Source organism: Pangasianodon hypophthalmus, chromosome 18, assembly GCF_027358585.1.
Source record: "Pangasianodon hypophthalmus isolate fPanHyp1 chromosome 18, fPanHyp1.pri, whole genome shotgun sequence".
NCBI classification, from domain to species: Eukaryota; Metazoa; Chordata; class Actinopteri; order Siluriformes; family Pangasiidae; genus Pangasianodon; species Pangasianodon hypophthalmus.
The window spans coordinates 18324810-18384579 of record NC_069727.1 but is presented as its reverse complement, the minus strand read 5'-3'; the positions used below and the strand labels follow the sequence as shown (position 1 = coordinate 18384579).

Genomic DNA, 59770 nt, shown 5'->3' with positions numbered 1-59770 from the left:
CCAAAGGTTTTAGTACTTTGGAATGTCAGGATGATCTAGTGTGTTACCTGGAGAGAAGTCTAAAGCTAAGTCGGAGCGCTAAAATATTAAAACATGAAATTTGCACACTCTCCTGAGGAGCGTCGGAGGAAAATGAAGAATGCATCAGCTTGTTCTCCCATGTGGACATTTTTCCATTCATTAATTGATCAGAGCACCAAATATAACTCAGCATAATGGCACTGTCAGTGGATTCTCACAGATAACGCAATGCATATTTTGATGGACTTTTCATAAAAGGAAATGTCATTAGTGCTGTGTTTTGTCCTGTTTCCCACCTCTCTATATTCAGTCAATGTTATCTTAATGCCAAATTATGACCATCAGCTAATTTAGGCCTTCAATTTAAAGAAAGTTGAGTAACACTGAGGGTTATTACATTTGGGAGGAGTTATCTGGTCAGAGGTTCTGATGAAATAGTGTTTTCTTTAATTATTCTTGTTCAGATGAGTTACGCCAAGCAGCAGTCCAACGGCTTCGTCCATGCTTTTTTAATGAAATGGGAGACCCAGACGTGACATGTAAATGGGATGATTCTAAAGGAAAAAAAAAAATCTAATTTACACAAATTATCCACTTATCTCAAATGTATTTGATCAGCCAAGACATGTCCAAATTTTGCCTGCGTGTAGCTAGAATGAGTAACACACAGTGGAGGCTTCGAGCATCATCATGGCAGCTACATGCCAAAATCTTCACACAGTGGCCTTGATACCATCACTGGACTTAATACCATTTGTATTTAAACATACCATGGTAGAATATGTATACATAAACATATGCAGTGTCTTGCATGTTTTAGGCACTTCTAAAGAAATTATATAAAGCTATGATGCCTTCAGAAAATAATTACTATATCAAATAATTCTTATATTTCATAAGTCATAGTTATAATCATAGTTCTTTGTATTTAAAGGTGCATAAGATCTCATATGTTCTGTGGTGGACACCAGTCTATCACAGGGCACCATACACACACATTTACACACCCATGTAAACACCTAGGGGTAATTTTGCATAGCCAATCCACCTACTGGCATGTTTTTGGGAGGTGGGAGAAAACCAGAGAACCTGGCAGAAGCCCACACAAAAACAGGGACAATGTGTGATACTCCACACAGACAGCTGTAAGGCATAAAATATGTATGTAAGACAAAATTTCTTAACAATGTGGGATCTAAGACATCTGCACAGTACTGTATAGACCTCAAAGGCACCTTAATGTCATTGATATCAGCCAATATGGCCTTAAATGCCCTAATTAACCTTGCTGCATGGGGCCTGGCTGTATCTAAACAATCCTAATAGTAATTTAGTGTAATGATTTAGATACTGAATGTACTTCCCACTATTTATCAAATAACTATTAGCTGGACTCCACTCAATTATATTCTGTTTATTTTACAACATGAAAATAAGTCTTAAAACTGGTGAAACGGAGAAATCCATGCAGGGAAATGAGTTCTGAAAGAGGAACAGATGTAAAGAACAGAAAGAGAGAGGGAGCGTGAGAAAAGGGCGGGGAGGCTTGGTCTGGGTGTTCAATTACTGGAGCCGTGAGGTTAAATCAATACCATTTAAATTGCTTATGCTAATCACCTGAGTTCCAATCACTGCGATCAGCATAAGCAATCTGCTGACCCCATCCAAGTTGAACACAAGCTCCACAACAGCACTCCTAATCTCCCCCTGAAACATATAAGCAGAGTTCACACCACTCTGATCCTATGGAGTTTTCCTGGAGAGGGGTGAGTGTAATGCTGTGTGCTCTGTGGGAACTCAGTTTATGTGTTTTCCTGGAGGAACATCCTGTGGAAGCTCTTCTAAACCAGATGTGGGTTGACAGTCCAGTTAGCATATGGCATTTTTCAATATGACTGAGCAGCTGATTTCTGTCTGTGCAATTCAAATATTAACATTTGAAGTTTGGGGTTTTTTTTTTAATAGATTTTGCAATTCAGTTAGAGGCAGTTCTAAGACAGTTCTTGCTTTTTAAACTGCAAAGACAAAGGAGCTGACAAGTCTCCTTGGATGTATTTTCAAACTGTTGTTTGCACAGCCCGGGCCTCAATCAGCGGACCTGTCTAGTGGTAGGTTCGTCATGGAAGAAGAGGCCATTCTGCCCTTCTTTTAACTGAGTACTCCTAGCCAAAGACAGCACATGGCAAAATTGCAACCTAAACCTGGTTATCTGTACCTGAGAATAATATTACCAGCTGTCATATTCTGCAATCGAGGCTTCAGGATGACAACAAAGCAGAGCGCAAAGGAACAACATGAAAAAAAAACCACTATTCATAGTGAGAAAGCCTGACTGAGGTGACATTTGCTGAATGTAGACTTGTATTACGTACTGGCTGAGCCAGAATAGCTTTGAACTGCTACTCCATCATATCCCTCATTGAAAGCTAATAGGTTGTAGCAAGTGTGTGTGTGTGTCTGACTGTGACCATTATAGACTGGCCTGAGGTACATTGGGGCCTGTTTCATCATATCAACCTGAGCTGGATGAAGCACCAGTAGTCCACACATTACCTCAGAATCAGCCGCCATGGAACCATCACCTGCAATCAGCATGTGCCCTCGAATCGTCCGTGCTGCGAGGTCCAGTGGGCAGCAGACAGCAAGGCTCAAACTTAAATTGATTTATAATGCAGAGTGTCGGCTCTAAGTCGGATCTCGGCTAAGCATTCATTAAATTTTCAGGAGCCAGGGAGCCATTGTGTGATATAAATCTCTGCCGCACCTCAGCACCAGCCCGCGCCACCACTTTGAAGTTCTGCCTAATTAAGCCCCTGTACAGTTAATAACCCGAACAATAAGGCAGCGGGCAGATCTGAGAAATATACGATGTCTGCTTAATACAGAGACAAAGAGCGAGGAAATGTTCTGACAGGCATGGAGGTGCACAGGCAGTCCATCTGTGTTCTCCTCTGTACATCTGAATGTCTCCCTGAATATTGATATATTATATGAAGCTATGAGGCGCAGCACAGTTTTAAGAAACAGGTCAAAAAAAGCAAATTCCACACCAGTTTTCGGAAACATAAGGTACAACTAGGACCATCTAGAGCTGAGCCCCTGTTGCCATAGACAGAGTAGGAGGATCGGTAACTACTGATCATTGAGCAAGGTGAAGGTGTTTCTCAACTGCCAGAACTGTAAAACGCTCGACTTGACTGAAGTATTGCCACGGATCTGGACAAAACACACACACAAAAAAAAATGAACAGAAGCCTCTCTATGCATGGCCTGTTTTTTTTAGCCTTGGAACTAAATAGCAGGGTTTAATTTGTAACAAACAGAAGGCCATGAGGATCAGAGCCTTGGAACTTTTTATTATCTTTTGTGCAGACACGAGCACATTCTTCATGGCAACTTTTGGAGCCTTATCGAGTATACCTGAGAAAAATGTGCTTCTCTGAACTTCTTCTGGTAGACTTGCCCTCGGGATGGCTGCATTACGTAGACTAGTCACTGATTCTTGGAACTTTCTTCATGTATTTGAAACTATGAACCTTTAGGAGGGAAAAGTTTGAGTTCATAAGATCAAATCTTTGGACTGGCACATGCCCGTGTGCCGTATTTTGTGTACAGGTATCAGTTGTAATAGATTGGGTTTTCAGACACCTCCCTCTAGTGGACACAGAACACATCACTTATGTTAACATGACATTTTAATAGCGAGATGTTGTGGCATGTCAGTCTTAGTTTTAAGTCGCACTGGACTCCAAAAACAGTTTTGGTCTATTTTGTAATATTCTAAAGCCTTCCTAAAATGCAAATAATTTTATACATTAATTTTCAGTCAAAAAAGGAATCAGTACGCATGCTCATGATTCACATATTTCTTTATAATGTGCCCTGATTAAAAAGACGTGTGTGTGTGTGTGTGTGAGTGTGTGTGTGTGTGTGTATAAAGACATATTTTTTTCATATAAAATTAACATACAGAATAATTAGATATGCTCCCTCTTTACCATTCTGGTTTGTTTCTGTGACAAATGTGTTAGCCTGCTCTCTGGAATATACAGTTCTATATATTTAATCATTGGTGTTTTAGGTCATTGTTGTAGATTTTGATCATTGAGAGAATTTAAAGGTTGCTCAGTGAATACGAAAGAGATTGGAGGTGAAAGGTGGACATTCAAGTTATATGAGTATATTTATATCACATTTAGAAATTGTATATGAGGGCTGGGATATTGTTGTTATGAAACTGTATTACTAATTTGTAGACTGTTAAGAGCACCATCATTTATGACATTTATGTTCCATATACTGTTAATACTGCATCTACTCAAGGTGATTGAAATCAAAACTAATTTTAGGTTTTTCAGTTTAATTAAAATAATTCAATTAGATAATATTCCACTGGTGTGTTACTGTAGCCAATACAGTGGCTTACATAAGTATTCACCCCCACTTTCATCTTTTTTCCTATATTTTTAGTGTTACAACCTGAAACTGAAATGGACTTAATTGGGATTCATGTCATGAATCTACAGAAAGTAGCCCACAGGGGGAAAAATTCCATATGATTAGCAAAATTATTTACAAATAATAAACATAAGTTGTGACTGTATAAGTATTCACTCCCCATTGGTCTGAAACACGTAATAAATGCAACAAGAATCCTCTAAAAGTAGATTGGATAAAAGAGTACATAAAAGAAATATCTCTGGGTCAATATGAAGTAAGAGCAGTATTATAATAGAGCTTACACCTGATGTTACTGTATAGGATTTAGTGACAAAACACCACAAATTTCATTTTAAAATAGAAATTTATACACTGCTGCATTAAAAGTAGTGAAACATGAAAGAGGTCTGCTGATGTTCTACAGCCGCAGTACAGTGTTGAGGATGTGGTAGGCCATGGAGAAGGTAGTGCCCATGCCCACTATCCAGGACAGACCCCTGCTGGGCTGAGGAAGTGGCGTCACATACGCTATTGTGTGGAAAAAACGTGACCCTACAAACAGGCGGAAGTGGAGCAGGGCAGTGGAAAGCTCTGGTCCTGTCAGAGTGTAGAGCAAGCCAACCAACACAAAGGGAATAATGTTCTCCAGGTCATTCTGATGGCATCTGTAGACACAGAGCAAAGCTCATTTTCACACAATAGACTCACATTTGATTGTTTTTGAAACAGTTGATGCATGGCTAAGAGATGTTAGACCTTCGCACACGTTCCACATCTTCATTGACCCGCAGCATCTTTTTCTTCTCCTCAGGAGTTTTGGCCGTGCCGACGTCTTCCACGTTTGCAAATGCCTGTTTACGTTGAAGAGAGATCATGTCTAGCACAAACCATACAAATCTATACCTTTATGTTTTTAATAACTTTAATTATTAATTAATATACAGTACTGTGCAAAAGTCTTAGGCACCGTATAGTTTTAGTACAAACGTTGTTATAGATTTTTATTTTATGACTTCTATATTATTGATTCAGTACAAAAACATTTTAGATTCCAAACATTAGTTTTCCAGTATAAAGTTAAATGTTACAGAAAAATGTTTGTATGTCAGTAAAGAAAGCAGCAGATTCCATAAGAGACACTTTTCAGATAAAAACATAATGAAGGCTGCTGGGTTTCGCTGCAGAAATAAGAAGCGAGTCGACAGTCAAAGTCTCCAGAAGAACTGTGGCTGCTTCTCCAAGATGCTCAGTAACACTTCCAGCTCATTTCCTTATAAAACTGCACACACTGCACCTGAGATACTGTTTATTTTTTAAAGCAAAGGGTTGTTGCACCAAATATTGACTTTGTTTCATTTATTTAACTGCTCCTTATAGTATTTTTTTATGTAGAAACATATAATTTCATTATTTTTTAAGGCATTTTGCTCTTTAGCATTTCTTTGCATGTGCCTAAGACTTTTGCACAGAACTGTACATTTACAAATTACCTGTAATATGTCCAGTTAGAATTTTCTCAGTAGATGAAACTAAAGATATTTGGTGTATGCAGAGATGTTGAGGCCATATATACTGTTTAACAGGTGTTAATTCACATGCAAGTACAGATATTTTAGGGAAAACTGTGCAGTGATGTGGCTCGTCAGGTCTACGGGTCAACAGACTTGTGCTATTCACTATGACGCCTGTGCTATATAAAACACCTGACATGTTTTTCTTAGACAATTTATTGGTAATTTGCCACAACAGGACGGCTGCAGCATGAAATGGAGTGAGAAGAGAAATTTCCGGAATAAGATTTGTCCACCTTTAGTATCTTAACAAATTAATATTTGACAAAATATCTTTGCTATAAATTAAATTTCTCTGTGTGCATAAACTTTTGCACTCAACTGTAATTCAGGGGTACATCTGATTTAAAGGAAAACTCCACCTTGAACAACTTGCATAAAAATCTTAAGAATTAACCTGACTTTCAGTGGCATCACTGTTTATTTTGTAATGTCATTTTGTCTATTTTCACTTTAGTTAACGATTTCCTACATTACCCACAATGCCATTTGATTACATTCCGATAGTGGCACCTGTGGGATTTAGCCTTCACATTATCGCTACGTAAAGAGGCTGATGCAGCAGTGCTTTAGTCCTTTAGTCTGTGCAGCTCTCACCTCCTCGTCTGTACCCTCTGCTCAAGCAGATCAGGCTCTAAAGCTTCAAGTTTCATGCTAATACGGCTGTCAGTGCAATGGCGTTGTATAGCTGCATTGTATTCTGCAACTTTCAGCTTAACATTTGCTGTCTCCATTACTTCTACATTGGATTTCTCTTAACAAAGACATTGAACATCGCTGGGAAATGGTGAGTGACAAACTCTTGCACTTTTGTTTTTAGGAGCTAACAGTGAAACCTGGCTGTTATTACTTATGTTTTTTTTTGTTGGAAATTGCTTTTAAACACCATTGTATCTGAGCTTGCAATGTTACACATGCATAGCACAAAACCACTAACTTCACACAAGTATAATAAAAAATACAGCATCACTATGCACATCATGAATATTTCAATATAAACATATTTAATGTGTTTCAGAGTAGAGTTTTCTTTTAATTAGCATATTCAAATGGTGCTAGAAAAAATTCTTCACCGAACCACAGGAATAATAAAAATGGAATGATGTTCTAGATATACCTGTTTTGTTAAAATACTCCACACTCTGTTCTCAACTAAAAGGCTTATACACCACAAATGTGTATCCTCTGTTACCTTTCTGGTGATTCTGTAGTATGCAGTTAAAGGACTCATGAACATCATCTTGAGAATGACAATGGTGGCATAAGTGGAGAAAGCCAGGAAAACCTCGCTGTCAATTACGTGGGCCATTGTCAGAGTTCCTCAATGAATTCCTGTCATAAAAGAAATGGTAGTTGACGCATCCAAAGTCAATCAATTTCCTCAATAACATTTGCAAATCTCTTTCAGTCTGCCATTCATTCTGAGTGTGAATCACTGCTCTGTATAGCATGGCTTCTTCGGCACCTCGGGATTTAGTCATAATCCAGACTGTACAATAAGTATATCCTTTCATATAAATCCTATTGGACAATCTAAACCTTCTGTCATACTGGATAATGTTAAACTTTGCCTGTTATCTATTCACCAGAAAATTCTGGCTTCATGAAATATCCAGTTATGTCTGTGCAGTGTAAAGGACTATGCTCAAGTAAACATGTCTACAGCACACAGCATTAACGATTCTTAAAAATGTTAAGCTTTTTGGACCATTACCTTATTTATTTTTTGGCATTTGTTAAGCAAATTACTTTGATTAAGTCTTTTTAACTAGGTCTAGGTCTTACAACATACAACGTTTGCAACATTTTTCTGCAGTTTCATTTATATTTAAGTCTACATAGCTCAGGTTTGCCTGTTGTATTTCATTTTTTATTTTCAGTGTTTGTGTTTGGGAATATGATCCCAAAATTTGCATTTCAGCTTCTAGCAGCTGAAGCACAACGCTGTAATATCTCTCCCAAGTGGTAAAGAGTTGAAGTAGTTCAATAGTTGCAATACAGTAAAACGTGTTCTGACCTGAAGCTACTTTGTGCAATCTTAAGCATGTGAGATGTGCCAAGAAACAGAAAAAGTCTTAAGAAAAAGTTTAACTTACCTCTGCTATGTAGCAAACTGCATGTATGATTAGTGCAAGAACTTCCTGGCTCATGCATGGGTGTGTGCTGACAAAGAATTTGAATTTATGCACAGCCTTCTTGAGCTGAAGCCAAAAAGCTTGCCTAACCTTTATCCCCTAAGGCTTTAGCAAATGTTGCAATATCTGAACTTTGATATGAGTTAAATCCACACAAAACAACTGCAGCAGACTAACTTCTCTTAATATGCTTCACTGTGTGATTTCTTTAATGTAGCCAAAAAAATTTGATAATTGACAAGATTTCAGAGCACTAACTACACCTGGGGCTCATTAATGATTAGTAAATATAGGTGATATGCTCTTTTAAGAAATAAATCATAAAAACTATCAATAAATAAAGTGATAAACTTTATCTATAGAGTATGCACCCTTAAACCCACAAAAGCTAAAAACTTTGCCACTCCTATGGTATGCAGATGGTACTAGAGCTTTTAATAGGATTTGATGATGACTAGCTGATTACAAGCCATTTTTTCATACACAGTTAATTTGAATAAGTTAAAAAATAAATATTAAAAAAATAGTATTTTGGTTTGTCAACACATAATCCATAAAAGAATTGGCACATCATTAGTAGTATATAGCAGCATTAATAAATTAGCTACGCCAGCTAGCATACCCGGCATTGTACTAATGTTAGCGCTTCAGCAGCAGCTATTTGATTTAAGTAGGTAGCTTTGCTTATTATATCATGCTAGCTTATTATATCAAGTGCTAGCTAATATTAGGATATTATATAGTGTAAACCAGTAGCCAAAGTCTCTAACAAGCTAGCAAACATATTGCGTAAATCAGTAACCAGTATCAGTAGTAAGCTATAACTAACATTAGGATGACTACTATATTGCGCAAACCAGTAGACAAAGAGCTAGCTAACATTAGGCTAATTAATATATTGTGTAAAACAGTAGCCAATGTGCCAATACCAAGCTAGCTACTATTAGGCTAATTATTATTTTGTATAAATCAGTCGGATTTGACTATAGCGTCAGTTCTGAGCACTGTGTGCCTCACCAGGTTTTGGAAGCACAGTCATAATGCAGAGTTCATCAGTGTTTACACAGCGTTAGCTGAGTCACTGTGTCAGTGATATCATGCAGATTAATTCAATTCCCACCTCACTGTAAATCAATAGGCTCTTGCAAAATTCTGTCCTACATTTTCTGTTTGCAGACTTGCATTGACAGTGCAGAGGAAATGTTTCCGTGTCGAGTAGTTTCCTTTTGCTTGGTTTTTCCGTATCAAAGCAAGAAACTGTGTCAAATACTTGTGTCAAAATATTTTGACACTATAAAAATAGTGACAAAGTAGAGTAAAGTAGTGGACTCTGAAACATGGCTGTGTAATTCCATCGCTTACCCTGAAGTAAACTCGTCTGACTAAAACCTGTTTCAGCAAGATAGGCTGTCTAAGGGTGGAGGAGTGCCAATTTATGATAAACGAACACTCCCAAACAGAACTGTAGCATTAAGTTATCAAATAGTCCTTTCCTGAATACAAATACTACATACAGTCGTGAAAACTAAGGGTTTTCTTGAACTGAAGTGTGTTTATCTGGGCCTCCTGTAGATGCATTTATATTTCATCATACACACGCATGCACTGGGAGAGTCCAAAGTTACTAGAGCAGTTTACACACTGCGCTGCTTGATCCACAAGTATTTTGAAAACAGTTTTTTCTGATAGAGAATTTATGGTTGACATTTTCAATCAAGTCTGGACATGTTTTCAGGTCTTCTAATATTGGGCAAAAAACAATCCCCTGCACTCAAGCTCATATTTCAGCTTAGTTGCAGTCCCTGCTTTCTTTTCTTCTAGAGCTTCCCAACTTAGGTTTAACTGATTTCAATTCAATGAACTTTATTGGCATGAAAGTTACAGCACTCCCAACATTGCCAAAGCAATGAACTGACAAAGAATTTTCTTAATAACACATATATATAATGTTTTAATGGCCATCTAATAACATATTAACATCATAAGGTAATGGCTTCTGATAGACCGTAATATGCCAGCTGGCTCAGATAAGTTAAATCCATTGAAAGTGATTATTGAAAATCAAGAACTCTCTTTCTCTCCTGATAAAATATCAGATGCCAGAAAGTAACCAATGTCCACCCTCTTTTTAAAGGTGGTGATTAAAATGGATCTGAATTGTTATAGGTTTATTTCCATCTATTCCTGTTTATTTCCATTCAAGTTGGCACAAGTCTATTTCCATCCATTTCCGTCCTATAGCGATGCATATTCAAAGTCTTTGAGATCCAAAATGAATTTGTGGGCCATTTGACTAGAGAGTATATCGGCATGGTAAAAACTGTCGAGGTTTTGTAGTGCACTTTTTGCATGTGAATCTATAGAATCTATAGATTATGTCACTATAGTCAAACAGAGAATGTAGCACAGAAATGTTTGATTTTTTTTATAAGCTGAATTTTATTGAATGTTTGATTAATATCTGTATTTGCCATGAAATAGCCATTGAAGCTGGTATGGCAATAAACTTAAATACAACATACAAACAATAGTAGGTTTAGTCACAGGAGTGAAAGACGAATGATTTCTTAATTTAAAAAAAGTCAAATTTGGCTTTAAACTTTGAATGGATGAATGTAATTATTTGATGTACAGTTTCAGACTGATACTGCAAAAAAACTGCAAAATATTACAAAAATATTAAAATTGGCTACATTTACGTATTAAGTTTATTAAGTACAGACTTCAGGTCATTTAAACTGATACATGTAGCTGTTCCTCCCACTAAACATTTCTATCATTTCTAACTTTTTGAGCAATTTGTGCTACAGTAGCTCTTCTGTGGGATCGGACCAGACGGACTAGCCTTCGCTCCCCACGCACTTCAATGAGCCTTGGGTGCCCATGACCCTGTCGCTGCTTCACCGATTGTCCTTCCTTGGATCACTCTTGGTAGGTACGAACCACTGCATAACAGGAACACCCCTTGTCAGGTGCCATTGTAATGAGATAATCAATGTTATTCACTTCACCTGTCAGTGGTTTTAATGTTATGGATCAGTGTATAAACTGGCATGTCACCGAACACACTGAAGTGATGCAGTAATTTCCGTTTCCTGTTATCCTAATACACCGGGCATCACAGCATGAGGATTTAGCCCCATCTCTGGCTGGGTGACAAACGAAGTGCCCTGTCCCTCTTCACTATCACGCCACTGTCAGTTTAAACACCATGCGTCAAGTCTGCCATTGTATTGGTTTTCGAAATGCATTCCATTCTTATCTCAGCTAGAACATATTTTCTTCTTTCCATATGCATGAGCTGCCAGAAGGAGACAGTACAGCAGCGAGAAATATCCGATAAAGAGCACAAGTTGGTTAGATACCTTGCATGAGCATGCACCTCTTGCTTTCCTATCTATTTAAGGTATTTTGCATGCTAGTGAGGGCTGGAAGAAGGAAGGGGGGTTAAGTTGTCAGAAGAACACTTGAGAGGTGTCAATCATAAATGGGACAGGAGGGTTGGAGGTGTCTCTATTTAGCCTGAGGGCCATGAGTGAGAGTGGGGGAAGTTGAGGTGACGTGTCGATGTGCTCACCATCACGTCGGTAACTTTAGGAGACGCAGAGGAACAGTGTTCGGTTTGATCAGTGGTGCTGCGAGAGAGATGAAAGCTGATAGTAGCTCTTGGTGTGGCATATTTGCATAAAGCTTTGTGTTAAGTTTCAGAGAGAGGGAAAGAGATTTGAAATCCAATGAGTCCTAGATTGATAAAAAAATAAATAAATACTTGCAGACTGGCAGTGTGTTCAATCTAACCACAAGTTAATAAAATTAAAAATCAGATAAGGATTCAACAGTAGCAAACATGATCAGAGTCTGATTTTGTAATCGCCATGTACTGTCATAACACTTGATGACATTTCGCTTTGAGCAAAGCAACGCTGCGTGTGAGAGAGCAAGAGACCCCTAACACAAATAATGTGGTATGATTTCCCACCAGGACCTGTTAATGGCAACCACTTGCATTGATTTCTCACCACATTCACCAGTAATTGGGATGCTGGCTGTGGTGTCACTCTATTGATTTTTAACTGCTAGCCAGCTTGTGCTAGGGCTGTTAGGACAACGATGACTAAATAACAGCCGGCCTGATGATCCTAATGCCTGGAGCCAAGCGCAGCTATTGATTTCATTACTGAAAGCCTCCTTGGCTCCCAGCACATACATTTTTTTATCGACCCAAGGTGGCGCCCACATTTCTTCCTGCGCTGTCACATGCCCCATGCCCAACCAATCAATGCGTGAATGCTGAGCATGCGTGATATCACCAGTTGAGCTCAGGGGCCTGCTGTATATTTTCTTAAGAAAGAAATATTAAACAATAACAGTCAACACTTGAACATACTCAGAGTTTACCACAGCATTTGTTATTTTAAAGGTCTAGCTTAAGCAGGCATTATTGCACCAACTAGGAGTCTGTATCTGTTTAGTTCTCCAAGTATCTGTATTTTGATTTAATCTGAAGTGGCCTTGGCGTAAACCAAAACTTTTTTTTTGTTTGATTTCATTTATATATTTTATTAAATATGAGCCCTATCACTACACCCCCAGAAACACTGGAAAAAATGATAGAGGTAGAAATGCCAGCACTGTCAGCATGATGAATGCTGTCTCTGACACTACCTCAGCCTCAGTTATATCACTTGAGTTCATAATTGGTCTCAACTAGAGATGTGTGCAGTTTTTACTCATTTTTATTTTTATTATTATTATCTATTTTTATTAATATTTTTGTTTGTACATGCCCACAATATTTTCTAACAGATTTAGTTGTGGTTCTATTTCCCAAAATATAAACAAACTAGTAGCCTAATTGACACCACGTGACTCGGACCAGGCAGTTACTAAGGATGAATGATTAAACGCTTCATAACTGACCGTGCTCTCACAGCCGCATGAAAGTAAAAACTGCCCCTGCCGGTTCCCTGTACTGATGCACACCTCTAGTCTCAATGAGAAGCCGTGTGAACCTTTCTAACAAGCTTTCAAAAAAAAAAAAAAAAAAAGGAATTGTGTTGCTTGTCTCTGTTTCGATTCATTCTGCATAAGGTATTTTTTATTTGGTTGCATCTCTACCACCAGCACAGGACAATAGCAAAATGTGACAGCCTTTTGGTTGTACGTTTAATCCTTGTATTTTTTCATATGCATATGAGAAACAATATCAGAGTCCATGGAAGGGGTCAAAGCACTGACCGACACGCTTATAAAAGATCAGTGCATTCTCAAAAATCTAAACAGACAAGCAAAGGTTAAAAGAAATAAGATGCAGTGTAATACAGCTCATGGTTACAGTTAAATGGTTACATCTCAAATACACACCACACAGATTTGCATGGACTTGGATTTAGCATTGCAAAGGAGTTAATGTGTTTAGCTACAAGGCCATGGAGTTGACCCAATGAATCATTTTGTACAGTTTAAACATCTTTTCAGTTATAGTCCATGGTCAAATACCAAATACGCACGCACACACAAAAGACAAGCTCTTTACATCTAATTAATTTTGCAAGAAGAATTTTACAACTACAAAGCAGATAGAACTCAATATTATTGAGCTATTACACTACTGAGGCTAATAATCACACGGAGGATAAGAATTCCACCGTAAATAATTATTAATAGCACTTTGTGGGATTTAAGCCTAAAATTCATCACATAACTAATTTTCATATTAATACATTCTTATATTAATTCTTTCATGTTCAATAACTACTTTATCAGGGTCATGTTGGGTCCGGAGCTTATATACCTTGGATGGGCATCACACACACACACACACACACATTAAAATTCTCATTCAGACACATTCCTTTTTGTGAGGAAGAAACTGGACACTGCATAGTCGAGTGCACTGGGGTGTAGAAAAAGTGTGGACATGTCTGGTACTGTAGTAGATGATCTATCACCTAGATGGATAAAGGTTTTTCTTGGAATCTCGAATATGCTGTAGGATTATGCACAGAACCTTTAAGGATTCCCCCAATGAGGCAAAGACCGGCATGTTTTATTCCCTAAAAGTGTAGTGAAGGTGATGTGTTCTGCTGGAGAGGGGTTATTTTAATTGGATTTGAAACTAATTATTAAGCTTTTCATGATTCAATGGCGTTTCAAGGCAATTAAATTCAGTATGAGGTTATAGTATAAAAAAAAAAAGTTACACACTGATCTAGAGGTCAGATAAATGAAACTGAAAGACATTACCATCCAGTGTAGTATAAGATGTCAAAAAAACTGTATCACAGACTAACTATTCATATCTCCAGTGGTTATGTGTATGCAGAATTCACCTCTTGAACACAGAGGACAGGTTGAAAGATAAGAAAGAACAAACAGAACTTTCTCAAACAATGAACCATCAGCGTGGCATCTGGCTTCACTTTCCACCTTTTATGTGAACATAACTGAGTGTCCTTGTGTTTTTCCTGAGAGGCAGTATGATTTAAATTGTTGAGGGAATATAAAGAACTGTTTGAAAATAGGATTCATTTAAGTAAAATATCTGCCCTTCTTTCTTGTCAAGGTAATCTCGGATATGGTTAACTGTAAGCCGAATATAAAGGCGGGTTTTAATGGAACCAAGAAATCACTGATGCATATATTGGAGAGCAAATACCTTGGTTTTAGAGTCAAAAGTGTCATATCATTTGTGGTTGAATAAATAGTAAAATGTAAAGAGTCACAGGACAGTTGATTTTCCATATTGATTTTAAAAAAATCATCAGGCAGTAATGCAAGACTGAGGATGACAAAATATGCATTTCTAAGGAACACAGTAGAGTTGGTGTGTTTAAATTTTAGACAATTTTCAGACCAGATGTTTATCCTAACCAGAAAATTCCAAATGCATATTGGATTCAATTCTCTTTCCTTAGTTAACACCCTAATTGCAATGAATGTTTGATTAGCAAAGTGGTTAACGTTGCCACCTTATAGCTCGAGCGTCTCTGGTTTGATCCTGAGATCAGGTTATTGTCTGTGTGGAGTTTTGCACATTCTCCTCGTGTCATAGATGGATTGACCACTTCAACCCTGACCAGGAGTTAGAAAAAGATGAACATGATTGTATAGTTGAATGGTACAGATCAGAGGGCTTTAAAAAAAAAGAAAAAATCAGTAAATGTATCCTGGAACACATGAGTGCTGTAAAGATCTTATAAAGAAACTATGACATCTCTCAAAAGCGCCAATATCATGGTGCTAAAGGTTTTTTTTGTCCAGGTTTATTCTCTGTTTTCAATCTGTTTAGTTTGTGCTTAAAAGTGGTTAATTACAAGATCTTATTAAAGGTCAAACTTAAAAAGGTCCATCATGTTCTGCTGAAGATATTGTAGATATTAATTATAGCAGATGTACTAAAACGTTTTTGCAGTCATTGACCCTGTTAACTCTAAATCAATTTTACAGCCACAGATCTTATGAACATATTTCAACTAATCAAATTAGGCTCAGTATTTGAGTGTGTACAATTTATTGGAGACATAGATCCTTTTATTCCTGAACTTTCCATTCGCAGAACACATTTTTATTAAAATGATCATATTCAAGTTGACATTATTTATATTCTTATTTGTTTTTGAGTTATTGAGTCTATTCAAGCGACTACAGACTGTAAGAAGTCAGTGAGAAATATAATGACTGATAAAGGTGGCTTTTGATTTCCACCACAGCAACAAAACAAAACAAAAAAATTTTAATTTAAAAAATCTTGGACCACCCTTTGAGGAGCATAATTCTAGCCTGCTAATACTGTACATTATTTTTTGTTAAGTCCCTTTACAAATCCAACTTTAGTGGTAGAGAGAAGTTTAATTTGTTCTACAGTATTACTATGTACACGCTTATGAGGCTTAGTCTTGAGTGGAGGACCTCATATTGGACATGGCCCCGGGGCTACAAATTAAGATAATTGCAGCTGGCAAGGTCCCCCATTAAGTGCCTGGCATAAGCAGGCGGCTGCTCCGTTTCCATTTACTGTGCACGAAAAAAGAAAATGCACACTTTGCTCGTGAGCCACAGTGCTCTGCAGGAGGCCGTGCGCTCATTAGGGTACTTTATTCTAGCCAAGCGTCTCCCTGATGCAGCTCCATCTCCTCATCCTCCTCCTCACAAAGGGAGATACATCTCTTTTCAGCAGGATAATTACCAAGATAATTTTATCCGTAATGATGCTTGTCAGTCAGGAACGTTGATGAAACTTCTCAGATAAAAAGGGGAAAAATCCCTACAGATTTTAGCTGCTGAGAAAAAAAAAAGCAGGAAAGTATGAAAAAAACTAAGAAGGTGAAACTTTTCTATCTGACCTTCTGCAGAAAGTGGTGAGAAAGCAATGTGAAGCACCTCATGAACCTTACTTTTAAATTACTTGCTTAAGCTTGGCTCAAAAAGAGGCTAATACCCCTTTCTTCATAAAAGTTCACTTAATTACTGTTTTATATTTTATTATGATCTTCATTAGAAAGAAAATTGGCTTAATACATAATGAACCCTTCTTATTATCCTGTGCTACACTTTCCCTTATACTGCAGTTTCAGTTGATTTAGGCGTCAATGCTTAGTAGTCTTGTATAGGCACCAAAATGGATGCAATTAAGAAGTATCCACCAGCCTTTCTGTGACCAGTACTAGTTTTTAATTGTTGCTGAGCTGTCAAATTACTTTTCAGGGTTAGCTTACTGTTAGTGACCTTAAGAAATTAACTACTACTGCAATAACAGGACTTGGCTGTCATTTTTTTGTCTTGGTTTTTGTCTTGGCTTGTCTTTTTTTTTTCTTTTTTTTACTGGTTGCAAACAAAATATTTTTATAAATACATTTTATACATAATCTGTTCATTCTGAATAATGTGTGCATATTTCTATTCAGTTCTATTCATGGCCCTATTCCGGACCATAAGAAATTGAGGAATTAGCTCACTGGGCGAAGAAACCAACATTCGGCACTATTAAGCTGCTGTTAGTAATCACAACAGTTTTTGCTCTCTAAAGTGGGACATAGCAGCATTTATACAATCTAATCTCTATCTACGGAATCTGTAGCATATGGGCGATTCAAAAAAGGGACTGAAAACGTACAGATTTAAAGCTACTTTACGAGTAGCTTTGACTGATGAACCCCTGAAAGTGTTCTACAGAGAATCTGAGTGGTGCGGTTACTTGGTAACCATAGTCACATGGTCTAGGTTGCACGGGTTGAATCCAAAGGCAAACAGAGGAAAGATCACAAAAACATCCAGGCGATGGAAGCGGCAGTAATTGAACAATGTCCTAAGTGTTCTTTAGAAATTTGAGAGCTAAAGGAACTAAACAGTTCCTTCTTGTCAACATTTTCAGACTGAGGTCACTAGTGGCATCGCTGACGTTTAGCTTTAGAACAGGTGTGAACACCTGCATCCTGAAGTATTGTACAGTGTGAACACCTCTGTGATGTGATTTTCAGCATTGTGTCAAGAGCTGTGAAGTGTGAGCAGTAGTCAAATAACATAATTTCTCACCTCATACAATGTAAGCCCAACCTTAGTAAGTGAGTCTCGAGAAAGAAAACAGCTGAATGTGTCAAAATTATTGTTCTGTGGTAGTCACATATACTGTACACTACAGATGCAGTATAAAAAATACTGTACTATTTCTTTAAATGTACTCCTATGCGTTAGACATACATGCAAATATAGCTTTAGCTAACAAGAGAAATGGCCATTAATGTGGCTGGTATTGATAACGCTGTAAGATGATGGAATCCTGCTCTGTATCAGCGTGTGCCATTCAACTTGGCAATTCATTTGCTGTACACACACACACATGCGTCTGGCAGTAAATACGCAGACATGACGAGTGTTATGGGCAAATGCTGGGAGAGTCAGGGACGGCCCTTTAACAAAACACAGTGCTTGATCATCACGCAGGAAGCATGAGAGTGAACATTGAGTGCTACGCAGAGGCTTTGATCGCAGAAAGAATTCTCTCAGCTTTCGAAACGGGCCACTTCGCTAAGGTAAACACCTGCGGATCCACAGCAGATGAAAGAGGTGCTCAAAAACACACGGCGACAGTAAAAGTTATGATATTTAGCATAAGGAGTGCCAATCATGCCTTAAAGGAATAGGAGCCATGCTGTTTCTCTTTGTAAATCACCACTGAACAAAGGCACGCAAACAATCGCTTATTATGTCAAAACTTTTGACAATGACAGAATTAGAGCATGGCTTACACAGCTCGCCATCCTCCCGAAGGGGGAACCGCCACACACACACACACACACACACAAAAGAAAGTTAACTTTCCCTGTCATTCGACATTACATTCATTTGCATTTTTGCAAAGAGAGGCAGGCCACATGGAGAGAGAATAACAAAATGGCACTTGGAAATAAGATAAGAGAGCAAAAATGGACTCTACAGATTTTAATGTTGCTAAATAAAGCTAACCTCTGCCCACACAGTTGTCTCGTCTCTGCTAACATCAATTTATAGAGGCAGTTGTCTGTCAACACACTACCCCATAGCAACTTGGCTTCTGTTTACTCAATTCAAAGTAGCTTTGCTATTACGAATAATATGAAAATATATGCAGAGCACTGTGTAAGATATTTTTGTGATGTGATTTAAGCAAATTTCTACTGAATGCCTGAGAATAATGTGGGAAAAAATGTGACTGTGAAAGTCTGAGAGTTACTATTGTGTTTATGTACGTCCTGTATCTTTTAAAAAAGGAAACATGCGCCAGGAGAAATAAAATGAGAGTAAGACTTGGAGCAGCTTTTACACGTACCTGTTTAGCACAAAGGGGATGAAATTTCTCCTGAACAGGTATGTGATCAGTAACATTATTAAATTGGTTTGTATCGGTGGCTCCCTTAATGTAAAGAAGCAAATGTTACAGTTTCATTATTAATTCAGCTAGCCAAATATAGCAATAATTTTGAATAAATCCCCTTTATAGGTTGTCTGTTAAATTGTTGAAGTGCAGTGAATGGTACTTGTAAGCTAATTCCTAGCTAGGTCAGGTAGCTACTCAGGCTAGGATGTCTCCATGAATCTTCTGTATCTTAGTGATTGACAGTTTGTAAAATGTATGCTTGTGTTGATCTGCCACATTTTCCCTGAAATGATCCATTGCAATCACTACAGAATATGCATTCGGACTATACAGATCTACTGTTCCTATGCTTTAGTGAAATGTCAAAGCATTTGAAATGTCCCAATTTCAAGACCATTTCAGAGGTTATTTATAATCATATTTTTGGAATATGGCATTTTATGCCCCCAGAGTCAAGTCTATACTGCACAGCACTGCTCCACTTCAGACTGGAGCATTCATAAGAATATTCCCACAGCTCTTAGTCTGAAGTAAAAGTGGTCATTGGAGGGTCAATTCCTTTTCACACTTGGTGTTATACATGAACCAAACAAGCCACAAGCATTTAAATCCTTCTCATTCCAAAGTGACACAAAAGAACATGTACAAAAGATGTACAAAAATGCAGAAAACCAAATACTTTCTAACAGCACTGTACTTTCCATGTCATTGAAAGGTTATTGCTGTAGGCCCAAGAATGATGGCAATGGATATGGCACATTATGAAGACGGCATATTGTCTGAATCTGTGCTTGGGAATAAAGCAAGGGGCATTCAAATCAAGGTTGGAATAGACTAAAGAAAAACACTTAACTCACTCACATGTTCTTCATCCATGAGCCTGCTATTCACACAACTCACCTTCAATTTTAAAAGGTCACCAGTAATTCAGCCTTCACATCCATTTACAGAGGAAAAAAGTTCACAATGGATGGATTTCTCTTTTTTCTGATATAAATAAAGCTCAAAAGGAGGAATTTAGCAAATCATGCACACGAAAAGAGTGAAAAGAAGCAAAAAAAATGGATGTGGGATGATTTGAGCAGACACAGCACAGCATGAGAAAGGCAGGCAAGGATTTTTTGGCACCAAGCTGCATGGAGGGACCTTGCTCGCTCACACACAACGTTGACCTCCATCCATTGAGTGATGAAAAGGAGTGAGCTGGCGACTGAGGCATTGATTGATTAGTTTATGCTAATATGTTTTTGATCAGTAGGAGCTTCCCCGTTAAACAACAGAGGCAAAGAAGGGGAAAGTAAAAAAAAAAAGTGCCATGTTTTATTTACTCGCTTGCGAGGTCCCCGGATATTTCCCACCACCATCTTCAAAAAGATTCAGTGACAATTCTGCCAGTTGTGATTGATAGAAAAAAAAATGTTTGCCATATATTCCCCCTATATTCCTCCTCTTGACGTCTGATTGTTTAATAGTTTACAGTTTGACTCAGTTTTAATACAAGTTGGGGAGTAGAATGAAAAGGTCTCGTGTTTCCTTCACGACGGTTGCCTTTCTTCGCTCGACTGTCTGGTGGGTTGGCCTCCTTTTCACCGTGTGACATTTTCCCCGCCACGCAGGCTGCCTGTCACAAAGATGCACAAGGAAACTCCACATGACTTTTAGTTTTTGCTATAATTTATCCCCTTGATTCTGGGTGGAATCTTTACAGTTTTGCTGTTAACTAGGCTACTCTGTGTGTGTTTGTCTGTGAGAACAGCATATGTGGAGCTCATCAACTACAAATTTTGGTTTTAATTTTAAATGTAATTTGTGCAATGCTTTTAAGAATAGTCATTGTCACAAAGCAGCTTTACAGAGATCCGGGTCTAGTTCCACATCGCTAATAAGCAAGCCAGAGGTGACAGTGGCAAGGAAACACTCCCTGAGATGACATGAGGAAGAAACCATGAGAGCAACCAGAATCAAAAGGGAACTCATCCTCTTCTGGGTGACACGGGATAGTGGGATTATAAATTATTACTGTATACAGGTGTAGAAGGGTAAAGGCAAACAGTACTGTGTTGAAAGGATGCTCAGTATGAGCAGATTATAACAGTCTGAGGATGAGAACATAATATTTACTTCACATGCTTAGTATATAAATTTAAACCACTGCTTGTTTGCCTATCAGGACTATGATATTCAGCATTATTTCCTCAAAAGTAAAAAAAAAATCATTGAAAAGGGTTAGAATATTATATAATGTACTCAATGACTACTGCTCTTACTTGTAATTTTATCAGGTAGGCCTAATGTAAATCCCCTGCATGTGTGTCATGTGTCTTTTCTTTCCATATGCTTTTGGTTATACCTCCCCTTGCCTAAATATTAGCACAACCAGTGTATTATTAATTTTAGCCCACTTTTCCACTGACTGGACTGGCAGTTCAGCTAGGGTTTGGCAGTGACTATTTTGATATTTCACATTCTCTCACAAATAATCCCACAAGTATTTATGGGATTGAGGTTTGGTGATTTTGCAGACCAAAGTGTCGCAGTGTCTTTCTGTGTATTTCTGTCTTTTTTTGTTTTGTTTTTTTTTATTTTCAAGCCAGGAGCCCCATCCATTATTTTGCACTTATACCCATACTAATTGTCCGTGCGCCTCATGTTACATGCAAGAAGCATATCATTTCTGACCGACTGTGAGTCTGGCTACATATAAGCAATTTAAAGTGAAAGGAGCTAAGAATCACCCACTTGAAGCTTAAGGGCAATCTGGCCTTAATCAGCATCCCTGCAGCTTAGGCTCAGCATGCTCTAGCAGTTAGTAGACACAACAAGGCAATCATCCTCACATACGCATGGCGCTCGCTGGAGGGCAGGCTCGCAGGCATTACGGCATTTGATATCGTTTTCAGTGTAGTTAAAGCTACAACGAATTCATATGTGGTCTTTTCTTCATATGGGATGAAGGGCAGTACACCTGTGTGTAGCCAGGGAGAGGTGTCCCTTGCCTCCTCGCTTCTGTTTCTTGTAGAATGCTTCTCAAGGTGACGAGCGGTGGATTTTTTTAAGTTGATTTTTTTAAGAGATGCTCAAGGTCATACCCAGGGTCCTTGAGCTTCGCAGGGCTTTTTGAGCCTTGCTGAAGTCTCTCAGGGCAACAGTGGGCTCTAATAGTTAATGAGAGCTGTGAGTTTCGAGCTAGCCCAACCAGTCCTGAGCTTGCACAAACACACACCCACACGCACACACACACACACACACACACGCACAAAGAGCCCGCTCAGTGCACCAAACCACTCATATCTTCCTTCAAAGTAAAATGGCACTTATGACTTCTGAAGTTGACTTGCCTCCATCTCTGTTTTTTATTCCTTTTCACTTTCACTATTTTTCTATTCCTGTCTCATTTGAGAGGCTCTGTTTCTTCCCCATCCCCCCTGCCCTTGAGTTTTCCAATGTCAGGGCAAACTTCAAACTTCAAACGCCTGCCAACACGCTCAGAGGAGTCCGCTGAGAATCCCTATTCCAAACAATTATTATATCTCCCACTAACTGGCAGATCCCTCACACTTTTGATTGCATTACAATTAAAAGGCTCCTCCAACCAATACTTAATACAAACACCTTTAAAAAATGTTAAACTTTAAAAATTTTAATATGCACACAACTCCAAATTTATTGGCACCCTTCAAAACAATGGCCAAAGAGTACTGAGAAAATAAACATTGCACACAACAAATCAAAATTTTGTTCCAAAAAAATACTAGAAAATACTTTCCTTCCCTCAAACAAAAATCATTGCCATAAGAACTCATATTGTATGGGGATGTAGTTCAGTGGTAGAGCGCATGCTTTGCATGTATGAGGCCCTGTGTTCAATCCCCGGCATCTCCACAGGACTGCTTTAAGGGCAGTGGTGGCTCAATGGTTAAGGCTCTGGGTTACAGGTTGGTACTGTTACAAGCTGCTACTGTTGGGCCCTTGAGTGAGGCCCTTAACCCTATCTGCTCCAGAGATGCTATATCATGCCTGACCCTGCGCTCGGACCGCAGCTTCCTAACAAGCCTATGACAAATAAAGGCTTCTTCTATTTTTAAATAATAGTATTTTCTTCAAAAATGTACAGTATTATGCAAAAGTCTTAGACACATGTAAAAAATATCTACACCATGCACACACACATTCATACCTCATAGAGGCAATTTACCTAGCAGGTGAATTCATTCTTTGTGAATCACTAGAATAGACTGGAGCTACTATTGCATTTAGTGTGAAACTATGCATTATCACCATACAGAATACATTATATTGCCAAAGGTTTGGGGACAGCTGACCATCACACCCATGTGTGCTTCTTACCTAAACTGCCTCAAAATTGGAAGCACACAATTGTACAGAATGTCTTTGTGTGCTGTAGCTTTACAATTTCCCTTCACTGGAACTAAGAGGCCCAAACCTGTTCCAGCCTGACACTGCCCCTGTGCACAAAGCGAGCTCCATGAAGACATGGTGTGTGAAGGTTGGAGTGGAAGAACTCGAGTGTCCTGCACAGAGCCCTGACCTCAACCCCACTGAACACCTTTGGGATGAACTGGAACACTGACTGAACCCCAGACCTCCTCACCAACATCAGTGCCTGACCTCACTAATGCTCTTGTAGCTGAATGAACACAAATCCCCACAGCCACGCTCCAAAATCTAGTGGAAAGCCTTCCCAGAAGAGTGGAGCTTATTATAACAGCAAAGGGAAATAAATCTGGAATAGGATGTTCAAAAAGCACGAGTGTTATGGTCAGGTGTCCACAAACTTTTGCCCACATTGTGTAGATTAAAGACTGACACATAGACAGTATGCAGAGGGAAGAGTAACTACTGCTGGAAAGTTGTGTGTTTGTCAGAAAGATTGAGGCCTGTAAAGAATCACATCTCCAGACACTGATGTTCTCATGCTAGCAATCTATAGTCTGGTAATTCTCATTGCTCTTATATAACAGTAAAGTCTTTTAATCTATTCAGTAAATTTACCATAGTTTGTTGGTTTGAATTGTGGTATTTAACCTTGGGTTTTGTAAAGAATTTTCAGGATTACTCTCATCACCCCATAGGAGACGGAAGCCAAACCGATAATTATGTTCACCCTGATTGAAAAAGGAGGATCAATAAGGATCACTGCCGTGTTTTTGGAGCATCCATCAAATGTCGTAATCTGGGAGTGTGGCTCTTACACCGCCTCCACTGCCAGCCTCTACCCCACCCATCCTCGAGCGGTAGCATTTCATTTATTGTGAGCATAGAAGGATATTTCTGTATCGATTGCTCTGAGATTGTGGCATTTTGTGCTTTGGAAACTCAATTGGTGTGTAAAGCACAACCTTGCAAATGCAAGTGGTGCAGATCAGCAATATCAGAGATGTCCATTCCACTGGCTCAGTGAAGATGTTTGAAGATAATGTGCTAAGGACTTTCAGCCAGATTACACTGACTGTCAAATCTGAAAATTTTTCATTCATCAATAAGCAATGCAAAAGAGGCCATATGAGCAGCGGTACAACAGCTAGAGCCAGTTCTTTTCCTGTTGTCAGGTTATGCACGGTGAAATTCAAAATTCACAAAATAGAAGTATTAAAATCCACAAGCCATATTTCAGACCAGGAGGTCAGACCCTAAGAAGGAATTTTATGTTTCTCATAGGTCCACATTTGCTTGTTTCTTTGGTAAACAGCAGGAGTTAAAATCACTTTCAATTCATGCATGCCAGGATTTAATGGGCAATAAATACTCCACCGATCTGTCAATGACAAATAATTTATCCGCCGCAGATTTGAGAGAAATCGAAGCTAATTAACATTTATCCTTAATTTGCAGCAGTGTGCTTGACGAGGACAGCTGCGGTGCAGCCCGTCGGAGGGAGAGACTTCAGAGCCAGGTGAATTCCCGAGCAGACGGTTTGATCTCGAATACATGTATTCCATCTCTTCTCTGTCACTGGGGAACTAGGCGTCAAGGTCAGAACTCAAAGACAAGTGTGCACGGCAGGAGACGCTCGGCGGCGAGCCATCGCACGCTCTTGCTCCGGCCCTTTGCTTTTGTGCGCATCATGGCAGCATCAGAAGTGCTAGACTGACACTAGTGAAGTCCCTGGGTAGCAGCCATCACTACCTGTTTCTCCGTCTCGCAGAGAAGCAAGCTTTTGTTTTAATTGCATCATTAATATCATTACAGCTGAAGAGCCAATTATCGTCTCTGCTTTTCACCTGGGCTTTGTGTTCGTTAGACAAAGAATGACTGTGTGTGACCTTCCTGGTGAGGTGAAATTCACCATGACTGAGGGCTAAGGTCAAAACTCCAGTGCCATCTGACTGATACTGGGGAGAAAACAGTCAGATGTAAAACCTGGAGGCTGCTCTTGTTGGCTTTCCTTTAAATGTACACAAAGCCTCAGTCAATCTTTGCACATTTTTTTTTCACTAGTGTTGCTTTGCAGTTTTCTCACCAAGACATTTTTTTTTCTCAGGCAGATCTGGCAACAATTTCGGCTTCCTGAATTCTCTTGGCTCCAGTCAAAAGCTCCTGCGGTTGAGCCAAAATGTCACAGTGCAGATTTCAGATAGTGCTAAATAAAAGGTGCTTTCTAGGAAGTAAACTAATTAGGGTTTATTATGTATATTAAGTTGTTTTTTAATTTAAAATGTTATAATAGGATAGATGACTACACAGCATTCTGGGACTTTCAGGTTTAAAACTGTTGCGCTGGTTGTCTTAACACGTCTACTCAAATTAGCTTAAATCGTGTTCCCATATTTAGTCTGCAAACTGGCACGTGTCACCATGCATCAAATCCCAGCTCCTACTGTCTGGATGTATTGTCAAATACGTCGCACTGGCTGTGTCACATCATGTTACCAATTATGCGTAGATTCTAGCACGGAGTCTGACACCATTTTGAAGTGCACTCATGACATTTTTCGTTCACTTTGTTTCACACATTTGTCATTTTATACTATTTATCAACATCTTGTAGTATTTTAATGATTTGGCCTGCCAGCAGAAAAGAATGACATCCTCTCAAGAATACACAAGTTAGACTAGTCCTACATATTTTATATCACGTCTGAAATATCGCCTTTCCTTTTTTAAGCCTCTCAGTGTTATTGGACCTATTTTCAAACATGTGTTAAATATATGATGTGTGTGCTCCATCATTCACATCAAGGACCACAGTGTGTCTGTCCAAGAAAAATTAGCTAGTGGACTGCTATAACTGATGGACATTTGACATCTCACATGCCTCCCCATCTCATCTTCCGAGCATCCGAATGACAAATCCTAGTCCTGGTGTGTAATGAATGTAGTTGACATGTGAGTAGTGTCTCATTACAAACAGCTTTTTGGTGTGGAAACACCTCCCGGACCACACCATTTTTCACGTCCGCTCTCTGGCTAAAAACACTGATGAATAAAACAACAGAAAAGCAATCAGTCTGAGTAAAGGCATGTGTCAGAGAGTGAGTGAGAGCCACTCTGGTCAGTTGACAGATCCAGACACTCTGTTAAAAAGAGCATGACGCTACCACATAGTTTGTAATAATATAGTACAAAGGCATGTGTGTACCTGTTACCTTATTTCCTCTTGGAAAACCAGATTAAAAAGTAGCTAAAGCAGAGTTTCAGACTTTTTCTGTTATATGTAGTAGTTGATGAGGTATATCATCTTAGGTGATACTTAACCATCTTGTAATAATATCCTAAATGATATATAAAATAGTCGAGCACAACATTTTTAAGATTTCGCTAGATTATGTGTCAAATGTAATGATTTATATCAAATGCAAAATTGTGCCCCAAGCATCAGAGCTCCATATTCTAATGAATAATTCAACTGTAATTCAGCTATTCCCCATGGCATCTGTTTCCTGGAAGCTTAATTAATTTACATTTCATTCACTGTGTGACCCCATAATCAAATTAGACTTATATGACAAATGAACACATCCGTAAAAGTATCAATCTTGTGCCTTTCTGAGGAAGAAAATATCTCATTTGGTTTTCGAATTGGAATCGCAAACATTTCAACCTATACACTTTCTTTCTTTTGTATTTTGTCCTAGATTTTGCAGTGGTGCTAGTTTTTATAAGATGACATCACCACTGTGGTCAAAACACAATTATACTGTGAATGTGTCCAGAGAGAATCATCGGCTTATGAAAACACAACCACAGGCCATGCAAGTCCTGTTATAGAATGATAGAAGGCCTTAAAGACAGTGAGTGTCAGAGAGAGAAGCCGAGAAGCAGAGACAGAGAAAGAGAGTAGACAGAAAAAGCTTTCTCCATGGAGGGTGGAATCAATCTGGAGGCCGACTCAATCTTTCAGTCTTATCTGGCGTGCTGGTGCAGGCCGCGGCTCCAGATTGCAGATGATCTACATGCCTTTATGTAAGTGCAGCTAATCTGTCACGGCTTCTGGGAGGTGCAGAAAGAGACACATAGCGCTGTGGTGCTTCATCAACCTGATGCAGCTTTTTCCTGAGGCCTTACACACTACACAGCTATGCTAAATGAGACACATCCATAGATCTGCTATTACTTCATTACTAATCAACATGTACATAAAATGGAATGAATAGTATATATAGCAGTGGTACTCAAAGATGGGAGCTGCTTTAAGGTTATAAGCAGGATGGATTTTAGTTGAACCTGTGAATGTTTTATTATATTTTAAACAATGAACAACGTAAAACGCACAAATGTTGTACTCTTTACAGCTTTAGATATATAATAGTCTGAAGCAATGTAGGAAAGTTGCATGCAGACAAAGTACATGAGCTTTTCAACTGTAAACTGAACTCTGCACTAAGGCTCTGAAGAAATGTATGGAATTTCTGATAAGTGTTAGAAAGCAAAAATCTAATTAAACATAAAAAGCTACGAAAAAACATTCAAGACGAAAAGATATGATTATGCTTACTTAGCATATAAATTTACATCAGTTATTGTCATAAGAGCAGCTTGGCATTTTTAGGATTTGTTTCCTGTTTGTGTATTTCAGTTCATGCACCTACAGTATTTTTGTATGTTAGGGAGAGGTTTTATTTGTAGTGGGTGGGGCTTATGGAAATCAGCCAAATGTATGGAGAGGGCTCTTAAAAAAAATATTATAATAATAATAATAATAATAATAATAATAATAATAATAATAAATGTTCCTTCCATTGTAATCATAGTTTCTCCTGATGCAATGATTTATATATATGTGTTATAATTTTGTTTTTATATTGGTTTAATTATCTGCTATAGTGCCAGTACACTTGAACTTTGAACTCATCATTCGATACCCTGTCATTTATTCACCTTGCAAAAATGACCTCATAGACTTTTAAGATGGCAATGTCCATGTCTAAATAGTGCCTCATATGTATGCACATTCAATGCTTATTATATTCTCCTACTTTCCCGGGTCATGCTGGCCTGGATATACGTCCATTTCCTGAAGTTTTACCTCGCTTCAACCCATCTCCCAGCTCATTCTCCATTCCACAATTAATTCACTCATTTATCCTCTGTTCCAGTCAAGGGCACGGCCCGAGATCTCTTAATTAAAGAAGAAAGAGGGAAGAGAAGAAAGTTCGTTCCTCCGTCTTCAAATGAAGCCCAAATTGGTGTGCAGCTCGATCCGATCATTTAAACTCACTTAACCCCCTTAATTAATCCCCAACACACACTTCACACGATCCGTGCAGAGTTAATGAAATCGGCTCAGTTGAAGTCAAATAATATATCCCTTTGCGAGTGATGCTGCGACCCCGAGTGCAGATTAGGAGATGCTCAAAGAGGTTAGCTATCAGTGGGATTGAACATTTGAAACAGAAGAGTGGTATGCAGTGGAAGTGGAAAAAAGTGAAAACTGATTGACTGAATAGAACATTGTAATACATCATATATCATTTGGCCTTTATTAAATTAATTTTAAAAAATCCTTTAGACAAAATGATTTAGATAAACTTCACATAATACCCTTCAAGTACAGTTTTTCTCAAGAGTATGAAATGATTCTTGAATGAAATACTCATTTATAAAAATCAAGGCAAGGGCTGTGGGAGTTCCTGCCCTCAGCATTAACTTCTTATCTGTAAAATAAACACATAATGTTTGTCAGCCAGTAACTTTATTTCCCTGAAGACTTCAATGGACTTCTTTGTTCAACTTCTTTTGGCTGATTGGAACAGATCCTGAGTCTTGTTGGTCACATGGAAAGGATTTCAGGAAATCAGGCCATAGGCAGCTCGTGATAGGCTGGATAGCGTCCTGTTACATAGTGATAAATCTGTGAAGTCCAAAAAAAAAAATTCCTTGGTTAAAGGAGTCATTTTAATTAATTCGAAATAAAAATAAAGCATTTTAATCTTCTGGAATCATTTAAGAGCTCTAAATAACTATTTAAACCCACTGGCATTTATGGACAAAATCACCAATTCAGTGGAATAAGTGAATTATTGTAACCTTTCTTAGCAAATCATGAAAACAGCACTTTGCTACTCAAACTCTAAGATACGATATTAAAGAACAATACTATAAAACGATATTAAAATCTCGTATTTTTTAAACATTTTTCATAACGGATTTGTGTTTACAGTGTTTATCATGTTTTATGGCTGTATTGTGGAGGACAGTGTCTCAGGTGTAGCATAAACGCCAACTTCATTCAGGTTTTAGAACCCGTGACACCAACACGTACTAAATGACCTCGTTTTTGTATCTAAAAAAGCTTCGGCTTTTGCACACTTCTGAAACTAATTTGTCTTTTATGTGCACCATTGAGTGATGAAATTTACAAAGAGGCATACAAACTCCTGGAAATAGTCAGCACTGCTGAATTCAGAAGAAAAGGAAGGCAAACAGTGCTTTTATGAGCAATTTATGAGAAATTACAGTGGACGGAAAACGGAAAAAATTGGAAAGAAAAGTTCACACAGACATACTTTTTTCTATATATACCAGCGTGACTTCTCTTCACATTTATAGCGGTAATAGCTATGTATTTTAAGAATGCAGATGGTACGTGTTGCTTAAGGCTGCCTAGTAACTGGAGGAAAAATCAGTGAAAGTCCCATTCCAGTAAACACTACATTAAATATGAGTCACACTAAAGTTAGCAGTCTTCTGTTCTACACAGTAATGGTCACTGATTATCAACCTGCAGAACATGACTTCATGAGCTGCACAGAGGTCTGAGCTGTGTTATTTGAGCGGAGCCCACCTGCCGTTCAATGTCTCCAAGCAGACTGCTGGCTCCCAGGCGGAACAGGTGAGGAGTGAGCCACTGGTCACCCAACTCCTCCTTCATCAGTACCAGCCACACCAGGGCCTCCTGCGCTGTGCGAATACCCCCCGCTGGCTTAAACCCAACCTGCATCACACACACACACACACACACACAGACACACACACACACACACACACACAGAGACACACATGGATTTCAATCTCATACTGGAAAGCTGAAAGAACAAGTGAAGTAGCTCGGACAGCCTTCCCTCTTTGACTCTACCTTGTGACCTGTCTTCAAGTAGTAGTCTCGAATGGCCCGGACCATTACTATGGCAACTGGGTAGGTGGCGTTAACAGACTCTTTGCCAGTAGAAGTTTTGATGAAGTCAGATCCTAGTGGATGATGAGAACACATGAGTGAGGCTTGTATCCTGCAACTGCACCTTTAATCAGCAATTTTTCTACATAAATAACGCTTTATCTGTGAGCACAGCAGGAATACACTATAGATGGGAAGCTAGTCCATCACAGGGCACCATGCATACACACATTCACACACATTGATATCTTAGAGGCAATTTAGGGTATCGAGTCCACCTAATGGCATGTTTATTTATTTTTTTTTGGAAAGCCCACAAGGACATGAGTGACTCCACACAGACAGCATTCATCAAGCCTCTTAGAGTAGGAAATCAGTCACAACTGCTCAATAATGCTGAGAGCGGAGGAAGTTTGGTTCTACTCATACCGATTCAAATAAAAGCAACTGATCAACATTCGTACTACATAACATTGTTCATAACGCTTTATCTGTGAGCACAGCAGGAATACACTATAGATGGGAAGCTAGTCCATCACAGGGCACCATGCATACACACATTCACACACATTGATATCTTAGAGGCAATTTAGGGTATCGAGTCCACCTAATGGCATGTTTATTTATTTTTTTTTGGAAAGCCCACAAGGACATGAGTGACTCCACACAGACAGCATTCATCAAGCCTCTTAGAGTAGGAAATCAGTCACAACTGCTCAATAATGCTGAGAGCGGAGGAAGTTTGGTTCTACTCATACCGATTCAAATAAAAGCAACTGATCAACATTCGTACTACATAACATTGTTCATAACTGTAGCTGGAGAGGCATTGTAGTGAGTTAGGAGTTGACAAAATGACTGCGGTCAGACCCACAGCACGCACCTTTCAGCAATGGAAAGCAAGTTCCTGTTGAAGCTCACGTTAACACGAAGTTAATGAGACAAAAAAGGCACAGCTTGTCATGTTACCAAGAAACCGCAAAGCACTAAAGACTCTCCTGTGGCAGAAAACTGTTACAAAGCTCTGACACTGGAGACTCCTTCCAAAAATGTTAAACTCCTTCCAATAAACAGCTTCTTGCAGAAGGATCAACAATTATGTGTTTTTCTTTGTTAAATAATGGCATGTTATTATCTAAGCTATTTATTATTAGTCTTAGATTATGTAGAACATCCACAATACAAGTCCCTGTCATTAAGACGGTACTATAGAAACCATAGCATTTGAACCAGTGCATTAATATTAAGCTCTGATTTGTCTTGCAGCTGGCACTACTTTCAGAGTAGCTCTTTCAGAATCCTGGGTTACAATTTTATTAATTTAAAATCTCCTTAAGTCATACAGTCAGGTCTATAAGTATTTGGACAGTGACACAATTTTTGAATTTTGCCTCTGTGCACCACCACAATGGAGTTGAAATGAAGCAATTGATGGAAGTGTAGACTTTCAGCTTTAATTCAAGGGGTTTAACAAAAATATTGCATTAACAGTTTAGGAATTACAGCCATTTTTACAGTGATATGATATTAGTAACATAGCATAATGTGTTACACCACCACATGTGTATATCCACAGCTGGGCCACCCAGTTAATGCCTTTGTACCCCCTTTGTTCCCACAGTGAAAAAAATCCTAGACTTGTCCCTGTTGAGTATTAAGAGCACTTCAGAGTCTCAAACTGGTAAGAGTAGCAAACGTGCAGCAGTGAGAGAGAAAAGACATGCACCCACATGTCATTCATCTGCGCACTGAGAGACATACTGCAACTGACTGATGCTGCAGACGTCAGAACGTACCAGGTCATGATCATGCAGTTATCCTGTTATTTAATCACAGATTTAATTACTAATCAAATACAAGGCAAACATCGCATTACTGGAATAATCATTTGGTCATCTGGTTGCTCGGTTCATTTCATCTCATGTAAAATGGCACGATGTAATATGTGGATTGTAAATATGCTTCTGTTCTTTGACTGTTTACCCACGTCTAACAACAGCATTATTGACTTTCATAGATTATCTCTTAAATTCTTTAAATGCAGTGATCTGTGTGTTATTATTATGACTTAAAGTGATTCTCGATTTACAGTGACTGTCATTCTTCATGCTTAAGGATTTACACCTAGAATTAACTCCTACTCCTTGTTAAAAGTTGCTCAAAGAACTTTTATAACACATTTTACTCCCAACTTTTAACTAAGAATTTGTTCAGTCCTAAGTACACTTCTAAGACTATTTTAAGTCATTCTCAGAAGCGCGATGCATACCAGCCCTGGTTCCTGTTACACAAGTTTGTCTATAATGGTACATCAGCATCATAATCTGAACAAGTTTGTTTATTCCTCAGTGAATTAATTATGCTATTTTCTTTTTATTACAGAAAATCCATGACCAACTAGCGCACACATAAGCTTTTAGGTTTGGATGAACATTATAGTTTGTTCATTCTGCAGTAATGAGAAGCCCATGGGCTAAAGTTTTGATTTTCACAGACCATCTGGTCTGGGATCAAAGTTCCTCTCTTGTGGCTATTGGGGTTCATCACAATGCAGTAAAACGGGAGAGAGAGCTACTTCGAGGCACTTGCGGCAGGCTCAAATGAGCTACAGAAATAGAAAAACCTGAAGTGAGGATGCACAATTTTAGAACTTGCTTCTATTTTGGCATTTTATAGGGCCGTCTGGTTCTGCACCCAGACAGGACATTAGTCCTGAAAGCACGCTGGGCCAGACAAGAACATATGCTCCCGTCGGCGGAGTGCACAGGGCGTGAGCGTGTTCATCAATAAGAACACTCATTTTTCCCCTTCCTCTCCTTCTCAGCCTATTATGGTTTATCAGTGATCTGATAAAAATAGAAGATAAAATGACGATTTTAATAGATGAGCCACAAACTGTGAACCGGTTTTGAACCCCCACCCTTCTGCCCTGCCGTATGTCTAATGACTGTTCATTACCAAACAGGACAAGATGAACATTTTTCAGTTCATTAGGGATATGTTCTATGTGTTTTTCCACTTTTTTCCCCCCTCTTCCTTCCTCTCCTCACTTCCTCTTCACTCTCTGCACTCATTCTCTCTCTCACTCCCCCTTTCTATCAGACTGGCATAATCCTTGAGATTCGTTCGGGGGAGTCTTAATTACATCATAATGGATAACGGTTATTAAACGCAGCCGACAGTAATGAAGCTCTATTCATTTGCAGCGGTGCGGGGTACAATGCCGGCGAGCGAGGGAGTAAAATAGCCTCGCTGTTGCAGATTAATAGGCGAAATTATCATTCAATTTCAGAAACCTCATACGCAATTCATAGGAACAAGGAGAGATTAAGGAGTGAGCACTGCGACAAAAGCAATGCATTTTAATAATGATCTCTATCAGCACCACTGACAATTGGGTACAGTAATCGGCTTAACGGGCGATGGCTATTTAAGCACACAGTCACTGGCTTGCTCTGTGTGTGCGTTGGGTATATTGGCCATTATGATTGGCCATCTGGAGAAAAGGAAGGTAAGCAACAGCTAACCAACAGCACCATGCAGTGGGCAGTGTAACTCATTGCAGTATACAGTCCCTTGCATAAGTTTTCACTCCCCTTGAACTTTTCCACATTTTGTAGTTTGAACTAAAATAAACTTAAGATTATATGTCATGAGTCTGCACAAAATAGCCCATAATACTGAAGTGGGGAGAAGCATCAATATAGTTTGCAAAATTATTTACAAATAATATTCATCATGATTTGCATATACTTCTTGTGCACTGCTATTGGCTCGTATTATAGAAATGGGGTGTGGCTGATCGATTTAAAGTGATTCTCGATTTACAGTGACTGTCATTCTTCATGCTTAAGATTAACTCCTAGAATTAACTCCTACTCCTTGTTAAAAGTTGCTCAGAGAACTTTTTTTTAAACACATTTTAGTTTTTAACTAAGAATTTGTTTAATCCAATGCACACTATTTTAAGTCATTCTCAGAAGCTCGATGTATAGCAGTCCTGGTTCCTGTTACACAAGTTTGTCTATAATGGTACATTTACATCATAACAATCTGTATAACAATAATCATCATCATCATCATCATCATCATTTGTTCAAATTTAAAAAAAAAACAAAAAAAAAAAAAAAAAACGTTGTGATTGCCTAAGTAATCACGCTTGTTTCTGTGAAACCTCTCAATTAGTTCTGGTACAAGCAGTTGCCATCAGAAGTCACATAATTATTGAAAATGGAGTCCATCTGTGTGTAATTAAAATGTCACATGATCTTAATATAAATGCACTTGTTTCTGGGAGGCCCCAGAGATGATAAGAGAGCATACGTACACAAACAGCTTCATGAAGACCAAGGAACTATCAAAACAAGGCTGGTACTACGTTCTGGAAAAGTATCAATCAGGGCACAGCTAAATATCCTGAAGTAGAAAGCATATGGCACAACTGTGACTCAGCCTAGAGGAGGCCTTCCGTGGAAGAGTTGTGAGAAAAAAGCCATTATTGAGGCTGTCATGTACTGAACCAGGGAACTAGTCCAGTAAATGGGTTTCTTTCCTCATTTGCCTATGAGGTGACTGGGAAAAATTGGGCTGAGCTGTGCAGTGCTCAATCTTAGACACTGCAGAACCTCATAGATCAAGTTTAGGATCTTTTTCATTTCTCAGCTGGGACCTCGTGTAGTGGTGAAATGCCACAAGACAGTCTCGTGTTTTCTATACTTTAAAACTGGAAACCTAATTATTAAGCCCTTCAGGTATGCAGTGTTACATTAGGGAAAACGGTACACTCTCAGGAAAAAAGGGTACTACTCTACTTTTTCTTGTTGCTGGGGTGGTACATCTTTGTACAAGCTGTATGCTGTATATCTTTTCCTAGAAATGCATGACGTGTACCTGCAAATCTTTACTCTAAAAGACAATTATTAAGGCACAATTATGTACCTTAAATCATTTTAAAGTAACATGATATTCACATATCCAGCTGAAAGATACATGTTATAGGTAATGAGATAAGGGTACCAACCGAGAAACAAGGAATGGTACAGTTTAGTACCTTTTTTTCTTGAGTGGAATTTGAAAACTGTGTAGTTTTTATAGACCCAGAATTTCTATAATATTTACCTGCCATCATTGACACAAGACTGGCCTTGTAGACGTTGGTGAAAGTGCCCAGCTCTCCTACTGCCAGGATGGTCTTCATATGTGCATCGCCACATGCCTCTCGGAACTGCTGGATCTCATCATATAAATCTGAGGAAGCCAAAAAAAATTATTTAAAAAGAATCTGCCTTTATTTTGCATTTGCCAAACCAAAATAAAAGTGCAATGGCTGAATTTATGGTTCAACAGCATAGCCAGAGGAAGCCAATGTAAAAATTTAAAACTTTGGTGTTACCATCAAAGTATTCATGCACCAAAGCATTCAGGCATTCTAACCTAACATGCACACGGCTTAGGCATATGGCCTACGTTATGTGCGTCTTACCTTAGATTGCCTGAATGCTGGTGCAAGAGGAGGGGCTTTCTCACTGACAAACAAGCAGAAATTCCTCCTTAACCTGATTGTTTGGATGGTGTTAGTCCACACTGTTGTTTTTAAAGAGCTAGGTGAGCCACAGACACCAGAGATTTTATTCTAATTTTACTAGCCGGAATGCTGTAAAAAGCAGATTTTGTGTCTGGGCTATTTGTAGTTGCAACAATGTAGGTTCAACAAGCAGACAAAGAAAATAAATCCTACTCTTTAACTGACTTTAGCAAAATAAAAGTTTTTATTTGGTGCGTAGCTATGTTTAATTATAATGCACTTCATGGTCGTGCGATGCATCTCGACGCTGTAGTGTAGATACATTATAACTACACTACAGATTCGTCTGATCTGACTGAACGTAGATGAATTAATTCATGCGCACGGATGATGGATGACCTTTTCAGAATCAGGAACATTCAGGTAAGTGGAAACACTGACAGAATCAAGTAACAGAAATTTATGTAACACTTCTGCATGTAATCACCTAGCAGTTAAACATAGTGAGAGAAAAGAAAGACGCTAACAAGAGATGCGAGGACAAAAAAAACGCAGCTCATAACGGAAACAACAGCCAAAGACTGACATTGTTCACGGACATTTTCTCAAGGGTACAAACACAATGTGTTACATGAGCATTACATATTATTATTATTATTATTATTTTAGGTAGAATTCTATTAGTCTGTTAGGTTTCCAGGCAAAAAAAACATGGGACTGGGCCGCACACTGGAGCTTTTCCTTGCCCAGTGGGATAGCTAATAAATTTATTATTTGTCCCCCATGAAAAATGTTCTGACTTAAAAATGAAAAGGTAAGCAAGAAATATGGAGTTGATGGCATATGAAAGCAAATACGCACCTGCCCATTGTCCAGTAAGAGCCAAAGTCCGATTAATGACAATGTCAATTTCAGTTGCCCCGTCTTCTACAGCCATACGCACCTCCTCCAGACGCGTCTTCAGTGGAGTCTGACCAGCAGGGAACCCAGTAGCCACTGGATTGAAAGAGACAAGAAGTTAAATCAGGGCACACTGAGGGTCTGACTGCTATGTTAAATACCATGAGACACACTTTATGGTGTTTTTTCAGTGTTAGGATCTCACCAGAGGCAACAGGTATGTTGGAGTTGGCTGCTTTTAAAGATTTTACTGCATCAGCCACACGAGACGGATAAACACACACTGCAGCTGTTGTAATACCTGTAAAAACATATATGCGCAATACACATTCAGGCAAAGCTCCATATATATATAAAAGCCATTTAATGTAGGTATATATCTACTCTGATGCATGAGATGGTAATGTAGGTCATACCAGGCAGTTGTTCAAATAAAAGTGCTTTATCTCCCTCTTGTGGGCAACAGCATAACTGCACATATAAAGGAAGTATGAGGAGACACTAAAATTATTGGTGTCTCATACACAGGAAACCTGAGTGTAGAAATTGTGGGGGTTTTTTTGTATTAGCTAACAGTAACCAACAGTAAGAATTTTTTGCAGCTGCAATCAGTAAACATCTCTGGGAATGAAACATATATCAAAATTACACATATTACTGCAGTTAGCATTTCCGGTGCATTCAGGTTACCCCACTAAACTGATTGCTGCCTTACACCTATTTGTTTTTTTGACTGCTAACCAAATATCAGAATTATAGGCCTGCAGAATCCATACAAAAGTCTAATCCCAGATGTTCAGTACTAAAATTTTTTTTAAGTTCCAAGAGTAATTGAATACAAATATTTAACATCACTCTTGATTTATGGTACTAATCAGCTTCCTGTTAAAGGTGTAGTCGGTAAAATGTTTAGTTCATTTTCAAACTCAACAATTCATCAAATACACCTCATGTCTTCAGTGCTAGAATGCCTGAACGCTAGTGCACGTGGGAAACTTCCCCTTACACCTCATTCACAACTTGCCTCCTTGCACATTACTGACTAATTACTACATGCACCTTCTATATTTGCACTAAGAGCTGGTCTTATATATGTATGTATGTATGAAATGACATATTGCTATTTGCACTTCTGGTTAGATGCTAAACTGCATTTCATTGGCTCTGTACTCATACTCTGCACAATGACAATAAATCTAATCTAAAAAATGTCAGGCAACAGGATGGAGGACTGAATGGCTGGATGTTGATGATGCACATAATTTGTTTGTTCTCTATTTACAGACCCCTGGGCACCATACAGACTGAAGACTTTCTGCTGAGCTGATATTTTACTGACAGCTGCTGGAGTGTAAAGAGACTTAAAATCACTGACTTCACTATTAATGCCTCCAGATCCAGATGTTTTGTAGGATTCACGATGGCCAGCATGCAATCCGTCCTTCTCTTTTTTAGTAAATGTAAGCATACTGTATAAACACTTCTAAACAGCATGGAAATGAACCTTTATCATGCATGTCCATGCTCTGCAGCAGGTCGTAGCGGACTGGCTGCATGGCCTTCATGCACAGTCGGTGGACGTTAGACGGCGTGTCATCACCAGACAGTGTCGTCAGGTCAATGCACGTCACAGCCTTCAGGAGCCAGGCTGCCTGTAAAGGACGAGTCTTTGGGGTCATATGATTCTCACAAGCACAAACTTAGCACAGGACCTGCAGTCCGTTAGCATTCGCCTACCTGCCACTCTTTCTTGGCCACCTTTCGGCCCTGAACTTGTTGGGCCCTCCTCAGCACAGCCTGGGTGTTCACTCTGACCTTTGACACCCACTCCAGATCTGTTGACGAGGAAAATATGGCTTTACTATGCAACTGTTACACAAACCAGTCACTTCTGAGTCAGTCTCCAAGTCTCGCCTTTGCACAGCTGTGTGGAATCCCACAGCTTGAGGGGATTCATTAATGTGGATAGGTGTTTAATTAATGTGGATAGGTGGTAAGATCTGAGATTAGGTTGAAAAAATATAAAATGAGACTATGTGTGGTTTGTATTCATCCAATCAACTTAGTAAAAGTCCCAGGGTCCATCTGGTGTGCAGGTCATGTGTAACTTATTACAGCTGAAATGGATCCTCTACACCCATTTCAGTATAAAATAAAAACTTATATTATCATTACTATTATCACCCACAACACTGCTGTTTTATCATCTATCATTTTACAAAATAAAACACGCACCGTCACGTGCAAAAATAATAATAATAATAATAATAACAAACTGATTAAAACACTTACCCAGATCCATTCCGGGATTTCTGTCGGACATGACGATAAAACCGCAACAGGACAAAACCAATGCGGTTTATTTATTAGTAGTAGTATTTAATTTATTTTACTAACTGTTTAGTATCTGCACACTGATAGCTCACGCCAAAGTACTTCCTGGTCGCGTGTCGTCAGTATTACGTCACGAGACCCAAGGCCAATCACATCACAGCTTTTCACGGGCGTAAGGAGTCACGTGTTTAGAGAGCAGTCTCTCAGAATTAATGTAACCTGATTATACAGTTTAACTGTATAATAATTAGTAATAATTAATTAATAACTTTTGTGTTTTTTTCTGTTTGATTGTTTTGTTTTTAATGAATTGGGGATGGAGGTCACTGAATATCAATTTAACATTTTATGTAATATTGCAAAGCTGGAAATACGACAGCAAATTAATTTTTATTATAATTTTTTTATTTGTTTAATTTTTAACTATTTTAATAAAATAAAAAAAAAAAGAGAGTGAGAAGGTCAAATGCTTTTCATATACATTTGAGTGGAAAAGCCTGCATATACCATCCATCCATTTTCTGTACAGTTTATCCTACACAGGGCCTCAGGGAGCCTGGAGCCTGTCTCAGTGGACTCGGGGCACAAGATGGGGGCACAACCCATCACAGAGCACAATCTCACACACACACACACACACACACACACACACACAATGGACAATTTGGAAATGCCAATCAGCCTACAACTCATGTCTTTGGACCAGGGAAAGAAACCAGAGTACCTGGAGGAAACCCCTGAAGCACAGGGAGAACACGAAAACTCCACGCACACAGGACAGAGGTGTGAATCGAACCCCCAACCGCGGAGGTGCGACGCAACAGTGCTAACCACTGAGCCGCCTGCATTTACCCTCAGGACAAAATGAGGACAAATTTCACAGATTTTCCTTATCGCAACTGAGGGGTCTGTTATTATTACCAGGAATAAAAGGAATAAATACAGTATTGCTGGGAACTTGAATGAAACACTGCTTAACATGCATATTTATAAGAGTTGGTCAGATTTTAAACATCATTTACATTTAAATACATTTGTTTATTTGTTTCAAAAGCAATGGACAAATGCAACAAGTACAATCCAAGTATATGGCTGTGAGATACAAGTGCTCTATGACTAAGCTGAGGCACACACACACACACACACACTCAGCTAGTAGTCATAATTTCAATTTATCTTTTTCGTCTTTGAAAGACTAGAGGCTTAACTCTGCTATAAGTGCTATATAAAGTGCCTTGCAAAAGTATTCATCTCCCATAAAAGTCATCAGATTTGTCCAGAATACAAATGAAACTTACACCAAATTGTTCCAGCCAGTATTTTTTATTGCAAATCACTATGATCTTAGTAAATTTCCAAAGTTAAAATTTATTTGTCAGCAGGATAAAGAAATGATTGTATAAAATAAACATTACACACAAAAGAGTGAAGAATTTTTTTTTTGTTTTGTTTTTTTAATTGGCCCAAACCTTGAATCTGCTTTTAGATTTCCTAAAGTTTTAATAGATTTTCTTGTTGTACATAAAGTTAGAGAGCTGTGTCATATACTTCTGATCTGCAGGAAAAGTTTGAGTGTATTGAGAAATTAATCAGTGCCATGAAGGAAGAGTTCAGCAAAATAGAGCAGTTACTAAGAGTACGCATTTCCGCTGACTAACACACCTGCTATTCACTCTTCGGAGACCTTTTTGTCCTTTACACTAAAAGATTTTTATTTTCATGCTATTTTGATGAGTACTATTTTGGTTCTCAAAACTGTCTTAACTTCCAGTATGGGTCGCTGACCTTCCAAATAAAGCTCTCTGTAGCTTTGGATCGATTTCAGAAGGCTGTGGAGAATAAGAGGTTCAACCTGATGGTCACGCGGACACGCTGCATGGCTCAAACTGCTCTATGAGACATGCAGGACGTGTAACAAGATAACGAAGGTAACCGAGAAAAGCTGTACTTTTCAAATTAATGTGAGAACAGCACCATAGGCTGTATGAACTTGACCAAAATAAAAGTTGTATTTTTTTTTTTTAATGGAATTAGTCCATTGTAGATGTTTTGCCCCATGGAGGTCTTTTAGGACTGTGAGCAACAGCAGAATTTTCACAGTATCCTGAGGTCCAAGTTCAATCAAATGAAGACCCTAAACCAACATGACAAGTTACTAACAGTAAGCTTTTCCTCTCAGTAAGGCATGACTGCTAAAGTGTGTGGAAAAAATTCAGTTGTGTTTCAGAAAAGTAAACACAGGACCTTACAAACACAAGTATCTGGAAGCAAAAACTACAGATTTTTAGGTGCCATAAGTCAAGCTTCATACATTATCATCTTCATACATTAAATCTGCTTTCACAGGAACATGGTGTAGCTGTTGGATCCGAGGAAGCAACAGAAGGAGAATCAACAAGCAACATGACCACAGTAGTATCACCATCAGAACCATCACAAACGTGAGTAAAATGGGTGAATGTAGACAATGAAGACAAAAGTATGGAACAAATGTGCTTTGAATAAAATGGTAAAAATAAATTAAAAATAAATTGGTCAAATAAATTCATAGCCAGTTTCTTATTCCAAATAAAACTAGGCTTAAAATCCAAGTTTCTGAGAAAGGATTTGGGCATAAAAACTGGGATACACTGAAAAAATATAAAGATTTTGGTAGAATATTTATTTAACCTAATTTACGTGGCTAGTCAGTGATAACAGGAGTAAAGCCCACCTAGAAAGAGCATGCAAGTTAGAGTACTAAATACAAGTAAAATTTTATTTTATAAGGTCAGAGTATTTATGGGATAGAGTGACTCCTAAGTATTTGAATTAATGACGAGCTGAAACGCAGCAGCACAGGGGGTGAGTGTACCTTTATTAATATAATATTAATGAAAAATAGTTCACTTATAGATATGTTTAGTTTATATCCAGAAAAGGGCACGTTGTACAATTAGCAGCCTTGTGAGTTTGTTCATGTTTGAGTTTGTTTGTTCAGTTGATGGTTCTGGTTTTTGCCTCCTAAAATCCAACCCCATATCCCTGTTATAGGAGTCAGTGCTGGCTAATGGGTCTCTGATGAAGGTTTTTTTTTTTTTCCCCAAGTTTCTAAGGCTTGATATTGTTTTTTTCCCCTCAGGGGAAGCAAAAACAAGCTCATCCCCAGTATACTGTTGGAATAACGTAAGATTTTACTGATCACTTGCCATCGTATGGTGTGTGGGTACATATGCCTAGAAGTGCCCTTTATAAAGTACTTAATAAATCTTTAATGGATTTTATCCAGCTCACTTTTTTACATGTTGCAAGTATGTGTTGTGATGATAAGAACATATCATTGTTTGTTAGGTTGGGGATTGTGTTACCCAGAAACAAACTGCAAGGCATTTTAATAAGGTTTTTTTTAAAAGTCATTTTTCAAAATTTTCCACTTTTATTATGACTTCACGGTATAAAGTGTTTGAAGTTATTTTTTATTCTGAAATATGTTGGGCCCATGATCATCCACTAATTCTGAGTGGCTTGGTAAAGTGGTAAATGTGAATAAATGTAGTCTTAAATGGAAATGGGGACAAAGTTAGTAACACTTCTAGGTAAACAAAAAAAAACTGCATATCTATCCTAAAGTGTGAGAGCACACACCTTAATAACAGAGAGATTTAACTCATATTATGCATGTTTTATGCAACATTAGCAATGACGGTAGCATTAATGACTGCACTAACACTAGCCAAGCTAACATAGCAGGATGGAGAATGTTCATCAGTGATGATGATGATGATGATGATGATGGGGAGGCAAATCTACGGAGGTGTAGAACCGACTTGTTAGGACGACCTTAACATAGAGAAAGCTGACAATCTAACAGGGATCTACAGTGTGGGGACTCATAAAAACAAAAGTTATTTCTTTTTTTTTTAATTGAAAAAGAGTGGAATTTTAAGCACGGGTGTGAGACCAGTGGCTATTTTCACAAAGAATCTTATCTTACTACTAAGAGTTTCTCTTTGAAATGAGAACGGCCCGGGTTGAGCTTGTTACTAAAGATGATGACACGTTTCATGAATAAATATTGACAGTGATGTGATAGCAACCTGCACAGTAAATTCAAACAAAATCCCAATGCATGAAGCCAAAAAAAAAAAAAGTTCAATGAAAAAAAATGAAAATTAGTGTTGCTGATTTCACCCATGAAAACAATCATGTAAATGCTTAGGTCACATATATTTCAGTCAACATAGCCTTTCTGTGTGTATTAAAGACATAATGACATTTTAAAGTACATTAGCATTGATTTACACATGCAATGATCAGAAGCAGGTAATATGTCAAAGAAATGAATTACCTACAGGACAAAATGCTACATTTCAAATTTATAACCAAAATCTGTTGAGTCCCAACAGATTTGTTCACTTTAGATTGTAGCAAGTATTTGTATGCAATCCCTGATAAATTAATTACATACAATTACATAATTACATATATACAATAATATATTCAATTACACACATATATATATATATATATATATATATATATATACATATATATATATATATATATATATATATATATATATATAATATATTCACTACGGCATGCATGATATGAAAACTGAACTAAAATACACACCTTACACATTTGAACTGTTATCTTGAAATACTCATCAGTCTGCACTGAAATCACCACGAATATGAAATATTATTGCTTGACTTGTGATACTCTATAAGTAACACACACTGAAATCCACAAAAATACAGAACGGCGTTCTGTACTTTGCAGGATCTATATCTAGTTTAAAGGTGAATCACCTTAAATGCTGCAATGCACACAAAGTCCCACTCTGACCTTTGACCTGTCAAAATAAATCAGGCTCTTCCTGCTATTTCTTGCAATCACTGGTCCTGGGGCGACTGAGGAGTTTCTGGGAAGAGCTGCCTGGGAGTGAAGCTGTTAAGAGACAGATGCTGTACCTGGGTGCAGCCCAGTGCGAAGTCCACCTGCAAAACAGGGCAAAGAGTTATAAACAGAGCTGCAGTGGCACCAGGACAAAACTGGACCTACATGGTACTGTCATCATAAATGTAGATTACAATGCATAAGATCATTTCATAGGTCATGTTACAGCTTGATGGAAAAACAATGCAGAATACAAGATTTTTTATTTTTATTTTATTTTTTTTAATATACACTATATGGCTAAACGTATGTGTACATCTGACCTTCACACTCATATGTGGGACTTCTCCAAACTGCTGCTACAAAGTTTGAAGCACATAGTTTTCTAGGATGTCTCTGTATGCTGTAGCATTATAATTTTCCTTCACTGGAACTAAGGAGCCCAGACCTGTTCCAGCATGACAACGCCACAGATTTTTGTAGAATTTTTGTAGTTGCACAGAGCTCTGACCTCAACCCCACTCAACACTTTTGCCTTCCCAGAAGAGTGGAGGATATTATAACAGCAAAGACAGGAATAAATCTAGCCCTACAGTTATGGAACAGCCTTCCAACTAGTGTCTGGGACTCAGACACAGTCTCAGTGTTTAAGTCCAGGCTGAAAACATATTTGTTTACTCATTGTGAATAGTTTTTGCTTAGGTAAAGGAGCAGGTCTTGAGGGTTCACGGGCATAGAGTGTTGTGGTGAACTGGAATGTTTGGATGCTGTCACCCGCCCACTCTCATGCGTTCACTCAAGTCCCTGCTTGCATTCTGCACACAATGTACATCGTCCTTAACCACAACAAGACAATAAGCATACCTAATAATCTGTGCTCTCTGTCTCTCTCTCTCCCTTTCTTTCAGGAAGACACATACTACTCCTGAGATATCAGTGATCCTGATCCTTTCTGCTCTCCAGACCTGCCTGATCTATCCTGATGCCCTACTTCTGGTTGGAGTTCTCGTCACCTGGAAATCACTCGCTGCTGCTGAGGATGAGCCATATGGACAACCTGTAGATCACTGAGATTACTGAGGATGGTACCATTTAGATACCATGAAGATGGCTTTGGACTTCAATTGATACGAACAGTTTTGCTACGATGGCTTAGGACTACAGTTGCTATGATAGCTTTAGGACTGCAATTGACATGAACAGTTTTGCACTCAAGTCTCCATCAGTGAACAGTTTGATAACTTCAACAAAATAGACTTCATGTGAAAACTGTGATGAATTTCCTGGTTACACAATTGCACTTTTAGACCATATAGTATACAGTTATAGAAGGGAATTATTTATAGTTGCACTATCCGGTGTCACCCAGATGAGGATGGGTTCCCTTCTGAGTCTGGTTCCTCTCAAGGTTTCCTCCTCATGTCGTCTCAGGGAGTTTTTCCTCACCACCATCACCTCTGTCTTGCTCATTAGGAATAAATTTATAAATTTAACATTTATATCCTGAATTTATGTATTTCTGTAAAGCTGCTTTGTGACAATATCCAATGTTAAAAGCTGGAATGGGATGTTCAACAAGCACATATGGGTGTGATGGTCAGGTGTCCACATACTTCTGTCAGTATAGTGTATCTTTTACTCTATTATCTTCCTGTTTCACACAACAGCTACCGGTCTGGAAGGGCTAAGCATGCTTTCACTGAGACATGTGTAGATCTGCTAACGCATCTTTTCTGAACTGCTGTTCATTGTTCATGCATGATCAGAGGGCAGTCAAACACGCTGAGAGGAAACCACTAACTGCCTTCTTCTGTATACATGATCTTGACAGACAGCCACGATTCTATTGCTGCTGTAATGAACAGGGGAGAGAGTATCCTTGTACCATCCTTGTATAGCTATGGCACTGTCAGAATTTTAAACTCTCTCTATGATATATCAAACTCTCTTCTATTGTGCCAATTAGGACACTCAATGCTATTTTTAATGAGATGTGTATGTGTAAAATGCCTACCTTCATTTGTTTGGATGCTGTGGTGCAGTTGTCTCGTTTACACGGACTTGGACTTGCTGACTTGGGGGAACTGAGGCCACCAAACCCAGTACCAGCGTTAGTCAGGTTTTGCCACGTCACATTCTTGAAACTCATCATTCCAGAGTAGGCTTGGGATGGACCAGGGCTCGACGGTGGCGCATGTGTAGACTGAAAAGTCTGTAATCCAGAACCTCGCACTGGCGTGTTGAATTGAAACTGACTTGGTTGACTGAGAAACTCTCTCTTTGCTATTCTTAAATTATGGAGCAAGTCCACGATAAGGCCTTCTAGTCGCGTGTTGCGTTTGATGATGTATCTTCGGATGGCGTTCTCAAGCCCATCCTTTTTTGCTATGACATACACACGGCTCTGACCCCGTGTGACTGCAGTATAAACGTGTTTCCAAGTTTGACCGATGCCCCTATCAAGAACGTACACAATAGTCTTTTCCTCTGAGCCCTGACAGGAGAGAATCATAGGTGTTTTAGCTTCTATACCTCCTGTTTCAAGCGTATACTTTGTGGATAAATATAAGCAGTAAAATGTGTGTTCTTATATGAATAATGAAAGCAATTCGTTAATTCTTTGGTGACTAGTAATTTTTTTTTAGCATCTAGAGCAATAGTGACAAATGTAAAGCCTCATTAACAAGAAATAAAAAGTGTAGAAATAAAGGGAACGTACAACAGCATCTGCAACAGCATGGAGGAAGCAAACTAAAGTAATTGAGGGTAAGAGTGTATGTAAGTGATGTTTACCTGAAAGGTGTGAATGGTTCGAGCCCAGGCATGCTGCAGTTTACACTCTCTCATTAGCTCCCTGTATTCAACAGTCATCTTTTTGTCATGCTTGTTATCTAGGGTCAGGTACCTCCCTTTAATGCACTTCCGTGCAGTCTCTTCCTTTTTAGTCACATCCTGTAATTACAAGTCACATACACAGTTCCAAGCCCAATTAGCAAACTCCAAAAATGACCAAGAACCTTACACAACCTCTAGACTAAATAAACACATGCATTGAAGTAGGGGTATTGCTTTAAATGAAAAGCATTTAGTTGTGTGCATCTTCTTATTAAAAGATAATAACATTAAAAATTATCTGCTGCAGAAAATGATTGTGCAATGGAAAAAAATCACATTTTTGTTTGTTTTTCCACAATACCTGTGTAATAAAGAAAATCTCCCCATTGCACAATCGCTCTTTTTTGATTTTGTTTCCATCCATATCGTCCTCTTTACTTTTGGTTTCATTTTCTTTGTCTCTATCTGTCACATAGCCATTCCTTGTGCAACATACTTTATCGCCGATCTGAAAGTCCATTTTGTTTTTATGAGTCCTGAAGAGTGAAAAAGATGGGAGTAAAATGAGAGAAAATATGTGTTTGGGTCTGACTGTAAAATTGTTACACACTGGCATGTTTTATAATGTAGTTAATCATGTTACAGTCAAAATGCAGTACATTAATATCAAAAATATGTAACAGTACTCATCAACAATGAAAAACAGTGACTAGAATTATGCTTACTTGGTGTTGTGGTTAGAGTAATGCTTGCAGCAAAGCTCATTAATCAAAGCGCATTCTTTCCTGTTAATAAAAACATGTGTGAGAACAGACCTGTCACAGGAACATCTGTATTAGTGCTGCATTCTTGGTGCCTTTTAAGTGGGCAATGTTACAGATTTAACCAAGTACCGTGATCTAATTGATTAATTGATCTAAAGCCAATACTGTTATAAATGAATTTCCAAGTAGAGAAGGGGACTTTAGACTGTTCAGTGTGCACAGCCATGTAGATTTGGCATCACTGCGTAAACAGGGAAGGAACTGGTAGTTGAGAAGACTACTCCAAGCTGACGAGTTGAAATTGCAAGATGAGGAGGCATTTTCAGTGGCTTTTCCTGGTTGCAGGCAGGAATTAGAAGTTGCAACTTCGCCTTGAACACAGCATGAGTAGCAGTGCTCAAAAAACACGCAAGAAACACTGCCTGTAAAATTAGTACTACTGTTAAAAGTGACATTCAGATAAACTGAATTGAAAATCAGCTACAATACAGTACATACCCCACCCCAACACACACATCATAAACCTAGTGGTAGTCTTGAAGATTTTCTGTTAAACATTTCTTTTGGTCATACTGGGCTTCATCTAATTTCTGTAAGACATTTTTACCTCTTGAAGGCAATAAATTGTGAAGATGCATCATCCTTCAGCCCTGGCGCTGGGCCTTGCAACAAACGCTTTATAGAATTCTGTAGATCTAAGATTTAAAAAAAAAAAAAATTGCACAAAACTCACAAAATTTTCAAAAAATCTCAGGTGACTTGTAAAGAACAAAATATTTGTTTCCAGCTGAACCACTTAACATTTGTCCATCCTGATGCTCAAAGGACACAAGCTCAAAGGAACAAACTTTGAAAGTTAAGATCATTTTACTGTACATACCATCATAGTTTTCCTTTTCTGGAAGAAGGATCTCAATGAATCTTTTGTCTGGTGATGGCAGTGTGAATGTTTTACCCAGTTCCACAGTGGCATCATAGCTTAGATGATGAAACTTTTTACTAACACCCATATCCGCTATTCTAAGAGAGCAAAAGAAATCTAATAAAGATTACACTGGATAAACTAAAACAAAATGCAAATTATTATTAAATGATTATTATTAAATTTTAGATAATACAAAACAGCATACAATCCAGCGTTTTGGACAATGAGCTCTGATTCAGCACGGTGGTTGGTGCGCATTTCGATGGCCCAGTTCACCCTCTTTAGACTGGCAAAGAGGTCATTGAGGACATTTCCTGGTCTAATGCTGGGCAGCTGCCTTATATCTCCTTTACCAAAAAGAGAAACCCCATAATATAATGCATTACAGTGCAGTCTTCCATAATAAGATCATTAAGGAACAATTTACTGCTTCCTTTACAGGTAGATGACATACACTGTCAAAATGTTATACTAACACATTGTTATACAATAATGACTAGAAAACATTTACCTAAAATGTAGCCTAGGCATCTTCAGTGTCTATAATTCTGCCTCTTTGGTTCTGTACTATAGCTACACTAATGAATCTAACAAGTAATGGAAATTTATCACACAATTATCATTTTCACACAAAATCATTACCTACTTGCCTCAAACCACAAAAGCAAAAAAGGGAAGAATTCTGCCTCCTCTGGAAGGAGGTCATTCACAAGGTTGTACATTATTGTAGCTCAGATATAGTTACTTTGAGCTCACCCAGAATGATGAACTTTTGTAGCTGTGCATGTTTGGTGAGCATTGACAGGATGGAGGAAAGGATCTGTACACACACAAGACTGCCCTCATCCACCACCAGGACTCGGACATTGGCAAACTTCCAGTCCACTGGCGTCCCACTTGGGCTTTTTTTCGTAAGCATGTAACTCCACAAGACCTAAAAACAGTGCAGAGAGAAGGACAGTCCAAGGAAGTACTGGATTGTCAATACATACTTAAAACCATGGTCCATTTCCTCTAGGAAGCTGAAGAATTATAATTTTATATACAGTGGCTTTGGAAAGTAGACCTCAGACCCCTTCAGTTTTTGCACATTTTACTGTCACACATTTAAATTAAAATGGATTAAATTGACCTTTTTGACATCAATCTATACACAATAACCCATAATGACAATGCGAAAACAGGTTGGATGGAGAGTGTCTGTATACTGCCATCTTCAGGTCTCTCCACAGATATTCTAAGGGTTTCAAGTCTGGACTTTGGCTGGGCCACTCAGGGACATTCAGAGAGACTTGTCCTAAAGCCACTCCAGCATTTTCTTGGCAATATGCTTCATCTTGGCTGGATACTTTGGGTTATTGTTGTGCTGAAAGGTGCAACATCGCCCCAGGCTGAGGTTGTGTGCAGGTTTTCTTACAGTATCTCTCTGTATTTGGCTGCTTTCATTCTTCCCTCAATTCTGACCAGTCTCCCGTCCCTGCTGCTGACAACTGCCCCATAGCATGATGCTGCCACCATCATGCTTCATTGTAGAGATGGTATTAACGAGATGATGAGCAGTACCCAGTTCAGCCCAAAGAGTTACATTTTTGTCTCATCAGACCAGAGGATCTTTTTCCTTATGCTGTCAGAGTCCTTCAAGTGCCTGCAATATGCCTCTTACTCAAGAGCGGCTTCCATCTAGCCACTCTACCATAAAGGCCTGAGTGATAAAGCATTTCTGTGATGGTTTTCTTCTGTGACGACAGGTTCATCCATCTCTGCGTATGACTTCTGAAGCACTGAGTTTGGCCAGACTGGTGGTTCTAAACTTCTTCCATTTCACAATGACGGAGCCCACTGTGCTCCTGAGAACCTTCAAAGCTTTCTGGTTTTATACCCTTTCCCAGATCTACATCTCAACACAATTTAATTGCAGAGATCTACAGAGACTTCCTTGGACTTCACGGCTTTTGGGTTTTGGTCTGACATGCACTGTGAATTCTGGGACCTTATAAATACAGCTGTGTGCCTTTCTAATTCATGTCCAATCAATTAAATTTGCAGAGAAGTTCTAGAGACATCTCAAGATAATTAAAGCAAACAAGATGCACCTGAGCTCAATTTAGAGAGCCTTAGCCAAGGATCTGAATGCTTATCTAATTTAATTTTTTGATTTTTAATAACTTTGCACCAGAAAATATAGTTTTGAGTTCAGTAGGTTTTTTATGCTGGAATATAGCTACATTTATATTTATAGCCACATTTATCTCAAACCAGTACACAAAATATTTTAAAAGCACAATTTCAAGGACACAAATTAACATGTAGTTGTGCATATAGTTTAAACTCTTCAGCAAGACTAAAATAAAAAAGATGCTTAAGACTGCTTGTCACCACATCTGTTGCATAAGCAGAAGGAGAGGAGGAAGAGATAAAAGAGAAAGAAGATGCAGAAGATGATTAGTCCATTTGTTAGTCAAACACCCATTACAAAGACCAGACATCCAACTAAAACTAAAAAAAACTGTGAAAGAGGAGAGGCAGTGGAGCAGCCTAGGAGAAATTAAAGTAAAGAATTACAAAGTTTTGCGATACAAGACTTATTAGATAACCTGAACTTGACACACAGGAATTGCCAAAAGGTATGTACCGATAATGTAGGAGTAGACATACATAATGGTTGTGCTAGCTCTGCTGATTTGCTGCACAAAACCACTGATTTATATACTGGTTTAATTATGCAACTCTGACATTCAGTGAGAAAAATGAAGACACCACGAACCTGATGCATGGTATAAGCTGTGAAGCAGGTTTTCTTGGACAGTAGTGATGCAGCTCTGCCTGTGGGAGCAGTAAGAAGAACCTCCACTGGCTTTTTGCCATTCTCTTTCTGCTCACCCTCCTCCCAGGTACTGTCATTAGCCTCTCTGTTCTTCTCCTCTTGCTCCATGCTAGCTTTAAAGATCACACTGACCACGGTGGTCTTGCCACAGCCCCCCTTTCCACTGATCACTGTCACAGCGTTGGCACACATCATCTCTGCTGCTCGCACCTGGTCCGGGTCCAGCTCTATAGAGGTGGCCTCAGGTTCTTCATCCATGGGCTCATGCACATCTGAGGCAGACTCTCCGCTTAGACCAGACTCATTATCTTCTCCATTTGTCCCTGAGGCAGAAGAACATGACTTGGTGGCAAGCTGGTTTCTCCTTCTCTCACGTTCTGCAGAGTGCAGAACCTCCCTCACGTCCAGATCAATCTTCCAGGGTTCCCCCACTATTAACTTGTGGAGACATTCAGCAATATCATTCTCATAGTTGTAGAGGTTCCTCAGGGCAATCTTCTCCTTTTCTACCTTCAGCACTCCATGTTTGCGGAGGAATGCAATGGCTCCCCAAATGCTTACTTCTTGCATTTTCTTCATCATCTCCTCCAGAGCCTTCCGGTCGATGTAGGTGTGGCCAGAGTGACAACAGTAGAGTTTAATCTCGTTGTACACCTTCAGGGCATTTTGTTGCTCAGTAGACATTTTGCTGAATAACTCACAGGACTTAAAGTCCGTCAGTTTAGTCTCACATCTGATTAACCGGAACTCTTTATACATGATCTGTTGATGAATTTAAAAAAGAAATAAATCAATTTTCCATTCTCTGATTCTAAATGGAAGTTGAATCAATTTGATTGTGTAAGATGTAATAAAGTGTGCCTGCAATTTTATGGAGGGGGGAGAAACTACTTGTTAGAGAGAACAACACTTGCATTTGTCTTTCGTGTGTTAACTTACTACACTATTTTTATATAGCAATTTTTATTGTTAACCCTTTTTCCTCATAATTTGGTCATTTTTCAATTCCCACTAGCTAGTGTTCCCCTTTCACACAACAGCTGCTACCCAGGGATGATGAGGGCTAGCATGTGCTTCCCCTGAGACACATGAAGTCAGTCACCGCTTCTTTTAAACCTGCTGTTCATGCTGCGGTACAGGGCAGCAGAACACACTCTGAGGAAAGCACTAAGTGCTCTATTCTGCATACTTCACTGGTTAGTGTCGCTGTGATTAACAGGGAAGAGAGTAACACCATCCCACCCACCTAGAGAGCACAGACAATTTTCAACACTGTTGCGCCACTCAAGAGCCTGTACAGCATTTTAAAACAATGGAAAACACACAACAAAGAAAACATTTCCTACCAATGATCAATGATTAATGCTTTGTTTTACAGTATAACTAGGGCTTATGGTTTCGTATTAGGTTTCATTTAGATGGCTCTAAAAATCTTCCAGAAGAATAATAAAAATTATGTATGATGTGACTGACAAAGAGAGGTGTTTACATTTCATGTGTTGCCGTAAAAACATCATTTCGTTTTCCCAGTATCCGGTCTTACTCACATAGCCAAAGCCAAACTTCCACATGTTATCAGCCCTGATGAGCTCTTCCAGTCTGGCTAATAAGGGAATCTTATCAGATTTCTGTGGAGAAGCCTCCATGTTTTCTTCATCATATTTAGTCTGCTGTTTCTCCTTGGCCTCCTCTTCCTCTTTCCCTTTTTCCAGCAGATTTAAAAACTGCCCCGGCAGCAACATTGGCAGGTGTTTCATGACTAAAGGATAGATGGTGGCAGCTCTTACATGAAAACCTGCATCTGTTTGATGATACAACAAAACAAATAAGATTATGACATAGTTATATCTGTTAACTTCATGAGAAATTGAGGGAATGACTGTTTTTGGCTGCTATAACAAGTGATAACAGGAAGTTACTTGTTTTGCAGATGTTGGCAAATTGTTGGACATGAAATTTGATATAATGAACTTTACATGCATGCAATTTGTAATCATTGCAAATTGTTATGGTCGAAGAAGAGTAAACATTAAAAAGAGTAAAAAGACAGGCATTTCAACAACATGCTACTAATACCTGATTTAGAAATCTTAGTCTTGACATAATCAGCTTCTGCACTGATCTCTTTGACGCTCTCTCCAAATTCACGCAGTGCTTCCTCTATGTTTATGAGGTCCACATATCTGTCCTTTGGCAGCCACTCCATGAACCGAGTGACAAAATTAGGATCCACATCACACTCCTTCAGGAAGAGAGACACGATAGTGCGCCAGTCATTTTTCAGTTCTGTGCGGAGTTTGTAGGCGGGGTAGCCGCTGACAATCAGTTTACGGGAGTATCGCTGGGCATTGCAGGAGATCTCCCACCATGGGTTCCTGAGAGGAAATCGGCCCCTTACACGTTCTTTCTTCCCATGAAACATGAAATCCACTGGACATGAAGCAATGCAGAAAGAATTAAAACTACAGAACATTTGAAAAAAAACGTAGCAAAAAGATTCAAGTAAAGTAACTCAACACAGTAGGTGGTAATATCCGTGTAAATAAATGAGCATTTGCTGCAGTGTTGGCTGCTGCTGTGTGCTGCTAGGTGTGAACTCCTGCTGTTTGAGATGTCTCCTCTTTATATTTTCACAGAGCACACTTTGCAGTCTGTGTGGCTTTGATTGTAATCAGTAAATGTGTAAGACGCCCAGATCGCTGTCGTGTCATATGTTCATTAGCACCATGATGTACTAGACTTATGCCACGTAGTATCATGTGGCATCGGATGTCGGTATCACAAGTATTTTTACAAGTGTAAATGAGTACAGTGTCTGTATGAATGCAACTCATCCATGAGCTTTTTTGTATGTTAATTATTTGACATGTGATTTCTACTAACTATGTATAATTTATATACATAAACAGTTAAGGCTGTGGGTTACTGATCAGAAGGTCAGGGGTTCAAGCCCCAGCACCACCAAGCTGTCACGGTTGGGCCCTTGAGCGAGGCCCTTAACCCTCTCTGCTCCAGAGATGCTGTATCATGGCTGACCCTGTGCTCTGACCCCAGCTTCCTAACAAGCTCGGATATGCGAAGAAAAGAAGTTAACTGTGCTGTAATGTAAAAGTGACAAATAAAGGCTCCTTCTAATTTATTGTCTTAATTGTAATGTGAAACTTCTTCCACGGAATGTATAATGTATGTATTTGTTTCATTTAATATGTGGAGCATATTCATTTTTATGTCTTTAACAGCTGGGTATAAGCAAAAATAAGCCTGCGTCCCAGTTCACCTACTATCCATCCCAATTAGTATCTGAGATTAGAATTAGTGTGTCCCAAATCGTAGTTTGTTGAAATGTGGATCCCAAATCATACCCGGATTATTTCCGGTAGATTTTCGAAGTGTAGACACTTTTTCAGCTAATGTTTCCCACATGAAGGAGTGAAGGAGGAGGATTTTTGTGATGGTTTGAGTCGCCGAATTCAAGGATGCATTTTAGAGAGGTATAAATGAAATATGGAAAAATAAATTGATCAATGGAATGGTAAATTTAATTATTATTATTTATTATAAATTATATAAGGAATAATGAATGAAGAAAAGCTGAAATGCAATGAGATGACAAAGTGTTATTATGTCCCAGTACTTGCATACTCTTTTGCTACACACTCAAAGGTATGTACTTTTTCTTCACAAAACGAGTGCATACTTGTAGTGCATAGTGTAAGTAGGTGAATTGAGACGCAGGTGAAGTCTCAAGAAAACTTGCAGTATGTTTATACTGTCCGCCATTTTCTCCTGCAGATTGTGAAACAGTAGCGCATGCGCAATAGCACTAGTTCATGCGCATGCGCAATAGCACTGGGTCGCGAATTAGTGCTATTGCGCATGCGCAGTGTTGTTCCTTGTGAAGTGGAAATGCCTATCCTGTTTATCAGAAGGTTACTTGTAATTTTAATTTTATTTGATGTGGATTGCTATGTCACAGACGTTTCATTAGCATAATAAACGCTATTTAAAAACTACTTCTCTGTTTAAAGTGGAATTCCTGCAACACTAATGGGTAGGTCTTGTTGATTTTGTCATGCTGGTGTTATTTCTAAAGGACAAACAGAAGATGATATAAATGATATGTAGATGATTTATAAAGATGGCTGAGGGTTATACCTTCCTCTGCCGCAGGAGCTGAGTGCTGAAACATGAATCCTCCAGAAGACACACAGTTCATCTCCTTCATGTCCAGAAACTCGGGCAAGGTCTCTTCCTCTGCTTCGTCGTTTTCGGACTCTTCATCCGCGTTGTCTGTCTTTGGTGGTAAAATGTATCCCACTAACTTCACATATTTAGCTTCCGCCATATTGTTACGAGTTAAGCTTTTCTCCATCTAAAAACTTCAGCTTCTTCTTCCCAGGTTCGTATTTGCCGGACTGTAGGTCACGTGACAACCTGCTGCTTCTTCTCCGCCTAATGGCGGTTAGCAAACGGTTTGGCTGCATTACAGCCACCGACAGATACGGAGCGTGAACAGTCTCCGTCCACATTAATCCGGATAAACTTACAAACTTAAATATTTTTCTCTACATTGTAGTCTTCTGTCCAATGAAAACACTCTCCCAAGTGAATAAATTTGACAAAATGGAGCTATTTACAAACAATGACGTATTTTTAGTCACGTGACCCATTCAACTCAAAGCAAACAAGATGGCGGACGATGTTGCACTGCAGTTGTGGTGCCTGCTGTCCAGTTTGATAGCGTTGTTAAAGATTAATGTCACTTTGTACAACCTTCAGATTGCAAAGTTGTGTTTTTCGTAGACATCCCAGATAAAATCTCCATTTGGGAAAAAGCCTAAAAAAGTATTCTGGTAATGAACCAAATGCTAATGTGTGTAATATGACTATCCTTGAAGTGATTAAAGCACTCAGGGTCAAAGTGGTTGAGCAGCAGGAAGAGATGAGCTCACAACTGAAACAGCATTGCCCTGTGATCACTAGTGTAGCAAAAGCTGTCTATATTAATGCTGAAGATTTAAAAGAACGTAAGGAAAAGGTGAACATGTTAGAAAAGCAAGTGGATCTGCTCACTAAAGAAAACTGATCTCTGATGTCGTGTTTTAGATCAGGAAAGATACATGAGAAGACGGTACCTTTGAATCAAAGGAATGAGAGAAAGGCCTAACGAACACATTAGGGAGGATGTGCTTCAGCTTCTTGTTAAATTACCCCTGGATTCACTTCCAGTGTGAGTGACACTGGATATGGTGCATCGGGTGGAAAAAAAGAGGTCAGCGGAGCCAGAGAAGCCAAATCTTACAAGATAAATAAGCAACCGCAGCTTCAAAAACAAGCCCAATTGTAATATAGCCTATTTGGCATGCCTCTTGTGTTTGCCTGTGCTTGCATGTTGCAGGAGGTCTGCATTTTGAGCATGATTCTCTGCTTTACACTACTTGATCACCGACCACCTGACCTATCCAGTCTTTAAGTTATTTATTCTTTTCCCAGTCTTTGTTGTACTTTTGCCGTATTTGGACCAGTACATTGGAAATGTACATAAGTGTATCTATGTCTGCTATACTAACTATCATCGCTTGGAAGGGGAGGAGGGGGCGGGATAGGTCCACGTGGGGATCTGTGGGAGGGCGAATTACACTACAGCATAGTCGCTTGTCAGATTTTCCTAACAAGCACAAGCAACCATATTTTTTAAAACAAGACCAAAAAAAAAAATGCAACCCGTGATTTTTTTCAAGCAACTTCAAAAAAAAGAAACCCAAAGTCGTGTATTATAAGTGGACTTGGCAACTGTAGTGCGAGATGAGGTGTGGAAAAGTACAAAGGATTACAAACCACACCCCTTACAAAGAATGGTCATTATTACAAGTTACGCCCACAACAAATACAGTTATGGTTAGGGAAATTGATGAAATTCACAACCCCTATCATTGAGTGGGCGTGGAAATGTATAGTGTGATTTGCTAGTAGGCGTTCCTTGTAATTGGCGTGGTTTGTAGTCTTGCAGAACGCAGACAGACTCGAAATTTCTCGAAAATTGATCAAGCCAGGAAATAAGGAAAATCAACTGGATTTCATGGACCATTTGGTTTTATAAATGGGATGCATATAGTTGAGTCCATAAGTATTTGGAAAGCGACACAATTTTGTAATTTTACCTCTGTGTGCCACAACAATGGAGGGACTCTGTAAAAAAAAAAAAAAAGGCTGTAATTCCTAAACGATTAATGCAATATTTTTGTTAAACCCCTCAAATTAAAGCTGAAAGTCTACGCTTCAGTCACATCTTGATTGCTTCATTTCAAATCCATTGTGGTGGTGTACAGAGGCAAAATTACAAAAATTGTGTCACTGTCCAAATACCTATGGACCTGCCTGTATTCCAGAGAATTAAATGGGTAGAATTAGTTCAGGGTTACCAAACGATTTTTATGTTCTCATTATTATCTGATGTTTCATTTTCGTCTCTAAACTGTAGGGGTCTGAAAGATTCTGTTAAAAGAAAAGGGATTTTCCTTTTTTTGCAAAAGCTAAAAATCACACATTTTTTCTTCAAGAAAGTCATTTGGAAGCTTTGGATGCTTCTTTCTGGCGTAATCACTGGGGTGATGATGTTACTTAGTCATGGCTTGAATTGATCTGCTGGGGTTGCTATTAGTTTGCAGAAATGTCCTGCTAAGATCATTTCTCACAAAGTGGATGAAGAGGGTCAATGGCTAGCTCTGGTTCTCAGTTTAGATAATCTGTTTTTTATTTTAATAAATGTGTATGGATATAATAATCACATCCAAAACAGAGATCTGCTCTTTTCAATCACTAAAATTATAAATGATCTCAAGGCTACTTACCCCACAGAGTACATCATAATTGGAGGAGATTTTAATTTAACTCCAGATGAGCGGCTAGATAGACACCCTTCTAAATTCAGTCACTCCCAAATCAGTAATATTGTTCAAAATTTCTGCTCATCAAACCTCCTGATTGATATTTGGAGAAATCAAAATCCTGACATTAGACAGTTTTCATGGATCAAACCAAATGCAAATGCTAGATCAAGAATTGATTATTGGCTTGGCACTGATGCTGTTGCTAAATATGTATCTAGTGAAGTGAAGTGACCTGTGGCCAAGTATGGTGACACATACTCGGAATTTGTGCTCTGCATTTAACCCATCCAAGTGCACACACACAGTAGTGAACACACACACACACACACCATGAACACACACCCGGAGCAGTGGGCAGCCTTTTTTGCTGCGGCGCCCAGGGAGCAGCAAAAACTTCTTTAAAACTTAATGTTCTGTTTCTAGTGCTGATCATCGTTTAATTGATTTAAGTTTAAAACAAAAGGGAGAATCTCTTAGAACTAAAGGATACTGGAAATATAATGCCGACCTTTTAACACAGGGGCACTATTGCACATATGAAGAGAATTATAACTGATATCAGGAGATTAATATGTGCCTTTGCAAGTTTATCCTAACAGATGAGGACAAGAAAAAATGTATTAATCTGCATTTTTTATTAGATGAACTTTATATAAGAAAGCCAAAGGGTGCATATGTGAGGTCAAGAGCAAAATGGATGGAAGAGGGCTAAAAATAGCTCATACTTCTGTAATGTGGAAAAAAGATGTCAAGAAAGAAATACTATAGATAGTTTATTAATAAATCAGGAAGAATGTTCTGGTCATAATATTATTGCAAAAGAGGTGTTTCAGTTTTACGCACATTTATATACCTCGTCTTACTCCAGGGATAATTCTGATGATTTTTTATTTTATTTATTTTTATTTATTTATTTATTTATTTATTTATTTGAGAGAGTGAAGAGTTATATTCCTACAGTTGATAATAAGAGTTATGTGATTCTGATTTGGCTTTAGGAAAAATGAAAATGGGCAAATCTCCTGGTCCAGATAGCCTAACTACAGAATTTATGTTCTTTTGAGAAGATTTAAATTTTTTTTCTTTTCGTAGCACTACAAGAATGTGTTAAGAATAATGACCTAGTGCCTACCATGAAGCAGGGTCTTATTATTTTGATTCCAAAACCAGGAAAGGACAAAAGGGTTTTAGATAACCTACATCCTATCACGCGTCTCAATACTGATTACTGATTATTAATATATTATTTCAAAGAAAATCTTTTTTTGGAAGAATGTTGGCAAGGAGAGATTTGGT

The 59770-nt window shown here is 38.6% G+C and overlaps 3 protein-coding genes, 1 long non-coding RNA gene and 1 other non-coding gene across 6 annotated transcripts; 2 read left to right on the top strand and 3 right to left on the bottom strand.

The window, feature by feature from the left end:
- Window positions 1-4731: 4731 nt before the first annotated feature.
- On the bottom strand, window positions 4732-8284 carry LOC113531779 (microsomal glutathione S-transferase 1). The gene is made up of 4 exons (XM_026922678.3): window positions 8129-8284; window positions 7225-7364; window positions 5218-5312; window positions 4732-5126 (listed from the first exon to the last, which is right to left on the bottom strand). Exons 2-4 carry the CDS (start codon window positions 7339-7341, stop codon window positions 4880-4882), a joined length of 459 nt encoding a protein of 152 aa, XP_026778479.1. The 5' UTR covers window positions 7342-7364; window positions 8129-8284; the 3' UTR covers window positions 4732-4879.
- A 14548-nt stretch (window positions 8285-22832) lies between these two features.
- Window positions 22833-22904, top strand: trnaa-ugc (transfer RNA alanine (anticodon UGC)). The gene has a single exon. It is a non-coding gene; the product is annotated as a tRNA-Ala (tRNA).
- A 6036-nt stretch (window positions 22905-28940) lies between these two features.
- On the bottom strand, window positions 28941-39493 carry dera (deoxyribose-phosphate aldolase (putative)). The gene is made up of 9 exons (XM_026922695.3): window positions 39314-39493; window positions 38759-38856; window positions 38526-38673; window positions 37227-37322; window positions 36983-37117; window positions 35716-35844; window positions 30559-30671; window positions 30268-30417; window positions 28941-29334 (listed from the first exon to the last, which is right to left on the bottom strand). Exons 1-9 carry the CDS (start codon window positions 39342-39344, stop codon window positions 29278-29280), a joined length of 957 nt encoding a protein of 318 aa, XP_026778496.1. The 5' UTR covers window positions 39345-39493; the 3' UTR covers window positions 28941-29277.
- A 1669-nt stretch (window positions 39494-41162) lies between these two features.
- Window positions 41163-41801, top strand: LOC128321173 (uncharacterized). Its single transcript, XR_008304765.1, has 3 exons — window positions 41163-41283; window positions 41390-41516; window positions 41702-41801. It is a non-coding gene; the product is annotated as an uncharacterized LOC128321173 (long non-coding RNA).
- A 2096-nt stretch (window positions 41802-43897) lies between these two features.
- Window positions 43898-58675, bottom strand: helb (helicase (DNA) B). 2 transcript variants are annotated; one of them, XM_053241800.1, is made up of 13 exons: window positions 58436-58675; window positions 53661-54014; window positions 53132-53385; window positions 51525-52346; window positions 49517-49694; window positions 48966-49107; window positions 48716-48855; window positions 48443-48530; window positions 47797-47856; window positions 47433-47607; window positions 47030-47188; window positions 46251-46730; window positions 43898-44337 (listed from the first exon to the last, which is right to left on the bottom strand). In XM_053241800.1, exons 2-13 carry the CDS (start codon window positions 54004-54006, stop codon window positions 44233-44235), a joined length of 2949 nt encoding a protein of 982 aa, XP_053097775.1. In that variant the 5' UTR covers window positions 54007-54014; window positions 58436-58675; the 3' UTR covers window positions 43898-44232. The 2 variants fall into 2 exon arrangements, with proteins under 2 accessions (XP_053097775.1, XP_026779472.3); XM_026923671.3 differs by lacking the exon at window positions 58436-58675 and adding an exon at window positions 55740-56371 and having other exon boundaries at window positions 43899-44337.
- Between the last annotated feature and the right edge of the window lie 1095 nt (window positions 58676-59770).

Excerpts from the sequence above, each read along its gene's own strand:
- LOC113531779 (XM_026922678.3), bottom strand. The coding sequence starts at position 7,341 with ATGGCCCACGTAATTGACAGCGAGGTTTTCCTGGCTTTCTCCACTTAT. Across the intron at positions 5,313-7,224 it reads ACTACAGAATCACCAGAAAG|GCATTTGCAAACGTGGAAGA; the intron begins GTAACAGAGGAT and ends CAACGTAAACAG. Across the intron at positions 5,127-5,217 it reads GATGTGGAACGTGTGCGAAG|ATGCCATCAGAATGACCTGG; the intron begins GTCTAACATCTC and ends CTGTGTCTACAG.
- dera (XM_026922695.3), bottom strand. The coding sequence starts at position 39,344 with ATGTCCGACAGAAATCCCGGAATGGATCTGG. Across the intron at positions 38,674-38,758 it reads TGGCCAAGAAAGAGTGGCAG|GCAGCCTGGCTCCTGAAGGC; the intron begins GTAGGCGAATGC and ends CGTCCTTTACAG. Across the intron at positions 35,845-36,982 it reads TCTTACTGGACAATGGGCAG|ATTTATATGATGAGATCCAG; the intron begins GTGCGTATTTGC and ends TGGCTTCCTCAG.
- helb (XM_026923671.3), bottom strand. The coding sequence starts at position 55,956 with ATGGAGAAAAGCTTAACTCGTAACAATATGGCGGAAGCTAAATATGTG. Across the intron at positions 47,857-48,442 it reads CAATTTATTGCCTTCAAGAG|GAAAGAATGCGCTTTGATTA; the intron begins GTAAAAATGTCT and ends TTTTATTAACAG. Across the intron at positions 47,189-47,432 it reads AGATTTTCTTTATTACACAG|GATGTGACTAAAAAGGAAGA; the intron begins GTATTGTGGAAA and ends TTGTAATTACAG.